Here is a 70,447-nt window from a genome sequence, read left to right as displayed (position 1 = left end):
TCTAGCATTTTAAAAAGGCGGCGGCAAAGGAAAATGTCCAGAAAAGCAAAATTCATTCAGTTTACTGTCTGTAGGGATATAGCATCACTGCTTGAGGTATTAACAGCAATCTGAAAAATTCTGGAGGATGATACAGATGGCATCATTGGGAGCCATACACTGTCTGCCCCAGTTAGCTGTCCTGTCCCTTCGCGTGCTTCGGAAGGCAGAAGGGGTCATGCTGGTTTCCAGGGACAGATTCTCGGTTAAAGCAGTCGGGTGCTGCTGGAGCTGTACATTGTACTTCATAGTCGTGAACCAGGCAGGAAAGACAGAGGGATGTGGTGTGCATTTTAACTTTCACTTCCGTGGATCACCAGAAATAAAAGTAGATTTAGACAGAAATGCTTTGCATCTCTAATAGAGTTTGCCAGCCAATTCTTTTGTATATTATTTTCATTTTCTGCCTGATTTGCTTACATAATTCACAGTCTATCGTGCTCTTCACTACCAAGCTTCCTTTCTTCCCGTTTTCGTTCCTTCCTACACAGTTCTCTACCCCTAATCCTCCATCTCCTTTCATATACCTAGTGGTTTACGGCACAGAGTAATAGGGAAGTTTTCCTCAAAGACTTCAGAGACTTTTGTGCCTCTGACCCAATTTTGTCTTCTTCTGCCTTTGTATTATCCCAAAAAGCTGTTTGCATCCTTTGACTGCAGAAGTAGGAAGGCTTACCTTGCACCTCTCAAGAAAGTGTCAAAGTGTTGTTAAATAAAGTGCCTCGGCTTTGAGCATCTCATAGTGATGGGGAGAAAATAATTTATATCAACATCGCTGTTTCTGCATCCCAGGTTCTGCATCATGGAACAGTCAGCCCGAATGCGGAGCTCCTCTTCACTGGATTTACCCCACCAGATTGATCAGGACGAAGGCAGGAATAGCGTAAGCATCTATCCACTCATCCTTCTGCTGAAAAATGCTCCTGGCTGGATGTCTGGGGGGATGACACAGACAACACAAGAAAGAAAACCTTTATTAGCAGGTCTCCAGCCAGCTGGTATTTCTGGGTTTGAACAACTCCACCGCACCTGCCAGAGCAACCTTTCTGTTTCCATTTTTCATGCTCCCATGTGTGCAGTTTTTAGCGATGAAGTCCCAGCTCCCCAGCCGAGCCAATACAGCCTGCAAGTCAGGAGTGAAGCATCCTGCAAGTCTTCTCAAGCTTGAGCAGGGGGAAAAGTGGTGGAAACAGGAGATAGCCTGGCCAGTTCTGCCAACCCTTCCCCACCCAGGCTGGACAATGTCCCACCCTGCTGCTGCTGGACGAGCCGCACCGGGGCACTGCTCGCTGGCAGCCTGGCGACAGCGGGGCTCTGGGGAGCCCGGGGAGGCAGCTCCCAGCACCCCCAGTGCTCCCAGCGCTCAGCGATGGCACCGGCCCCGCTCGGGCTCCGGCTGCGTCGCAAACCAGGACAGAACGCCAGCGGGAAATGCACAAGATCCAGAGTTCAAAGTCCATCCCCTACGGGTTAAAAGCAGCTCAAGGAATCACGTTCCTTCTATGCACACGAGTTTATTCCCAGGACTTGTTCTTTGCTGGTCAAGGGGTACTGAAGAATTCTGCTTTTTGAGTTCATTACCCCAGTCAACCTGGGGGGACTTCCGTGATTTTGTGAATATAGAGTGAACACTCTTGGGGGTTGTTTTCTGCTGACAAATATATGCAGGTTTACTCAGAAGCTCAGGTCTCTGTCAAGGCTATGAAGCCTTGTAATACTTATCTGGAATTCCAGATGTCCCGCTGCACCCTGAAACACTGTTTCTAATCAGGTTGTATGTCCTCTGGAAAGCCCCGCCGCATTCAGGGCTGTGCCAGTCGGCTATCTGGGCAGGGCATAGGCAATTAAAACTTGGTCTCTGCAAGAGGCGCTGAACAAAACTATCGTAATTCATTTCTCTCTTATTTTCAAGGACCAAAAGAAAACAAAGGGCTTAATTCAACTCTGGAAGGCAAAACAGTCCATTGACTTTAGGGGGGAGCAGAGCGGGAATTAAAATGGAATTTTTAAATGGCCATGGACCAGCTGTTTTGTGTTATGGCTGCAATAGCTTCTGCAGGATATTATCTGCAAAGTCCTTTTGGGATCTTGTGCAATGAGAGATACTATATAAACACTGATATTAATTATCCTCCTATTGTGAATGCATATCAGTGTTTTAAAATTTCAGATGTCTCACATTAACATTATGGGATTTAAAACACGATTTGCATTTAAAACCAAGTGGGTTTTGCTTTCAGTCCCGAGAAGTACGGAGCTAGCTACTTCACTAAAAAGGGGAACTACCGAAGTGTCAGTGCAAGGAAACAAAGCAGCTGGGGGTAATCTTTGAACTAATCCTCACACGTTTACCCTTTCCCTTGTGTCTGTGAGCGCGAAAGGTTTACAGAACTCTGCCTGGAGATAATTGCTTGCACTGCTGCGAGTTTCTAAATAAGGTGGTGTCCCAAGCTTTTTCATCAAGTAATGAAGTTTTATTCATAAATACTGTAGTCACCTTGGGTTTTCTTCATGAGCTCTAAAGCTTCACATAGTTTAAAAATGTATGTAAGTTAGCACTAAATGCACTTTTCAGAGTTGTATTAACAGGCAAATCCTCTAAAATATCATTTACAGCAGACTCGGTTCCTTTAGAGATCCATACTCTTCCCATAAATCCGTCCTATTTTCCTACCTGTAAAGATCCCTGAAAATTTGGCGTTTGTGTTCATCCAGCCCCTTGGTCAGTATTTTAACAGCCTGCTGAAATTCAGCGTTTCACCAGAGTGCCACCTGGTGGGGGGCTGCCAGTGACCGCGCCGTCCGCGGGGGCTGGCGGGGCATTGGCTGGGGTGCGGAGGAAGGAGGGACACAAGCCCTACCTTCCAGGGAGGGGGGGAATGGCGAAACCGAAGAGACTTTGGTGCTTCAGTACTGCCTACAGGCTTAGCATACGGAAAAAGTAAACACGTTATTGCAAAGGAAGCAGTAAAATGGTAGCGCAGGGAATACTGGGAAAATGTTGTACAACGATCACAGGAAAGTAAAGAGAAAGAAAGGATCAACAAGACACATACAAACATTTGTAAATGTTACAGCTTCACATGTTAGCTCTATTCAGTCACGATGTACTTAAAACATAACACTTACAGTGTGCTAGCGGTCGTACCAGTCAAGCGTGCAAGTTTCAATGATTACCTGTGATGCTCTCTCTCACCTCAGGTTCGGTGTGAGGAGGCTGTCCATGGACACCGTGCCCACGGGGCCCCGAACTGCCTGGAAAATCATATGGATCACTCTGGTTCAGAGCTGGAACCCAAAAGCCCAACTATAATCTGAATAGTAATAGGTGAGTAAAATCTCACTTTCATTCATTTCGAGGTCAGGATGCCGAGTCTGCAGTGGTGGTGATGATCTCAGCTTTATGCACTTGGATGCTTCTCCTTTCTGACCCTGAATAAGTGCACCCATGTTTGCATTTTCACGCACATCAGACCACCCCTGAACTGAGCCTCCCAGCCGTTCTCGCTTAATCCCTTTGGGTTTGCATCACAGAGCGGTTTCTGAAAGGCAGCGTTGATCACTTTCCAATAAAACGAAACCAGAAGATGTGTTCCAGCAGCATCCCCTCTGTGCTCCAGCTGCCAATGTGGTACTCCGCAGAGCATCTGCTAGAGTGAAAAACCCCAAATATGTGTAACATGGATGTTGCATCCACAGCAACATTTGAATCTGCAGTTCAACCCCTATTGCACTGCATTACTTTATCATGTAGAAATAATCTAGATAACAATGCTTCTTTTTGTGTTTCCAAACTCCAGTATTGTGTCATGATAAACAAATAGCATCGCTTGTTCTTGTAAATCACAAAAGACACTTGGTTCATTACACCTACATTTGCAGCATGCCGGTGCCCACTGCCTACATTTTCTCAGCTATGCTTTCAAGGGAAAAAGAATGATTTTGTCACATATTCAATAATGGAAACTCCATATATTTGTCCCACCTCACACGACATTATTGTTCCGCTCATCTTTGCTATGAAAAATAATCCGTCAAACAGATACATTCAATTCTTTTTTGCGCAATACTGGCTCACACAACAACAACAAAAAGTCAGTTCATAGAAGGTTTTCTCCCATTTACTGATACTCCTTTCTCTAGAAATCTTACTGAGGGGGATTACCTAAGAATGGAAATATTAGTCTAATATTGAGGATATTGTGCTTCACTTTACAATCCTCTTAACAGATGTCTTGTGTAACTTTGCCCAAATATGTCAGCGTCTGCCTCAAACCAGTATGTGTAGAGTAGAAGTAGAACTTCCGTAGCTCTCCAGAATGAATCGGTTCCCGACTGCAGCATTGGATGTACGTCTGCAGCTGGCTTGGGACATCACTTCGGTCCTTCCCGAGATCTTGCAGATAAAAGGAAATGTTAATCCTTGTGGTCTAGACAGCAAAGTCATCCTGGACTTAAATTGATGCACTCTAACAAATGTCATCCCACTGTTGATTACTCATCTGAATACGGCTAAGCTGGCTCATAAAGGTCATTAAAGGCACACTAAATTGAATTTGGCTTGGTCAAATCCACATGTGCCAGTGGAGTAATAAAAATATTCACATTCATATAATTTAGTTAAAAAATCTGACTATCCGTGTTTTAAAAGTATTTGCGAACTGTAAGAGAAGGTAAATGATAAGTATGAAAGAAAAGAACTTAATTGTACAAACATTGATTTTTTTCAAAATCCTACGCTGTATCTCTATCGGGCACTGTTGTCTAAGGAGAACGGAGGTATCTAAGTAGCCAATCTAATAGGTGAAACATCTCAGCCTTCGGGCTGTAAATCAACCTCTAATTGTTGAGGACTAAGGAGGGAGTTTACGTAGAGATTACTTTATGCTCAGTTCTCTGGGGGTTTTCCTATTGATTTAAAAAGAACTAAGGTCAAGCTCTGCTGCCTGCTCCAGGGTTTCCTTTATGAAACATCTGTGTTTGATCATTGCTGGGTAAAGAATAAAGAATTAATTTAGATAATGCCTGAGAGAAGGCATTGAAGTGGAGGCAAGGAATGGGAATCAACAGAGTCTGTCCTTAAGCTACCTGTTATTATCATTGCACATGTAGTGAGAATAAATAAATACAAAATAAAACATTATAAGTAAGTCCTGCCTGTGAGGGGCTATGGTCTAATTAAGAAAGCAGCACTGAATAAAAGCTGTATGGCAGGGCCAAGCTGGAATCCCAGCGCCGACAGCTCATTGCCCCCCGACCGCAGAAGCAGCGCTGCAGCTCCTGCCCTGGGGAGGGTGCCAGCCTGCCCTGGGAGGTGCTGCAGGGCTCTGCCTCTGCCCCGACCCCTCCTTTTCAAATTATGCCTGATGTAAAAATGGAAGAAACGTTAAGGGTGGAAGGTGGGATCTCACTAAAGTAGAACCTCATCTCAGAGCTGCCCTGGAGGTAGTACGTTAATTTAATGGTGCCCTGAAGGTAAGACAAGACTGAGCAGCAGCCAAGAGCTGGCTCGGGAGGCTCATCCCAGGCATTCGCCATCTCCTTTTTGGAATACGCAGTGTTTGATTCCTGGCTTAGCAGAGGATTGATTCAGTGTTTCCAGAAAAGCTGGTATAGAGGCGTGTGGCCCCCTCCCAGTGACTCTTGCTACTCGAGCCTGTACCCCAAGGTCTCACTGCACGGCAGCAAGCTCCGAGTGCCACCGAAAAGCTGCTCTGCCTCTGCTGGTCCATCCAGCCTTTCACCTGCCCCGTGCTGCTCAACTGGGACACCCTCTGCCAGCCTTTGGTTATGATGGGATACAGGATAAAGAGCTAAAGTACTTATTTAGATGTTGTGGGGCCTCATTTTATAGCTTTGCCATACCCTTGAGCATGCAGCAGAATACCAGTACGAGCATGCTTTCACTGTGACAGCTAATTCCCCAAATTCAGGCACTGATGTGCAAGAACAGACACAGTACCTGAGCAGCCACCACTCGCTGCCTTGCAGGGACTGGCTCTGGGCTTCCTATTCACCCCCTTAGTGTGCCTCACATTAGTCAGAACCTATTCATGGAGAAAGATATCTCCTGTCAAAAGTTAATTATTAATAGATAAATGCAATAGAGAGTTTTAATAAAAGATAAGATTAACTCAGCTCAGGTATCCCAAACATAGATATCATCTCTACATTAGTCTGTCTGGTTCTTTAAGGATCTCTTTCATGCCTATAGCTCTATATCTGAATAAGCCATCATATCTTTTGTCCCTTCATTCTCCCTCCCATTATCTGGACATTAACTTTTTTAGAAAGTCATAGCTTTGGGGACACTAATGCTTTGCTGTATCCCTGCATTTACACTTGTCCGCTTCTCTGAGGAACAAGAATATTCCAAGTTTCAGCATCAGAGCCCTGTAGGAAGAGGAATTTATACCAGCAGAACTTCCACCACTGCTTTAGGGGAGTAACGTCAGACCCTGTGACAGGGAGCAGGGGACCGGGGATGGTGGCCACCTCCAGCCAAGAGCCAGTGTTATCCCTGGCACTGGCACAGGGGATGCTGGAGACAGCAAAAAGACCGTCCCTGTCGCAAAGAGCCGGCTCTCTGACTGGGGAGATTCGAACACAGTCACTGCTTCTTCCCCCTTTTTTGTCTGTAGCTACTCTTTTTATGCTGGAGAGTAATGTTAGTGTTTCCATTGCTGTACAGAGAAACTAATTTTCTTTGCTGAGAGTATCATTGGCCGCTTCTCTTCTTGACCTGCAAAATCACATTTCAAGAATCTATAAATTAATACTACTAATAAAACTAAAAAGCGACACGAAGATGTTAACAACTATATAATTAATTTGCAGTGAAAGGCCAAATAAGCCACAAATCTTAGAATGGCTGATGCCATTTTACTTTCACAGGTGGCATATGAAGTCTAAAGTAAATGGGTTTGCTTTTCAAAGAAGTCTAAAAAAAAGTTTCCAGTGTCAGTATCATCCTCCCTCCCTCCCTCCCTCCCTCCCTCCCTCCCTTCCTCCCCTCCTTCCCTCCTTCCTTCCTTTAAATGTTTCAAGTTCTAGATTTGTTCAGCAACTAGGAAAATACTTGTAAAGCCCATTTAATATTTACAGATGTTTAGTGGCAGGAACAGCAACTTCCTTTTACATTTCCCAGCAGATGCCTCATGCTTCATATTTCCCTGAGCCTGTCACGGCGCGTTACGTCACTCTGGGAAGCTGAAATAAAGATGAATCATTTGTGAAGCTCCTGTATCTCCTCGTGGTCAGCTTTTCCGATGGCATCAGAGTAAACTGATAAAGCAGCAGAAGGTTTCCCTCATGATGAACAGATAAGGTTTCAGATGTACTTCTGACCAGCCATTGTGCTGAGAAAAAGGGCTGGCAAGGGATTGCATCCAGAAATTCCATCCTCATCCCCTCTGCTCTCCCCGCCACTGTTTCTGCAGCAGTTGTCACACATCCTGCTCTGGCGAGCACCTCCTGCTACTGGCCACCAGCACAGCTCGTGTGGGGATGCTGGAGGGCACCAGGGCAGGGCAACTGGCACATGCCACATGGCACATGGCACATGGCACATGGCATGTGACAGGGCCAGCGCCAGCCCTGTCTGGGAGCCCCAGCACCTGTACAGGGACGCAGCTCTGCCAGCCATTTACCTTGGAGACAGACAACAGTCCCCTCCTTGCCCAGATGATGCAGCAGTGGCATCTTGCTTCGCCAAGCAGCGGCCGCTCTCAGCTCCTGCTGGGCTCCCACTCACTGTCCAACAGCTGGCGTGGGGAAGAAAACGAGTTTGTTCCCCATTTGACGGTCTGCTGAGGGCTGCACATCTGCCCAGCACCTCCTGCCCCAGAGCAGTGCGAATGCCCCTGCAGCAGTGCTGCCATGGACACTGCAGAGCAGGGCGGGTAGAAATAAATGACCTGCCCACTACCACCCATGGCAGAAGAGTCTCCATCCAGAACTTCAGCGCTAGCTCACAGCCTTCCCCAAAGCAATCCCTCTGTCTCTCTAGATACATCAGGACCATCTTACATCAACAGAGCTTCAAACCCGTACGCTTTATTTCCTTCTGGTTCTCTTCAGAAATACTTAGCTCCTAAGATGCGTTTTAGCAGGAGGACGTTTGCTCTCCCTCCGGCTCTGCAGCCCCTAAGCCCATCGCTGCCCTTCCAGCTGCCTCTGGTCGCACCATCGCTTCCCATCAGCCTTTGATGCGCTGCGCTCTGCAGCGTAAGGAAATATTAAGCTTCTCACCCATGGTGCTGCGGATTTAGATATTGACTTTTTGGATCAAAAGATAGTTTTAGGTGATAATATCAGAGGACCTGCTGAATAGAAATAAGGACGAGGTTTGATCCCAAAGGTGCGCAGCAGCAGCGGCTGGGAATACCCGTTCACAGTGAGCGTCAGCAGTATAATGCCTCAGAAATGAATGTCAGTTTGATAATTTGTTGTGCTTAGTGCTGTTTTTTGCTGTTTGTGTAAAGAGCTGTCTGATATCTAGCACATACAGGAGGTGGGTAATAAGTAACAATCCCAGATGTGAACCCACCGGAATTTTGTCACATCGTGGCTTACCCTTCCTTAAACCCTCTCCCTCGGGGATGCCTGAGCTGAGAAGCTCCTGGCTGTTTCTGCAGCGCTGTCGTCCTGGGTTGCTGGTGGGGTTTTGTTCCTATGCTGGCGCTGCCCCATTTTTCACGGTTGCTCTGGCAGGTCACAGAGCCACAGTGTGCTATTTCTATTGCCCTCTCGTGTCTTGGCATCCGGATGTGGACACTGCGTCGCTGCTGCGCTGAGCCATTTGTATCAGGACAAGAAGTTTCTTGTATGGTTATAATTTTCCTTTCTAAATAATTTACTTTTCATTACAAATTCCCAAATTCCTTGAATTCCAAAGATAAGTCCTTTTAAAAACTCCAGAAATCTCTCTGAGTCACTGTTAACAATACATGCTGTTGAAAGAAAATAGTTACATTTTTGTTATCCATAACACAAACAACTTCTTTTGGTTTTGTTTGGGCTTGTTTTTTTTACTTTAAAAGTAGCATGTAATTAATCGTGGATAAGCACTAGTTCCTGACTTCTATCAAGGCACTTGATTTATTTTGTTGCTTCCTTAAAGGCAAACAGTCTTTATACCTAATTATAGAAAAGGCTTATGCTCTAAAATATGCAAAATAACTATATAAATCTGTAAAATTAATAATATATGTGCCCATGTTTTGACATTGCCAACTTGAGCTAATTTCTGCTGAAGTTAGTGGACACTTCACTGACTGAAATCAACAGAAGAATTTCTGCAGCCTTCCCTGGACCAAGTGAAGACCCAGTTCCGGAATACGTGATAACTCCCGCCTCTCAGGATTGTCACAAACCGGTGTAAAACTGAAGGAGTGACACTGCGACCACTCTCAGTTCCGCCGCGCGAGGCGCAGGGCAGGAAGGGGTGGGTGGAGGTCGGTTTCCAGCTGGAGCTCCGCGCTGAGAACATTTCTCCCATTTCTCCTCTGTCTCCTGTTTTTAAGGGACAGAGATTGTTCTCTAAGGAGTGAACAAGAAATATGTAAAGAATCACCCAGGCTCACTTACGGGATATTTTTTCATTACTATCTAAGGAGAGGTCTTTGCGTTTTGTTGTTAGATAGTCAGATTTTCCGTCTTTGGAGCCAAACCTTTCAGTACTTTCTCAATCAACATTCCAATTGATCTGTCATTACTCATTTTAACTAAGTAGATACAACAGGATTAAGGCCAAGTTTAAAACACGAATAAAAGCTCTTTGGAGGATGAGCTATTATGTGAAATACTGATGTCCAGGTTTTACTTGGGAAATGTTGTTGCTGCTTGGCAAATCTTCTTTCTGAATATCCCTGGCGTAATCACATGATGAGCGCCCAATTTGTCAAAGGTGCCCAGATCTCTGGGGCGCCCAGTTTGCCAAGGACATCACCCCGAGTGCTTTACCAAGGGGGGAGAGGAGGTTTAAGGCTGCCCAGCCTCAGGCTGCCCCTTCCCAGGTGGGATGCAGCAGCGCAGGTGCTCAACACATCAGGCTGCATCTGCTGCCTTATAGTAACGTCACCACTTCCTTGAATTCCCAGATTGCTCTGGAACGAGCCTTGGCAGTTTTCTAGCCGCCTCCATATTCCTTGATTCTTTCAAAAATCAGAGCAACACAAGCTCACACAAGTTCTCCTCCAGAAAGTGCAATTTGTTTTGAGACCTATGGCATGACAGGGCAGCATAAAGCCTTAACCTCCCCACGGAGCTGCCAGTTCTTGTCCACCTCTGATTATTTCTATGCAGTTTATTTTAACATATGTACCCCCAATACTAACAGATCTCCTGTAAGCTATTCTGCCACAAGCAGAACTTGATGGAAGCATTTCCAGGCTGCAGGATCCGGGTCCCGCAGGCATGTTACCTGTTCCCCTGCCATCCTGGCACTTCCCCTTAATCTGGCCGCTGTTTTGTGTAACCAAAACTAAAGATGCACAAGGAGTAGCCCTGGCATGAATGTTAATCACCAGTATTTCATCCTCAGAAACATGCTGCAAATCCCTTTGAGCCCTGGCTGTTTCAAAGAATAAGAGAGGATTAAGGAGAGACTTGCTCAGCTGATTTTAGTTTTACTGGAGCAAAGTTCCCCACTGGCCACCAGCAGCCGGGGAAGCGCACGTCACATTTACATATACAGTCTTCCACGGGGACAAATCTATGATATTGCAACACGAAATCTTAATGAGCCAGATGGTCTGTATTGCTGGCTGCGCGGGCTGCGCTGCTGGTTGAGGGTTACATCAGTGCACCGGTGGTGGGGAGGGACCCGGGGATGGCGGCACGGCACCCGCTCGCCCCACGCACAGCCCTGCCCGGCTCAGACCTTTCACCGGGGCTGGATCCTCACAGCCCGGGGAGGATGGCGAGCCCACTCGGCTCATGCCATGGCATCCTGTGCCCGGCTGAGCTCCCCCCGCGAGCCCCACCAGCTCCGGTGACAAAGCCATGGCAGAAGCATTCCCACTAGAACAGCAAAGGCTCTGGTGTTTCACCCGAAGGCCAGCTTCTGGGTTGCCTTCAAAGCGGTGCAGATGCAATCAGTGACCCCTCATCACCCAGAGCCAGGGTATCGACTCAGACCTTAATGAGAGCTCTGTCTTTGTCTTCAGGGGCAGGGACTTCTGTGGTAAAGGTTATATCTTTTAAATAAGGCCTTTTATTTTCCAGTAGACACAGAGCTCAGAGAAATCTGGTGAAGGCTCTGACAAAAATAACCCCATTTTTGTTTCTGGCGTCCCTACGGAAGCATCAAACACGTTGGTTCTCAATAGAGCCATGAAAAATATTATTGTCTAATATCTCCATGTTCTTGATCAAGGGATTATTGATTGTGATTTTGAACTAAAAAAAGTCACAAAGATTCAATACAGAAGTAGAGCCACTCATTAACTCACTATTCGTTTAACACCAAGAGGTAAACACCTCCGACAGAATGGCTTCCAAGTCAATGAAGGAAGATCTTTATGAGAAATTGTAGATAAAGATTTAAAGCGTTTAAAAATAAGTCTGCTAAGAGACAACATGTGACCTGGAATGGTACTGGGAAAACAGAGTCAGGGAGGAGCGCTCACCAGATGCATCAGAGAAACGAGTTTGTCTGAGGGAACCCTGTGGGTCACCAGGAGCTGCCGATGCCCAGAGCTTCAGCTGCCGCGGGCGGGAGCAGATACCTCGAGCTGAACACAGCGATGGCATGGCCTGCGTCACAGAGGAAGAGAAGGAAACCCATAAAAAGAAACAGTATTCCAGAAACCACAAAATCTTAGGTTTATGCAAAGCCCTGGAATTCTTCCATGCAAAGCCGGGGATGGGGGGCTGCTGCCAGCAGGGCCAGCAAGCAGCCCCTGTGGATGCACAGGGATCTCTCTCAGCTACCCTCCTGGCCTCCAAACTCCCATTCCTGGGGCTTGGCGGGGAAAGAGCAGCAAGAAGAAAGACCCAGCACCAGCTGGCATCTCCCATAGCCTACGCACGTCTCTCTTACCCAGAGAACAAAAGAATGGTCTTGAGCTCTTACATGTTTGATCCAGTGAAACGCGACCGCAGTTATCATTAGGATGGAGGAATTATAAGGACAATTGTGGAAAGACCTAAAAGCTGGCAGTGACCAGGCTGGCGTTAGCGGTGCTGCTGACGCAGCAGCCCACCTGCCACCGGCTCCCCCCGACAGGAGAACTGATGGAGGACCCTGCAGTCCCACCAGCTTCACTTTTCTCCCAGCCAGAAACCGCTCCCTGAAATATTTGGCGAGCTGATTTCATATTTGCTCAGGGGTATTTTATATCCACTTCTCATGAATACTTAGCAATTTACTTGGACATTTTTGTAAATCAATTTTAACCAAGTGGGGAATATTTTCATAAAACCTATTTTGAACTTGCAAATGCAAGTGTTCATGCTGGAAGCCTCATTAGTAGAATTACAAGTAATATGCCATTAATGTGTCCAACAAAAAGAAATTAATTCTGAAGATGAACTACAAATGAACTTCAGATCAAGAATTGTCTGCAGAAATTACTTTGTGATGAACTGAATAGTGAATACCGGCAATTTGTGACAAGAAAATGAGGAAGAATTTATTGAATAAATTACTTGTGGTTTTGCTGTAGCGGTGGTCGAGAGGTTGTTGGGCTGAGTCTACCGTTAGGATTTGTGCTCTTACCGTAGGAATAAACTCTCTGTTTTCATTCCTTGACCTGGCATTTTCAGCGATGATTGGATTATTTTTCAAGATGCTAAGAAATGGACAGAGATAGATGGGAAAGAAAGAGCAACCTCAGGTTAAAAACAGTTAGCAAAAGTGAAGATTAACCAAAAATGAGACTCAGCAGTGTGGTTTTTATAACCTCAGAAGGGTTCCTTGCTCAGGTGGGGTGGGACAGACCCTGCCCTGCAAGACGTGAGTCCTCACGGCTGCCCCAGCCCATGCAGTGCCCACAGGTGTGGGCTGAAACCCATTCCTCATTCAGAGACTTGGTGAGAGAGAAAGTCACATCTTCATTGCTTGGCTACAGGAGTAGGCAAGGAATTTTTCATTGAAACTATTAAAAACTAAGGCAACATACATGCATTGCTCCATTGGAGAATGGAACCAGTACCGAAGCAGTGATCTCTGGTGGCTTCCAATATACTGATCCCCATGGACCTTGTGCTGCTGCTTGGACATCATCAGCAAGACATGAACACGCATCCTGTTCAGTAGAACTCATTAGTGCACTTTTGTTCTCTCTCAATGTTAAAACAACAATATTTGCCATGAAGACAAAATTGTGCTCACGGGCCCACTCTGCTGCCCCACATTGGTGAGATTTCCATGGGATGAAGGGTGGCATCCCTTCCTTGGTGGTGGGTCTTCAGCACAGACACCAGGTTGCCTCATGGCAGGTGCAGGTGAAAATTAATATGAACTGTCTACATTTAAGAGGAAAATTTTATTTATAGTTTTAATGACATAGGTGTTTCCCTGCATTTCTTGCATGACTCCCTAGGTGGCGGATGCTACCTTACTTAATGGAGTTATTATTCAATCAATATCTTCTTAATATTTGGGGGTGTGTTTCTTGATGCTAATTTACACTTAAAGGTTGAGTATGAGCAGACGGCTAGATTCTGCCATTTAACCCACAAAGAGGAGTACACCACCGTCCAATATTTCTTCTCCGTTTGACAGGAGTCCCCAAGCCCGAGAACGGGTAGCAGAGCCAGGTCCATGGACGTGTCCGACCCGCGGGGTCTCTGGGACACTGCTGAGCCTGGGTGAGGCTGTGGATTCATCTGCACCCACCGAGGGAGTTCCTGACCGTGGGATTATTCCACACCGCTGCCAAGTTCACTCCTCTGTATCTGGGGAATTCTTGGCGTTATGAATAAGTAACCAGCTGTTGTCCTTTTAATTACACAGAAAAGAAGCTCTTGTTATTCAATAAGGAAAATGGTGAATAGTGGAGGCAGTTAAAGTTAGTGGGGACCCTGCTTTATTCAGTGTTGTTCTGCAATCTACGAGTAATTTCATGGATTTCATGGACCAAGATACAAATTTGCATATTATGAGTATTAGTCCGATTTCTGTTTTCTCAAGATTTATAGAAAACTACTACTTCTGAAATACTGAAACAACCCTGATAAATGGCTCTGAATAGACTTGTGACCATGTCACAGAAGGCATTACCACCATTTGTACTAAAACCCCACTTTTTTGACAATCTCAGCAGAACTGTTCAGGGGTGGATGAACGGTACATCCATGGCTGGACTCACGGATTTACAGTCCATGTGATGGAGGAGTACAGGGACGTGCGTAGTGGTACCGGGAGACTTTTTCTGATTCAGCTGTCTGGGTTTTTTTACTGAAGACTATCTCTTTGGACTGTCTCCTTTCGTACGGCAACACACAGACATATCTGTGACCTTCATAGATGTCACATCAACAAAGAATAAGGTTCAGTTAAAAAAATGAATATAGCGGTTTCAGATCTGGAGTAAATCAGTGTAGCTTCAGTGGAGTCAGCAGAGAGATGCTGATTTACAGACACCGAGGAACTTGTCCTGTGGTTACAAATAGTTTAAGTGAATTGTTACTGCCGTGCCAGTTCAGGGATCTGGTGATTTTACAAGAAAAAGCGTGTGATTCAATGCAATATATGAGCTTTCCCAGCACAGAGAAGTGCAGTGCCTGGAAATGGGCAATAGAACTACAATACATTTTTTATTTTTATAAAAGCAGTACATGATAATGTGTATTTGAGACTACTCGATTAAATGCACTCAAAGATCAGAACAGTAGCAAACGATACCTACCTTGTTCCATACCTTCTGAAATTTCATAATATAGAACAATCTACCTTTCCGTACCTCAACCAAGGGCAGCCAGCCTTCCTGCAGGGCTCCGTGCGGGGACGGGGGCTGCCCCCAGCCTCCCCTGCCCCGGGGGGCAGTTAGAGGATGAGGGGCTAGGAGGGGTCTGTGCTTGGGGACGTTAAAAAGCAGGGGCAATCATTACCAGCGATTAAACAGGGAAACCTGTAATGGTTAAGAATGGGTTTTTTTCAACGTTTCCACTTTTCCCAAAAAAAGAATCTCAGCCTGCCTTGTCCTGACTGTGAACATAAACCGAGATTTATGAACGAGCCAATCTCGAACATGTGTGACCATTCCATGTTGTTCTGACCGCAGCCCGTGCTTTGGCTTCTTTGAGGGATCCAAACTTGGGAGTGGCAGCTCTTCTCCTCTTAGCCTATACAATACTTGAAAAATAAGCCTTTAATATGTAATTGAAGATTACGGACTGTCTTTGTATTCCTTATCTCCGAGTTTACTTAGCACGAAGACTACCAAAATAAAATCATCCATTATTCTTGAGATTTTTATTAGCTCCTAATGCAAGAGCTGACAAAAGAAATGGTGGATTGCTTCCGGCAGCGGGACTGCAAGGCGGCGGCACTGGGGGGGGGCCAGCACATTACAGCAGTCAGATCTCCCAGGTGCATCTTCTGAACGCAGCAAGTATTCTTCTCTTTTAGGTTTTGGAATAAAACAGATAGGTGATGGCTTGGGAATAATGGGAAACCTTTATGACCCAGGAGCTGCTTTCCATCGAGCTGTGCAGAGGCTCTTCGGCACCGACATTCTGAAGACTTTCACTAATCCTGGTGACGGGCGCGTGTTTCTTTCCACGGAGAGCAAATGCCTCTGCCCCCGTGAGACAGCCCCGCCGTCGCCGTGCCCGCAGCCTGGGGGGATGCGCAGGTGGGGAATGCCCACAGCAAAACCACCCTCCAAGGACCTCTTCCTGGAAGACATCTGGGCCGTGTTTCATCCCGTGCATGATTTCAGTTTTAACCTACTGAACCCCCACCAGAAGTGATAAAATATCAGATGTATTAGCGCAATTGCTCTGAAATGGAGCTGGGAAGCTTTATAAAATACATTTACTGCTGTTATTATGTGTGTTACTCTTGGGGGACAGGGGACTCAAAAGCAGCAGCCAATAAAACACATGTCAGACAGCGAATTATCGCCAGAGACTGCAGCGAGCGCAGCCCCTGGGCTCGCCTGGTCGCCAGCCAGTGGCCCGAGGCCGCCGGCGTGGCACAGGAGGAGGGAGCAGTGCTCAGCACCCCCTCGGCCCCTGCGCTCCTGCTGCCAGCCTTTGGGGGTTCCGCCTTTTTCTTTTTTCTTTTTTTTCAAACAACTTGTTTTCCTTACCCTGGTCAAGACTTTTAAACCTTACGCCAACCGGTTTAATTGAGATCAGCAGCGCACTTTGAAATCCTCAGATAAAAGGCAATCTATAAATGCAACAAATTAAATTTCCAAGAGGACTTAGGCAAGATAAGAAAAGTTCCAGTCCCCATATTTGCATTTTAAGGAAATTTGAAGAATCTGGTGCCTATGTATATTCTATAATATTTTTAGATCTAGGCATTTCACTTCTATTGTTCAGGTCAAAGCAACGCTCTGTGTACCCTTCATCTTTGAACTGTCTCTATTTTTTGACCTCAGCTTTACAAGCCTGTTTGATAATTTAGGTAATTAGTTAGGTAGTGTGTAGGTACGTCTCCACACATATACATGTTTTTATGTCTAGTTTGACTTTAGAAATAAAGAGAGGGTTTCCAATGCTGCAAACACTTCCGCATGCACTTAAACATACGTAATTCATGCCATGGAGATTACTGAAGGAAAACAAACTGCATTCCTGAAGACGATGGGGACCATTCACTTATATTACCAAAGCAAGATTAAATAGAGATGCTTGTCATATAAATGGTCAGCTGAGAAATTCCCAAGTAAGTAAACTCAGAGTAAAAATTGCTGGGTTTTCCGGTGTCCATTTTCTTTCAGTACAGGTTTGTTTATGGGATTTTTTAGAGTCATTCTGGAATACTTACAGGCAGGGGGCAAATTAAATAGCATGAAATCAAGATGGGTGCCTGTGATGCTTGTGTCAAAACCCTTTTTGGGTGGAACTCTGTGAATCTGGGAAGTCCTAACAGAGGTACGCGCCAAGGTCCTTCGAGCGGCTGCCTCAGCCTTGTACCGCTTGTTGTCTGCAAACAAGTACATCAATATTGCAGTGATTTATCTACTGGAGAAGTGAGGTTCTCGCTGGATTGCAGAATGCATCTGGACCAGCCTAATGAGCACATTCTTCACCATCAGAGAGGCTGTGGAGGGCTTGCAAATATTTTAGACATGATTCACAGAGCCAAAAGGTCTTGTTTACTGATATGCTATTTATACCTAGCTCAATTAAACCTCTTCGGAAAGAAAAAAAACAAGGATGCCAACACTGGCAGTGCTGTTAGAAGTGAGTATCTCCACGTTAAAAAGGTTAGAAAAACACCATTAATAATTTTGATAGATTCTTGCGGGCGTATTTATGCCCTAGTCTTTGTCCAACTGCATCAAGTGTCCTGCACGGTGCGGTTCTGGCAGCTGACGAGATCAGTCAGTGTAACCGTGTCCCGGTGGCAGGCAGTCCCCAGCCCCACGGGCTAGCACGGGGGCTCTGGGGCAACCGCCCCTGAGGTAGGGACAGATCCAGACAATCTCCTGAAACCAACGACCTGCAGCTCCCTCCTGGGAGCGATACTCTCCACCAGGGTGTTTCCTCAGCTGAAATGTTTCTGCTTGGTCCCACTCCTTACAATGACTAATTCTCAGCACTCAGGATGGGGAGGGAGAAGAGACGGTGTGAGCTGTGCGGAGCCTGGCAGAGGATGATGAAGGGACACGCGGGATGTGCGGGAGCCTGCGGCTCTGCTGAGTCAGTTTCTGCGGGTCCTGGCTTCATGGGCTAGAAAAGAGGTAAACGGCCAGCAAGTCCCGTTCCTTGTGTCAGTCATAGGCTTAGAGAGAGAGGTGTCTGTTTAAAGGAGAAAGCTAAAGAATAATTCACACCATTTGAATCTCAGTTTCTTGGAAATCCAGGTCTTTCAAACCTGATGGTTAAAAAAATGAAAGCTTACGCATAAAGTTCTACGTACTGCAAAGTGCTCTTTCCTGGAGCCTTCACAGCGGACCTAAATACCTTGCCGTGAAATTCATGTTAATGTATGTAGGCTCTTCCTGGTGCCGGAGCCAGGCAGAGCTCCTGAAGGTGGCGTGTCTCCCAGAGCCGTGCAGCCATACCTTACCCACCCCCTTGAGACGCTAAAGAAGCCTGTGAGATAAGCAGGAACCTCCAGGTGGCAGTGAGCATAAAATATTGAGGTGTAAATTAGTGGTGGTGGAAAGTAAGTACAACAGCCTTTATATAACACTTTAAAATGATGAACCCATTAAATAATAAAGGGTTTGTTCCCTTAATACACTATTAATAAATTTCAAACCATCATACCTTTAAAAAAATGTACTTCAGTCAAGTGGAAAGCAGACTAATGTGGATTTAGAAAGAGGTTGGGAGTGCAACAAATTATAAATGCTTTCTACTTTATCAGCATTACAGAGTACTATTAATTTTAAAAATAGCTTTTAAAAACATACATGGCATACCATAATGGAGATGGCTGTGTTTCAATACATCATCCTGATGACTCTTTCCACAGCAATGAGTTATGCAGACGTGCCAAGCTGCGTTTTGCAAGTATGGTATGTGCCATGCCGCAGCCGAATGTTAAAAAAGGCAGTTTTGTCTTTTGATTCAGGATTGTGCTCTGCCGGGAGTTCCGCGCGCGAGCGCTCTCAGATGTGCTCTGTGTGTGCATCGAGGGCCGGGACGCTCCCTCAAGGAAGCACCATCCCTGCAAAACCGCCAGTGCCCATTATCCCCATTGAGCGTTGGGATCAGACCACTAGTGCACGTTTTGAATGACGAAAAAATAAGGATGTTAATGGCAGCTGCTAATGTAACTGAGTAGCTCCTTTAAAATACTTTGTCTATAAAAGTTTTCAGTGCTCATTGGCATGAGCGTCCTTAGAATGGTGCGTTGTGTCTGTCTAAATGATGAAGGAGGTAGTTGCCATAGCAAAGACTGTTTTTATTGACTGCTTAAAGGAAAGAGACACATAAAACCGTAACTGAAGCCAGAAAATGAATTAGAAAAATCCCTGGGTAGCTCTAACTTATACTCGAGCTTGCTTGCTTGCCTTTTTGGTTTTTTTTCCTTAGACTGCACAGCTCTCTACTCCTCATAACATAGCCATTACAAACGTGACAGAAGTGTGTAAAATAGCAATTACAAACATGACATCTCCATGCTGGGAGGCGGCGCAGTGCCCACCCCTAGGGACACCCCAGGACCCTCAGAAGACCCCGGTTATGAACACGACTGACCGTGAGAACAGAGCCGGGGTTTGTGTCGTTTGAGGCATCGGGAACGTACACTTGGTTGCTCTCGCGCGTGGCCTCGTGTCTGGGCGCTAAGTCACGAACTCTAGTTCAAGCGTTCTCCTCAGCTGCCTCATTACTAACTTTTCTTCCCCAAGATTTTTGTGCAGAACTATACTGTCACTCCTTCCAGGTAAGAATATGACTTACAGAGCATGTATGTGCTGCATTAATGTGTTCCCTAGTCCCATTTTATTTTATTTAGTAACATACAAATATCTCTAATTTAGTCACCATTTACTGGTTACCTAATTCAACCCAAAAGACCAGAGTTCACTAAAGGCAGAAGATTTGGTCTCTGAAAGCATTAGAATAATGATCAGAGACTAGCTCAAGCTATATCAATAATGCTAGCAAAGTAATTTATGTTATTACTTTTATCACTTATAAAAAATAAATTTGTCCACCTAGAAACGGCAAACTCCATTTACCTGTGCACCGCTCTGTTCTACATCCTTCCCTTAGGCTTTCACTCCTGCCGTCCTGCCAGCCTGTGCCCACCCAGTTGCGGGCTGCACTAAGTGATTTTTGCTCCTTTATGCCAGTCCAGTTCATGGATTTGGAGCTGCATTATCTGTGATTCTATGATTCTATTATCACATTCTCAGTCAAACGAATATCAGATGCAAACCCATCTCTCTTCATAATGCCCATGTAGCACTTTGTTTCCTCTGTTGTTGATGTGATTATACAGATAAATAATTCTGCTGGAGCCGTGCTGTATAAAATCTTTATAATGACAGGTACAAGGAAATTCCTCTGCCCAGATTTACTTCCACATGCTGCTGTGCAAGTCGAAGCCATAAATCTGGCTTCATCTGCGGCCAATAGCCACATTCCAAAATCACGTTTTGAATGCATATGTGTGTCAGGCTGTGATGGATGGGTGCACACACAACGGTCACAATCAACCATCGCCAGCAATTCACTTTCTTTCTGTCCCAAATTTTCCCAGTACTTCATATGTGAGTTTAATATCCAATGGAGCCTTCTCAGACCATCATGTCTTGCTTCTGTAAAAACAGCTCTAGAGTTCCTGGTCCCTAATGAAAACACCAGGGACACGTGATGCACCCATCGATTACAAACTCATTGGGCTGATTCACATTTGTTGCGATGGTTGGTCCCCCCTTTATTGTGCCAGAACATGTATAGTGTCTGTGTGATGCCAGCTTTATAACAGATGAGATGTTTTCTGTTATCTCACATCCACTCAACATCAGCATCACCTTGGCATGCTGGCCAGGGCAGCAGGAGTTGAGCTGGGTATCCATCCTTGCTCTACATCCAATCTGTACGTTGGGTCCTGCGAAAGGACACAGGCTTTGGATTCCTGGCCGGGGAGCCCCTGCCTGCAGAGCAGATTAAGTCTGTTTGTGGAGGATCCTGATACGCTGCGAGCTGTAACATCATTCTCTCATTTTTCCTATTGTGTTATGATCAACGGCTATTATTTGAGAGTATTTCAGCTCCATTCATGATGCATACACAGAAAAATGTTCCGCACCATCATTCAGAGTGTAAGCTATCTAGCTTAAATGAAACATGATCGTTTCTGCTTCAAGCAAACGAGAAGAGACTTCCTATTTTGCACATCACTGAGTTCTACATTTTGGCATTGTTTATTTTACTGAGCCTGTGTTAGAGAATTAAAATATTAGTATATTGGTGTTATTTAGATGGTAACTTGAGTATGTCTCTCATTTATATGAATTTCCCAGGAGGGAGATGTTTCAAAGACCCGATCAGAGAACAGAAACAACTTTATCTTTTAAAATCATGAAACGTCCTCTCCCTTATTCCCAATCACAGGTTTCAGTGGCGCGTCCCTCAGAAGTCCCCAGCAGTGTCAGTCGTCCCATGGCCTCTGTTCAGCAGCTCTCCCGACTCTCGGCTCCATGTCTGCTTTCCCGGTTCAGCGCCCCCCATTCCCGCCTTTCTGGGCTGTTTCTCCATCACCTTCCCAGCGCTCTGGGGTGAAGGAGGGAGGGTGCTTGGCCCTTAGGGTTCAGGCTTGTTCAAATGACCTCTGCTGGGAGAGCCCCAAAGGTGATGAACAGAGATCTCAAAAAGTAATTTACGTTTCCCAGAACCTGTGCAAGTGTTTGCTGTCTCGGTGAGCAGCGTTCCCAGGCTTCCAGCAGCGCTCCAGGGATGCCAACGCTCTGGCCACAGAGAGATGATCGCCCGAGACAATCTAGCTGGAAGGAAAGGAGTGTCTCGATGGGAAGTGATGGTTTCACAGGGTCCCCAAACCTCATGTCTGCTTTCCCCCTCCTGCAGCCCCCTGAGCTGTGTGACCCTTGCTGTGAGAGCAGGGGAGGAGCGCCTGACCCTGGTGTTGGTACCTCCCCACGGCAGTTGACCAAAATGGACTAAAACCATGAGGGCTCGTGTCGGGAGGTGTCGTTTTCAGGTGTGCTGACTCTCTGGGCAGAGATGTGTTTTAATAACCCTCCATCTCGCCGCCGATTCAGACCGCGAGCTCCTTAAGGCAGCCCTGAGCCAAAGGAGGGCAGATTTTCCAGTGACAGGTCCAAAGAGTTACAGCTCCTTAAATCAAATCAGTAGACAGCATCTGAGTGGGAGCCCCTGTGAGATGAACGAGATGGCAGTTTTTAAAGAGTAACAACGAGGTAATAAACAAGATTAACACAAAACTAATGGAGGAATGGAGATAAATACCGGGAATGTCCATGTAATGTCGGAGGGGGCTGCATGCCAGACTGCTGGCAACGTGTTTGAGACAGGAGTAGGTAACTCGTACCTACTAAATCACAGCCATAAATCCTGCGCCGTGTTAACAGAACATGAATGATCTGCTCCGAAATGAACAGGAAGAAGAAAGGGAATTCACTGTTCATGATAAAAAGAGCTGCTAACCTAAGGTGTGCCTTTTTGTTCGAGCCAGGTTGGGAAAGGCACGTCAGCTGCCTGGCCACGCGGATGGCTGTGTACGGGGCACTCGCTCCCCCAGCTTCTTAAAGATGCCCCCTGAAGAAGTCCGTGTGCTCAGGGTGCCACAAAAATGGCTCCTTAGCTGTTGCTTGGAAAAAAGGAGGAAATTTATACTGGCAAGTTGATTCCAAATTACGTACCAAGACCAAAAGAAGATGAAAACGGTCCGTTCCTTCCCTTCCAGATGGAGCCCATCCCTTCCAAAGGCTAAAGAGCCTACACCACCCCCAAACCTGTATTGCAGGTTTACAAAGAGATTTCAGTGCATTAGATCTCCAGGTACTGAAGGCTTAGTCATTTTTAGTTAAACATTAATTAAACAAAGGAGTTTATTGATTAATAGGTAGACTTATTACTAACAGAGGTACAAAAGCCTCTCCAAAGGAAAAGATGATTTTGTAGTGACGGTACAAGACCGCAGCTTTGCAGCTCTAATGCAGAATTTCCCTGTTATTGTAAGCAGGTCTTGTGAAGCTCCTTGTCCTTCACATTTCTTTGGACAAACCCTGGGTAAGGGACAGTATCTTTTATAGTGTGACCTGATACACTTGGGAAAAGGAGCCAAGCTTTTGAACCGACAGACTTCATCAGATCCCAGCTCTATCCACTCCTCGGGTTCCAGCTGCACCAGCGGGTCTGGAGAGGTTTACCTTCTCTCCACAAACCCTCCTGCCGTCTGTCCGCAGAAAATGGAACAAGAGGGTTATTTTCCTGCTCCTCTGGAGCTGTTGAGTGTGGCTGTGCAAACACAAGGTTACAGTCCCGCACTCCTCAAGTACGTCTTTATTGGCCTCCACACCTGGAGAACAACAAAAGCGGAGACATTAAGAGGGGCTTGAAGGGCTGTGAAGTGGAGAAAAGCACCGGTGCCGGGCTCTGAGCTCTGCCCGGGGCCTGCAGAGCTGCCGGAGGGGCAGGAACGCAGCAATGAGCGAGGTGGGAGCAGAGATGGTCGCGGAGCCGGTTCCGCCAGGGCCAGCCCGGCCGAGGGGCTGCCAGAGTCCCGTGGCCAGGCAGGGTCTGTCAGGCGGCGCGGGGCTCACGTTGTCGGCACGTAAGCTCATACTTGGAGTGAAACCCGCCGGCGCTGTTTGGTGTCCTTACAGCCATTTGAGCAAATAATGGAAACTATTACCTTTGGGATTTTGTCTGCCCGTATGGGACAGAGATGCCTCTCATTTTTAAGTGCTGCATGGTTTCAACTTGCAAGAACATTTGATAAACTGTACCTAAACTATAGGGAAATGAATACTTTCTTTTAAATCCACAGTTGTTTTTTGAGCTTGTGAGCAACCAGTTAAGCTAGATGGATTTAGAAAGGCCCTACAGTGTTTTTCTGTTGAAATACCAGATGATAAACACCATTTTTCTTGTGTCCCTGCAGAAACAAGAGAGCCCAGGGTAACATAAAATTTTCTTTTACTTCCTTCCAACAATGGCACATTTCTTCTTCTAGAGGCTGATTAATATTTATTACTATAGTAAATGGCAACTTAAATATATGCTAGCGGTTCTGCAGTATATCATTAATTTAAGAAAACAGGACACCTACTATCAAACTACAATGGGTCCTTCTACAATGAATAATGGCGGTGATACGGCAACCTTTTAAAAGGAATTGCTGAGGCATCGTGATACCGATTTAAATGACAACAGGTTACCATGCAGAAGCAGATCATTCCAACCAGTACGTGTGATTCCACGGGCAATCAATAAGCGAGGCACCTTAGGTTGTGCACTGCGAGTGGCAACAAAATTATAAGAAAGTGGGAAAACAGTCACAACCTGAGCATGAAAATTAGTGTTCTCCTCATAAAGGCTGCTGCGGGAAGTCCTTCATCCCCTGTCCGTCCCAGGGGTGCAGGGATGCATTCGTCGGGGCTGTGGGCATTACTGCACCTTTTGTAAAAGGCTACTCATAAATTCTTCCAAAAGAGGGTTTGAAGTTGGAGCTGGGAGAGACACTTTTGGGGCTGTTTTTCAATTAAGATGATACTTTGCAGAGGAGGAATCTTTGTTTTCAAGTAATTTTCTTCTTGAGATTCCTGAGTTGTTTTCAGATGTGCCTTTTGGAAAGTTAAAAGAGGACTCTTAGTGTCAAAATGAAAAACTATTTAATCCGTAAAACTACATACCAGACTCTGAAGAGCAGGATCAGATGAGGTTAGGTCTACTTTGTTAATGGCTCCGTTTTTTAACTACAATGATCTGCACAATTACTTTTCTTACTTTTGTATTCTTGCACTTCTAAGATCCCCCACTCTGGTAGTAAAGGTCCTAATGCCATGACACTGCAGTCCTCAAATAAAGACCACTCAAACAGCCTGATACAGACACATGCAGGGAGGGAGACAGAGACACTTGGTGCAGGACCGAAACAGGAGGCCACTACTTCATTTAGACATCCACAGGATGCACGATAAGGACCCGGGGTCGCTGGATGGGTAGGTCTCTGCCATTGGCAGGCTTAAAGATTTACAGCCCTGACCCAAACTGCTCCTGCTGCAGGATGGATTTGCGGTGGCTCAGGCACCACAACTGGCTCCCATGGTCATGATCTGTAACGGCTGGTTGTTGTCTGCCCCACCACCCTCATCATCTCCAGCGCCTTTCCCACCGCGTGACCGGCCAGCGCCCTCTGGATCCGTCTGCTGACCTCTTACAGCCACATACGTCAGCGAAGCACGCCCTTCACCCTGAGACATCCTTTCTGGGACCTTTCTTAGTTTCTCTGTGTACGCCCACGGCTTTCTCAAGAGGTTCTGCCTCATCCATATTCAATTTCCTCCCTTCCCAGATCTGCCTTCCTACCAGGTGGGACAACGCCACTCCTTGGCAGCGTGGCCAACGGGGCAAACGATGCTCACCAGGCGATGGAGATGCAAGGTGGCTGCCCCATAACGCCCTCCGCACCCAGCACTGGGTGAAGGTGATGCCGACCACAGAATGGTGCCCATCAGGGCGCCGGCCCCTCCGGAGCCTGGAGGGTGCTTTGGCTTGGCACAGAAGCTCGTTGTGCCGGCAGCCGCTTCCTGATGAGTCCGGCTGCACTGGAACAACCTCCTATGAGCAGCACGGCCAAGGCAAAAGTAAAAAAAGTCCTTGATTCAAAATAAAAGGGCGAAAAGGATGATTCATTTTCTTCATGAACGCCATATGTCATTTCTTACTTTATAGATAGGCTCACAGAATTCAGAGACTCGGACTGATACAGGATTTTAAGAGCTTTACTCACTACAAATAATCTTTTGATGATGAAACCAACTGCATAAAGCTTTGGAAGAAAGACCTTGCATGAATATAGCCAAATTAGGAAAGCCATATCGTAACAGCTGTATTCATAACCACATGTATTGCTGTTTTATTTTTTAATCTACATTACTGGATCTATTTTTGACTACAAACTAGATGACTCATTTGATCACCACCAGTGAAAAAAACATAGTATGTTGCCACAAAATACTTCTTAGAGTTGATGCAGTATATTTTTGCTTTCCACTGCAATCATATATCTCTCTACAAACAACCATGGGCAAAATCAGCACATACAGGAATTTGACTTGCTTTTTTCAATAACCAAGGAGCTGCTTGGATTTAATTGTCATTTGTCTGCCTCTTTGATTAGTTTCTTCCATTTATTTTCCTGTCATTTTTCTCTGATTGCTCTGCTCTTATTGAGAGTCCAAGAGATGAAATTTTCTTCAAAAATATTTCAAACAAATCTGTATTTTTACTACTACGCTCATGGAAGAGGGGCAAAAACTTAACCAAAAGCAGCTGCGGAGCAGTATTTTCTACCTCATTTATCCCTTTATGTTCATACAAAAGAGAAAAATTGAAAATTAGCCAGGAATGTAATACCACAAATTCTCTCACTAGAAAACACAGCATAGTTTGCAGTAATCCCTTTAACCATCGCATTAGCTTCTTGATCTGCAGCGCACAAACCCTGCTCTCAGAGAGGCACACGACTGCCCTGGCTCGGGCAGACCCCGGTCGCCGAGGCTGCGGGGGTCCCTCACCCCCACATTGGGGGCGATGGCTGCGACTTCAACTCGTTCGTGGCATCAGAAATATTTATAGTTGTTGGCCATTTCTGTTGTCTCTGGGCCAAATTCTCACTTGCATCAGTCAAGCAGCTCTTTTACATTGAGAGTATCGGCGTGGCTCTGCGCTGGGGACGGAGCAGCGCCAACGCTCTGGGGGAGCTCTGCCAGCCCCACGGCATCAGCCAGCGGGTTAGCACCAAAAGTCATCTTCAGCTCCAAGGTTTCCTTCCCCTCTCTGCAGCAATGCCTTTATTTCTTCATAACAAAGCAGGGCAGCATCAGTTCCAGGCAGAACTTTGGCCCTTTCCTCCATGTGGGATTCCTGAAGAAACCAAGAAATTCTTAAGAAAATCTCTCCACTCCCCCGACGCTGCCTCTCTTCCGCAGCGGGGCTCCGGCCTCGGTGGCCTGGTCCCCACATGCCTGGTCCCGTCCAGCCCCAACCCGCAGCCTGGCCCCGACTCCCCACCCGGGGAGCTTCGAGCAGACCTTGCTCCGTTTCACCTCTGCTCCTCCCTCGGGACTTGTCCCCTTCCCCTGAGAATCATAGAACCACAGAATGGTTTGAGTTGGAAGGGACCTTAAAGATCATTTAGTGCCACCCCCTGCCCTGGGCAGGGACACTCCGAATAGACCAGGTTGCTCAAAGCCCCATCATTCCCCAGGTTCAAAAGTCCGAAGGGCAGCTTGCTCCATTCTTCAAAGCCATGGTTGAAACAATCCAAGTGGCAGGAATATAAATGAGGAATAAAGCTGCAACCTCAACTGAGTTTTAGACCCTGCAAAATCCATCTTAGAAAGTACAGATTCTGACCTGAGAAACGAGTATTGCTCAAGACGCTTTAAATCACAGAGAATGATGCACTGGGAGAGACGGCGCTCCGCAGATGACCTAATACGTCTCTTCCTCCCCTGTCCTCAGCGACTCCAATAAACTCCTGACCTTGCAGACCAACAAAGACAAACTCAAAGGAGACGGGAAGTCTGGCTTCACCTTCGGCATCGTGTCAGAAGCTCTGCGTGGTTCAGAAGCAAATACTAGTGCCAACCTCTTACTGCCATTCTATGAGCCAGCAACCATTTTTTTGTCCGTGGTACAGGCTTCTGCCTTCAGAGCTCAGCTGCCCGCCGAGGGCACGTCAGGCAGCAGCACTCTGGTGACACCTCTGCAGGGATAGTTTTGTCCTGATAAAAGCTACCAGTGAATCAACAGGAAGCTGAAATCTCTGTTTCTCATAGTGGAGCATCTTTCCCCTTTGTCCATTTGTCGGCAATTTATGGGGAATGACTACTGCAGAGACTTAGCTGTGTTTAGTCATAGGATGGTTTTGTCTCTTCCTAGCAAAGAGCTAAGTATAGCGCAGACTCATTATTCAGAGGCCGTCAGTGATAAGTGGCGTTGGCATCCTTCCCACGGCGCAGTCTGAGCCGGGGGTCGGGTCCTCCTCAGGGCCGACTTTAACTTGCCTTCGCCTCCCCCTGACTCCCCTTCGCTCCCTGCGTGACCTGCCGCCGCGCGGGAGCAGATCCCATCCTCAGAGACAACGTTTCTGGTGGTTTATGCCCGATGACAGGCTGAATCATTCCGAAACCTAGAAACTGAAGCCAGCACATCCAGCTTGGCTGAGTTTCCCATCTCTGGGAGCAGCCACCCTCAGGTGCTTCTCAAGGGGTTTCTGAGCATCAGGAGTAATCCACCCCTGATACGGCTTCTCGCTCTGGCTACACTTAGCTATCACCTGTCATGATTTATTTGTCTTATCATTCATGACAACGCTTCCAGATGTATTTCATTGTAGATATAGGCATATAGGATGTTTTAAAATCTTATTCTAATCTCAGTTTTATTATCTTCCACTATACAGAAATCGTAAAGCGTAATTATACGCTGTGTCGGGCACTGTTGCCACACTCCACGGGGAGAGGCTGGACCCTGCGCTGGCACGTGGAGCCTGCTGCTACACAGCTTTACAACTGCCATTTAAAACTAAAACAAGGAAACAAAAAAAAGCCCAAACCCAGCACTTTTACGTGTAACATCTCCTGGCTTTAGCCACCCACAAACAGATCGCTTTCTCTCCATGCTTGTCCGAAGCATGACCCTTGGCCGTCCCCGGGCCGGGTGGCAGCGGGGCAGTGCCACCGCTCCCCGCTGGGTCCTGGCCCATCACCCGGGGCCTCGTGGCTCCCAGAAATCCCTTTGTAAGTTCTTTCCTATTTTTCCCAGGTCGCCATGTGCGTGTGTGCATTGGGAAAGTGAGATCATGTCACCCCATTGCCATTCCAAATGTTTCCTGGGGCTGCCAAGACCTTCATGGCCTGGGTTTGTAAAACAATATCGCTGTGCTCTCCCCTCTGCTCGCTCCCAAAATGCCTCTGGAAGGTCAGGTTCAAACGCCCTCCCCAGGGGGACTTTATCTCTCCAGAATTTCTCTTCTGCCTTTGCTTTTTAACCCAGATTTTTTTGAGGCTGTTTCAATGCCTCTTCTAAAAAAAATAATCAGGCATTTGCTCTGCGTGTCAGGCACGTCCCCGCTCTCGAGGGCTGCCAGCCCCTGCGGCCCGTGTGCTGAGCCAGCCCGGCGTCACCCGCACGGCTCCAGCCCATTGCTTCTCCTGGGCAGAGGGAATCCCGCTCCCCGGCCGGCCCCTGCACCGCTCAGTGCCCGCCATGCCGCAGCATCGCACAGGGCTGCAGAGGGAAGCCTGGCGCTCGCCAGCCTGGAAAATTATGTCATCTCTGTCCCTGGGCGATTTGGACGCCGAGGGGAGAATTTGGTGACCCAGCACACCCACCCCTACCCCCCCGCCCAAGGCACTGCACAGATTTACCCCTCCCTGCATGGACCCGGGCAATCCATCTCCTGGCTGGAAGCAGCAGAAAGTCCTTACCTTCTTCTGCAGGCTGAGGAGCCCTGAAAGAACCAAGGCAGAGGCTGGCTGGAGCGCAGGAGGGGAAATGCAGGGGAAATACATGTGCCTGCGTCGCCTTCCCAGTCTCCTCCCAGTAAGGCACCAGCCTTTGCCGCCATTCACTCCTTTTCCTTTCCAAACGGCCGCTGTACATTGTATTCCTTCATTTCAGAAAAGCTTACCCAGGTACTGGGGACAAAACACAATGTGAGCTCTCATAAACCCTGCCAGGGGCACATGCGGAAGCAGACAAGCAAAAGGGACATAATTAATCGTGAAGCACTCTCAGAAACTGAATGCGGGTCAAAATGAGCCCAGGGTGATGAGCCCTTCTCTGCGGGAATGTATTCAAGAAATCTCAGAAAAATGTACCAATGTGTGAGATATTACATCAACAAAAGAGTGTTTAGGATTTTTTTTTTTCAATTTACTGTTGTGAAGAGACAGCTTGGTTCTGAGCTGAGTTTGTGTTCCTTGCTCGCGACCACAGAACGTAAGGAGGCGGCTGGGTCCTGGTCACTGTTATTTCAGCAGGGTTTTTCCTAGATTCAGGCACAATGAGGAAGGGAGAACAGCGGGGGCCAGCGGGAAGAGGGGAGCAGGGGGAGAGAGCTGGGAGCGGGAGCATGAGGAGCCCTCTTACCCGCACCTGCACAAAGGGGCTTTGTGCTGGACCCCCAGCCAAAGCAGGAATGTTTGTTGAAAGCTGTAGAGACCTTGCCATTTCATGTAAAAAAAAACAAACCCAAAAGGCAATAGATCGTCATTCAACCCTTAACATTCATTGAAATAAGCGAAACATGGTTTTGGACAGTTTCTTCTGTTAAAAACATTCCATGTCTGTTTTCTGCGATAAACTGCCCCAGCACATTCCTGTCTGATTCGGGAAATCCGTTTCCCCATGCTTCGTGTCAGAGCCTGGGACAGCAGGACGGTGGGATGGTTGTACGGCAGGACAGGGGCACAGCAGGATGGCAGAACAGTGGGGCGGGGGACAGCAGGATGGTGGGACAGGGGGACAGTGGGATGGCGGGGCACGGGGACGGCGGAATGGTGGGACAGTGGCACAGCCCCCAGGCCAGCCACGAAATGAGACTTGGCTTGGGACCTGCCAGCTCCCTCCACCTCTGCCGGGCCACACACCGCCCGGGCATCCGCCCAGGCGCCGGGCCCCATCCGCACCCCTCCGGCGCCGCCCCTTTAGGGCGGGAGTGTCTGAAAACACCTTTTTTTTTTTTCCTTTTTCTTTTTCTTTTCCTTTTTCTTTTTCTTTTTTTTTTTTTTTTTAAGCCCCAGCCGCTGCGGCGGGGGCTGCGCTGCCCTGCGCTGCCCTGCGCTGCCCTGCGCTGCCCGCAGCGGAGCTCCGCGCCCGCGCCCACGTGCACGCGTTGCGCAGCGCGCCCCGCCCCGCCGCACGCCATTGGCCAGGAAAGTTTCCTGCCGGCGGCGGATTGGCGGAGGGGCGGGCGGGGGCAGCCGCCGTCGCCAATGAAAGGCGGCGGGCGGGTAACGCGCGGCCAGGCGGCGGGCGCGGAGCGGTGCGGAGGGAGCTGAGTCCCGGCGTGCGCAAGGTGGGTTCCGCGGAGGGGGGCGGGACAGACCGACCGACCGACCGACCGACCGACCCTGACCGAGCCACCCGTGCCCGGTCAGGGCCCGCGGAGCCTGGCCGCGCAGTGCTGGCGGTGTGCGACGAGGAGGGGCGGGCGCGCACGCACGTACCCACCGGCGGGGCTGTAAAACTTCATATTTTTTTTTTCCTTTTTTTTTTTTACCCCCATTATCTCCTCACCTCCTGCTTTCCGCCCCGCGGCAGCCCGCGCGGTGCCCGCCGCTGGGCTTGCCCGCTGAATGGGGGGGTGCTGAGGCCCCCGGGTGCGGGTGGTAGCGGCTCGTCTCGCACCCGGCGCTGCTCCGGCAGTTTGCTCCCCTTCGGCTCTTCCCTTGTGCCCGCCTGTCCCTGTTGAAAACTCCGCAGCTAAACTCACCCAGCGGCTGCTGTTGTACCGCTTTTGAGCAAGGGACTGGAGCAGCGGGTGCACAGAGGAGGCGTGTCACGGAGCACGGCTGCTGTGTGGGTTGTTAAATGCTCAGGGTTAAGAGTGCACAGAGGTAATCTCTGAAGTACTGAAGTTTTTCCGACATCTCGACAGGGCAAGTCTAGCTGTGCGTTGTGCCCGGGCAGGGTCTGCCCAGTGATGTGCCTGGGGTTCTTCTTTCTGTACAAGAAACCTACTTCAACCAAGCTTTTGCTGGGAAAGCAACTGTTGGTTGTCTAAATTAAGGTGCCTAAGCCCCTGAGTGGTGCTGCTCTGAGCCTGTGTCCCTGGGGGAGCTGCTTGTCTCCTGTCAGACCCTCTGGAAGCATTGGTCCTGTCGAAGGCTTGCTCTCCCCAGGGCGTCCCAGATCTGTGCCACAGCGTCTTTTGATGAGCAAAAGAACCAGAATAACTGAAACGCCCTCTTGGCATGGTGTTAGGCTGAATGGAAGGGATTTTAATTGCTGAATAAAAAAAAATGCGTGGAATGGGTTGCCAGGGAGCAGCTGCTCTTACGACCTCACTTGCTGTACCTTTGTCACAGCATAATTAGGAGATGAGTTAAACGCTGAATGTCAGTGCTTCTCAGTTTCCACATTGCTGTAATCCCATCCCTTGATGCCAGATGGCCCGGACTGGGCAGTGCTCAGTGCTGTGCCCTGGGACTGGCCTCTGTGGGGCTGCTGGGGTACAGGGACACCCCCAGACCTTCCTGGGGGGATGGTACACTTTGCTGTGAACTTCTCCGAGAACTTTGTTCAGCACTGTCCTTGGACCTCCCTCCCTGTCCCGGCTGTCGAGGTGTAGCTCCCTCTGTCCCCTTAGGTTTGAACTGGGCCGCTGCTGGGTCCCAAGGAAAACTATTTGCTGGTTTTGTGGAAAACTGGATGCTCCTTGCAGGTCGCTGCAGGCAAATGTTGGTGTTTGGCCCGGGGTGCGTGTGTGTCACTGTGCTGCTGTCTGGGTGGCTGGGGCTGTGCCTCACACTGTGCTCCCCTCTGCAGCATGATGCTCCTGCTCTATGTCCTGCCTGAAATACCTGGTTTTGGGTGGGAGTGAGGGGTTTCTCCTTCTAGATCTGCCCCCCTTCCCTGTCCCTGCGGATGCCCACAACTGCCCACTGCAGGGGCCCCAGTGTGGCACCATGGGGTGACCCTGTCCCTGCAGGTGTGTGTGGGGTGGCCAGGGCTTGGTGAGGACCTGCTGGGAAGGTCTCCCCTGGTGTGTTGTCCCCAGAGACTCGGAGTAATGTGCCCTCTGCCAGCAGGTCCCTGTTGCTGGTAACCCTTGGCTGTGTCGATAGGGTCCTGGTTGCCATGGCTGCTGTGGGGAGGGCACAGCTGGAGGCCCTTGGGAAGCTCTTCCCAGTCACTGAGTGGAGATTGATCCCACAAGAGTGAAAACTGACCCTTTTTCTTGGGCACCAGCAGCTGTGTGGTGTTTGCTGGGCTATGGGCAGCTCGATTCCCCCTCACCTGGGGGGCCTGAGCAGGGTGAAGCCCCTGCTCGCAGCCCCAGGCTGGGGGGGTACCCTGTGGGAGGCAGCGGAGAAGCAGGTCTAGACATGGACAGCAATGGGGGCTGAGCAAGTCTGGGCTGTGGAGCAGAAATACGCCTCACAAAGATGTGTCTGCACTAGACCCATCTCCCAGGAGCTTCTTGAGCATTGTCCCCAGGAGCTGGAGCAGGGGGGCTGTGCAGTGGTGCAGTACCAAGCACCCGAAAGGCTTGGGAGTGCAGAAACCATCAGAGCCTTTCCAAAACGTGTGGCTGGGTACTTAGGGATGCTCAGCTCCCGTTGGTGGGGGGACCAAGTACAAGGTGTAGTTTCTAACTTCACTAAAATCTGCGGAGGGACTAGCACAAAGCCCTTCATCTGCAGTGGAAGGGCACAGCGTATCCTGGCGAGGGGGGTGCCCTGTGTCTGGGCACTATCCTGTCTCCTGGCACCTGAACTGGCACCGGGCATGGGTATAAAAAAGGAAAAGTCCCAGCTAGTTTGCGTTTCCAAAGGGATGTGAAATGACATAATAAAAACAAGGAAAAAAAATAATAGAGACCTTGGATCACTGTCTGAATAATATATGCCCAAAGACAAATGGGGCGTCCTCGCAGTAGACGGCTGTTTAATTTCCTGAATCGGGCGAAGGGCACTTTTTTCTGGGCATGGGGTGGAATGCTGTCAAATTTTAATTTGGCTTGGCAGTGCTGCACAACCAGTTTGAGCAAGTTGGGGAAGGCAAGTCTGGAACTCATTAGGGCTTGTTGCAAGGCCCTGAAAATTTGATTTTCAGTCACTGTTGGGTTTAATTATTGTTGATGTCTTGCCTAGCGTATTATGGGATTCTTTCTGAGGAAATTAAAACAGCATGAGTGGGACGGCGTTCTGTTTGGCAAATGGGTTGTTTAGATTAAATTCTAAATGGAGAGTTAAAACTCGAAACAAAGATAAAGCGTGATGGCTGGCATTTCGTGCGTTACTGGAGCTGGTTCAGCTGGACGGTGCAGGCAGCAGGGTTTGTGTACTCTGCTCGCTAAATTCAGTCCATTTTTTTCAGGAGAAGAAAATAACCCACTAAGCTAAAGGGACTGCTCAAAGCCAAGGTAAAGTTTAGTCAGTTAATGCAAATTTTGGTTCTTTTAACTTTTTCTTCAGTTCTGTAGCATGGGATTTCACAAACACCTGAAGCAGACGGGCTGTGGGAAGGGAACACGGTGTTGGTGCTGCTGGGGTGACCCAGCCCCAGTGTGTGCTGGGCTCAGGGGGAGGCAGAAACCTCCCTTTTCTAATGTAATGGTTGGATTTGATGATCTTAAAGGTCTCTTCCAACCAAAATGATTCTATGGTTCTCCATCAGCAAAGTATCTGGACACTTGAAACTCCTCAGCTTGTATCTGTCAATGTACATGGCAGAGCTCTTAAGGATCGGGAGCTTGCCCTTTGGAAGTCCAGCAGTGTAAATCTTTTTAGAAACCTTGAGGAATGCATTGGAGACTCAGCTCTCTCATTCATTTTTTCCTAAGCCGTATCCCTTGACCAAGGTGTCAGGGTCACTGGGGCTGAGCCCCGGCTGTGTTCCCGCGGCAGACGTCTGGCTTCCTTGGGAAGAGCCAGGCTCCCAAATAATGGGAGTCATGCCCAGAATTAGTCTCCTGCAGGACGCATCTGTGACATCTGTTCTGTCCAAACCTGCTTTCAAGCAATTTGGGGACACAGTGCTAAAGATGGTGAACGCTGTAACTGCAGTGACTGTGCCTGCAAAGCCATCGCGGGCCTCGTTTAAACGTGCTAGTGCTTGTTTGTGTGAACGCTGTCAGGAACTGTACAGGCAATTTCACCTCTGCTTCTGGAGGTTGGACCTTCTAATTTTTAACTATTAGACCACAAAAAGTTATTTATCCCTTGCAGACCTTCCATGCTCATGATTTCTGTAGTCCCCACTAGCAGAAGCTGAGTTTCATGATGAGAAGTTGGTACCTTCTCCGTAAAGCCCCCTCTCGATGGGCAAGGGGCTTGGTCCCTGTGTCAGTGACAGGTTATACGCTGCTGATGGCCTGGGGAGATGGCTCTATCACCCGCCTGTCCCTCCGAAAGCCAGTTTGTCCCTGTGGGACTGGGACCCCTGCTCCAAGGACGGGGTCACTGTGGTGGAGCCCAGGGAGGAAGCGCCGCCACAGGGAAACAGATGTGGGTCTTAATGCAGAAACCTGCTTAGCTGCAAGCAAGTATTTATAGATATGAAATCATAAAGCAGCACATGGGTTAAAGAGCTTATTTTGGGACTTGGGCTCAGAGCTAAATCAAGTCCTGTAAAATACAATTTACAAGTCACAAAATCCCCCTCGTCCTGCAGGAAGGCAGTGTCTGCAGTATTTTTTTAGGCTGAGATTTTTTTTCCCTCTTTTTAGAGAGGAAATATTATATTTCAACCATTCAGGAAGAGAGGTATTCAGATGTCCTCGCTTGAAGCTATTGCTCCGTTTAAAGATGGGGCTCAGAGAAAGGGAAAGGTTTCAGGGCAGCTATTTGCAGTTTTTGAAAGAGCAAGAGTTTCCTGACGCTGGGTACCAGCCTGACTTCTCGTACTTTTACCATCTACCTACTCCGAGCCCTCTGACTTCACCACTTCAGTTAGGGAAAGCCTCTGAACTGCTCCAGAGCAGCAGTTTCCCTCTGCGATGGGGGGCTCTTCCCTCTTGCTGGGTTTACTGGTTTTTGCACCCCCTGCCCCTGTGTGTTGGTGCTTTCACGAATCACATGCAAAGTACGTTAAAAGCAGTTGATGCAACTGAAATGAATAGCAGCTTTGACCTAATTGCTGATGCATAAGGCATCATCAATTGTTAAGGTTTAGCTTGCTAGGTGCAGTATCTCCAACCTGTTGAGGAGTAGCTCTCTGGAGCCGATGGGAGGCAGGGGAAGGGAAGCCTGGGTGAGCTGTGGCAATTAAATGGGTGCTAATGAACAGGGGTGCAGCTGGCTGGCTCGCTTGGCAGTCAAATGGTGCAAATAAAAATACTAGGGAAATGGAGGAGGGTGGCTGAGTAGTAGGAAGTAAGGAAACTAAAAAGGCCTTTTTCTGCTAGTACTGAATTGTCGGTGCTGTGAGCTGTATCTTTTCAGACACGCAAAAATCCTCACTTCTAGGGAAGCAACTCCTGCTTGTGCCTGCAATGTTAAAGCCTTGGTTAGGAGAAGCACGGAAGCAGCTGGGGGGCTGTTGTGTACTTGCTGTGCAAATAGCATTATTAATTCCTAGTGCAGTTGTGTATGTCAGTTGGAAGCTTTAAATGCTGGGGGCTTATTGCCTTACCTACTAAGAAAACAGGCTAAATTCTGTCAGGATTAGCCTTTACATAGTCCTTGGCAAATTATTCAAGATAGTGTTTCATTGGGAAACACACGAGGAACCTGTCATAGGATGAAACATCTACTGTTGACTTACCAGAGGAGCATACGAAAGCAAACTTGCCCAAAAGCAGCGTGGCGGGTTGCCCGTGCCCTGCTGGTATTTGAGGTGGTGCAGCCCTTCAGCTTCTGCATTAGAGTTCAGGGCATCACCAGCCACAAAGTTAACTTGGGCTTCTTCATTTGCTCTTCCTGAAGATCTGGAAACCTGTCATTCAAAACCACCTCACGTTATTTTCCCTCTGTATAAGAAGGTAACTTGTCAAGATCATGAAGCTCCAGGCACAAATAAAAAATATCCCCCGTGTCCTCTCGCACGTGCTGCCCGGTCTGCTTGGACTACTGGAGAGCTTCCAGGAGAGCCAGCTCCAGCAGGGCGCTGGCAGGAGGGCCAGCTGGCTCCTGTCAGCCAGGAGGCTTGATCCAGAGCATTGGGATATAGTAGCTGAGCGGGATTTCTCCTAGTTTAAAGTAGTGTCCCGGATCTGGATGCTTAGAATGGGAACCCAGACCTGCAGCCCCAGAGGCTGGTGTGACTCCATCTCAGTAGCTGTCAGAGGGCTGTTAATTTACTACACTTTGCCTCTTAAACACTTCATGCCCAAGCCTTGGTTTTTGTGTTCTTGCACAGCTGGATGGGCCTGTTGAGATTTTTGGAGGGGTTTGTAGTAGTGGCTGGATCCCATGGGAGCCTTGGAGCTGAAAGGGGGAAGCTGCAGTGCGGGAAGGCTGGGGTGCAGGAGAGGGCGCGTGGCCCAGGTGTGCCTCTGCCCTCAGGCACATCTTCGGCTTCCTTCTCTTGTGATCTCCTCAGCTGTAACATGTGGACAGTAGGGCTGAGAAAAGTATTTAGAAGGACTACATCAGTTGTGTGGTACAGAAACTTGATGGAAGCGGCTGCTGAAGTGCAACATGTCAGTGTCTGGAGGGACCCCATCCCTGGTGGTGGTTCAGCGCCTTCTCCTGGTGCTGGAGGTGGGAAGGACAGAGCTGGCTTGGTGAAGGTAGTTGGTGACTACAGTGAGACACTTACCTGAGCCCTCTGGAACTCAGCACAGCTGCTGTTCAATTAAATTTGGGTGGGTTCTTCCCATTCCATACACCTACTCACAGCTTGGTTTGGTCTTATAATTAAGACCAAGTGTTGGAAGAACTGTCTTGCTTGCGGAAAAATCTATTCATCTTATTTTTCAAAGTTTGCCCTTCTCTTATCGTTATTTCACACATTGTTAGTGGAGAAAGGAATGCTGCCAACTATGTGCTCTTGGAAGAGCGAGGTATTTGCAGAGGCTGTGGTTCTGTTGTATCTCTGTCATCCTGTAGGTTGAGATCTGGCAGCTCCATTGAAATAGTTCTCTCAGATATCGATGCCTTCCCCTGGTCTTTATGGTGCTAAAATAAAAGGCAACAAACTTCTTGCTCTGCAAAGCTTAATATCAATAAGTGCTTCCAGTATTCCAGATGATACCAGCTCATTTACTGGTGACTTAAGTAAATCCTATAGAGAGAATTTGGGATGAAAGAGTCTTTTGTAAGTGACTTTTTTTTTCCCCTGTGAGTGTGGTAATTGGGTAACTCTGCTTGCTCATAATCTGGCAGGGAAACAAATTGCTTTCAGGTCATGATTACAATAGATGTTTTCTGCCTATGAAAATGAGAAGAAAATAAAACAATCCTTTGCTGTTCTGTCAAAATTATAGTAGCAAGTGTGTATATTGATTAATGCACTTTGAAGAGTAGCTGTTTGCCCTTGCACAAACTTATTCCGCTTGCAGGCACTGTCAAGGAGCCCCTTCCACGATCCAGGGAAGTTTGTCCAGCCCAGCTCAGCCCTGAGTTTTCCCACTGGAGGAAGCTCCTGGCTGGTCCTCAGCTGGTCCCAGGGATGGTTTGGACAGTTTTCTTCTGTGCCCGTACTGGGAGCTGACTCCTGAGGACACTGACACTGGACATCCCTGGACATCAGGTCTTGTCAAGGAGGATGCTTGTTGGTCGCCAGCAGGAGGGGAAAAAAATTAGTGTTAACACCCACTGTGTGAAAGTGTTGGACGAGGTCAGTGTGTTTCAGGAGTGGTGGTTCTGCCTCTGTGGCTCCTCTGCTGTGGTGTATCCTCAGTGCTGATGCTGACAAAGTGGGAAGGAAATCCCGCATCCCAGGAGCACCTCTGGAGCTAGTACTGTTTGTACTTCCCTTGCTCCAAATGCTGTGGCCTTGCCTGCAGGCTCCCAGGCTGTGTGTGTCTGGGGTGACGGAGGTGTCTTTTAGGGGTAACTTTCCCCAAAAAGTTTGAGGCAGGCTTAATGAGAAGCAGGTGATCCCCTTCCTCAAGGAATTTATTAAGAGGCTTTCCAAGATGGGAAAACTATCTAGGAAAAAGCTGAGTGAGACAGATTGCTCACCAAGCCATGAATTAAGGTGCTTGAGGCCAAGCTCTTGAAAGGAGGTTTCTGCCACCCAGGAGAGGGTTGGTTTGGGCTCTTCTGCATGGTAAAAGGACTTTAACTCAGTCTTTTAGGATTAAAAGTAATTGCTTTTTTAAAATATCTAAATAAAGCTGTGGCTTTTTTCAGACATAATGGGACTCTTTAGGCCAAGTTTTCAATGCCTTTAGTGTTTACCTGAAATTCTGGATGATCGTTTAGGCTACACCAAAAATGAGGTTTGATTTTTCTTATTTTTTTAACTTTTTTGACATGCATGTCAGTTGCACCTCGTGAATGTGGAGCTTTAGAGGATAGCTCAGCCTTTGGCATTGCTGTGCTGAAATGCAGGCAGTTGGTACCCTCAGGAGCATTAGCAATAACTGCCCTGGCACTTAAATGTATAGACAAAAGCTAGCCAAATGATTAACATCAAAGGGCCTCATTGGAGCAATCACCTGTGAGTTCAGATGTGTCAGATTGATGTGAACCTTCTGCCAGCACAGGAGCCACTGAAGGGAAAAACTATTGTGGTAATTTGACCAGATAACTGACAATCTTATTTCTTCTAGAGCATCTGCTTTTCATCTTAAATTAGGAAATTCAAATAGGAGTGAGACTATTTGACATGGATTTCTTGTTACTTCAGAGTGGATGTTACCTAGGCACTACCTTTACTATATATAGCTATTTGAAATGTCGATACCTTACTTGAGACTCCCAATAGCGTACAAAACAGTCTGGGCTCAGAACTGGGGTAGTTGTAGCTACTGGATGATTTGGGGGGAGCAGCAGAGGATCTGTTCATTGCTAGCAACTGCATGTACGCTGTGAAGGGACAGTTGGGTGCAACACGTGATTGTGGATAGGACAATTATAGCAAATCTGCCCAGCTGGACCCACAGTCAGAAGGAAAATGCGATCAAAAGAGGCTTTTTGTATGTACTGAGTCTGGCTTTATTCCTGCTTTTAACTAAAATGCAGCCCCTTGGATGTGTTACTATTTTGCTGTTGGGCTTGGCTGATCTTTCTCCTGCAGCCCGTGTAAATGCTGCTGGGTTTTAACTGATGGTGCTGTGCTTTTCCAGAGCTTGCAGCATTCCCCTCGCTGCAATACAGATACCTCTTCTGTTAGATGTGAACACTTACACCCTCTGCTTATTGGGAAATCCTTAAGGAAGTTTGAGCTAGCTCCCCGTTATTATGCAAGCTTAGCTCCATTATAGTCAAATAATGACAACGAATTAGTTGCTACCCATCCATATCCCTAAACTCCTCAACAATTGTGCTGAGCAAACCGGTCCCACCCATGTGAATATCATCTGACTTTTCCCTTTTCCTTTGTTCAAGAGACTTTCTCAAAGCTGGAGTTGTTAGTCTCCAAAACTCGTTGCAGCTGGAGGAACCCCACCCAAAGTGCTTGCGTGGTCCTGCAGCTTTGCTTGAGGTCTTCTGCCCTGGCTGTGATTGATCGGGGTCAGGCATCAAATGCTGAGACTGTGCAAGGGTCTCCCGGGGCTGCATGGAAGGGGTTGTGTTGAACTTGCCAGGGGAGCAGTCTGACCGCGAGGAGGGGTGAAACGAGGACCTTGGCTCTGAAGGGCTGTTGTGAACTTTGTAGTAAATTTTTTTGGAAACCGGCTTTTCCTCTTCCCTTCCTAAAAAGGAGGAGAAAACATACTTGAGGTAGTTATGTGTCTCCATTGCTGGTTTTAGTCTCCAAATAAGGTGTTGTGCAATAAGTGCTTTCAGGATCCAGAAACCTTTGCACAAGCAGGAGGTCCCTGTTTCACCAGTCCCTTCTGGAGCTGTGGCTGTGGCAGCTGGTCCTAAGGTGCCCCTTTCAGAGGCTGGAGAGCCGCGGGTGACTCATGGAGCAGTGCCGAGGAGGAGTAACGTGCTTGTGGGGTTCTCCTTCAGACCCCTGATGAACCTGCTCAGATGGGACTTGTGTTCTGCTGGCATCGAGCACAGCGAGAGGAGCAAATGAGCTGAGTCCTGCCATGCATCCCATCGCTGTGCGCGAAACCAGCTCTTGCAGGAGGGTGTATGTTCTTGGAAGCTTTATGGGTCTTCAGCATTGGTCAAACTTGCCAAAACTCTGACCCATATTTGAGGCCCAAGTTCCTCTGAGGATGCAGCTCCAAATCAATGGAGCTCATGATGCTGCAGGTTCAGTCCCCCTCAGCAGTGGCGTAGTGGCCAGCCTGCTGCTGACCAAAGGGATGTCCTCTTCTGACTGAAACTGCCCAGCAGTTTCTCATGGTACGTGATGTATATGCTGCTAATAGTGAAATCATCCTGCTAGGAGACACCTTGTCTTTCAGGGTGTTTCTTTCCCATCTGCAGGACTACTACAAACTTCTTGTGATTAGGTTGACGTCCCTGTGGATACACAGGAGAAAAGAGAACTCAAGGTCTGCCAAGAGAATATGGTCTAAGCATCCCTGATCAGATAAGGATCTCCTTACCTCGGTTATCATCCTTCTGTTACAGTGACTGGTTTAGCAGCTGGAGCTGGCTCCACTTTCCTATTTCCACCTTGTTTGTCACTTAACCAAGTCCCTCATCTGTGGTCTCATGACGTGTAGCACGCTTCTGCTGGAGGTCACGACTAATTTATCAAGTCTGTTTTGACCCTGGGCCTTGCGCATAGCCCAAGAGAGGTGGTGCAGGGAGCAGCCTGGGCTGTGCAGTCTGATAACGAAAGAAAAAGAAAGAAAACTAAACATCACTGAAAAGCAAGTGCCAGGCTCGTGACCGTATTTCCCTTACGCGGTGGCAAATTCTTCAGCAAAGGTGGGCCCCTCTTGGGGGGACACCAGGCCGCAGGCAGTGAAACAGCCCTGAAGGCACGTGCTTGGCTGCATTGGATACCGGTGTGCTGTTGCTGTGCTTGCATCCCCTCGTGTATCCAACTTATTAAGGCCTTTAAAGGAAAGCAGAATATTGCTATGGGCTCCCATGGCACTCGTGGGTTAATCTGTTACAGATGTTCAGTGGGACTTCCCAATTCTGCAGTGACCTGGGATAAACCAACCTCTCTGCAGAAGCAGCTATTAGCGGAGGATGTTAGCTTTCCCTGACTGGCCTTCTTGTAAGCTCTGAAAAATTTTATATTAATGTTAAATTTCTTCTACTCAGTACTCCATAAAATAATTGGGTCTCATGGAATGAGTGTCCCAGGAGCAGTGTGCTGGAGCCACCCTGTATTTGGTGGCTGTACAAAGCAGAGACATTATGTACATCCCAAATATCCCAGGGCACTTTGTTCCTTGCCGTACTGTACATCAGCCTGCTCATCTCCATCCGCGGGAGCATCCCAGCAGCCATCCTGCTACCGATGCCTTTGGCACTGAGCTGTTTATGCTACACCTTTAGACTGGATGTGTGGAGACAACAGAACCATGACACCTAATGACTCTGTGTCCATAGATCCAACTATACATAAGCGGGAAAGTACTTGTGTAGCTGCAACTCTAGAAAGGAGGAGACATTTCTGAGGACCTGTGCTTATGACAACTGGCGTGTCTGAGCACTGGCAGGTCTGAGTTCAGCCCATTTGCAGTCTAGAAGTTTGGCTGTAGCATTAGTCTGGGCATGGCATGGTCGCTCCTAGAGGAGTGTTTGCTGGGAAACGCCCAAGTGTAGTCTGAAGTCTCCTCTTTGTGGATGTACTAGATCTCTGGCCCTGAGCTGGTTGTGAGGACGGTGGAAAGAAGCTTCCACTTCTTGGAAGGATTTTCAAGTCAGGTGGATGTGAAAACAGTGTTTTCTCCAGGTGCTGTTGAGGATAGTCCCCTCGCAACAAGCCCAACTGTCAAACTAGCTTCAGTAGACCCTTTGGCAAAGGGTCATTGGCCAAGATGTGTTGGGCTGGTCAGAGGGTGATGATGCATGAGAAAAAACCTTCAGAAGTCTTCACCGAGCTGTGAATGGGGCAGGCTGGTGGAGCTGGACTCTGACCTGCTCATAACTTCTAACCAGGGGTCCATCTTGCCGGAGCTGCCTTGGAAGCTCAGTGTTCCTTTGCAAAAGAGTCATCACCCTCTGAACCAAGATGGAGCCATGTTTGGGTTTTTCCCGGTCACTTGTCATTACAGGCTTTCTATTTTCCAACCATTGAGCGAACTTACCAGTGTCTAGGATGGCCCTGCCTTTGGCCAGAAAAATAGCGAACCATGGTATTACTGGCATATTCCCGAGATTGTTCAGAGATGTTTTTGTGGGTAGAATGGCCTCAATTTCCTATCATTTCACTACCTAAGAATTTCCTCTGCACTGACTTGCTTTTTCTCTTTTAATAGCAAGAATGCTACAAGACGAAAAAAGCCAAAACAGAAATCTTAAAATGCATTGTATACCTAGTTATGGTGAGCAGAATTTTGCTTTTCTTCCAAGCAGTTTGTTGACAAGGGCTTTTTTTTTTAAAAGCATTACAAATGTCTTCAGCGTCTTTATCTTAAACTTTAGTCTCTCCATGTTTAACGATGCTGTTCCCAAATGGGCTTGGCCATAGGTGGAGCCTAAGACAGTTGGAGCATTTGTTTTGCATTATCTTACTGGGTTTGGGGCTTTTTTGCTGTGTCTTATGTGTGTGTCTTTCTTTTTTAAAGAAATCTCCTTTTATGCATATTTGAGGAGCTGGAGCGGAGCTGCGAGGAGAAGCTCCATATCTGGGCAGGAAGTCCTGCTGACCAGGCAGCCTGAAAAACAGGCAGCGGCGCCTGTTGTGTTTGGCCCCTGCACAGAGATGGAAATGAGAGAGGCTCGAACCTCCTCGGCTCCTGCGGGAGTGAGAAATAGCGCTGTCCTCCAAACAGGGACGTGGCTGTGCCTGGAGTTGTCACCGGGAGATGCTGCCCAGAGGGATCTGAGCTCACAGGGGAAGGCCATGCTGCAGTTGGTGGGTAAGTGCCCTGTCCCCATGTGGAGGGGCTCAGGTGTGTTCACCGAGGCCTGCCTGTGCCACGGGGATGTCCCTCAGAGTCCATGGGGCCACCTGAGCTGCCCCACAGACCGCAGTGGGGATGAGCTGCCATCCCAGGACCTTCCCCTGCTTCTGGAGACCTGCACTTCCAAGGGCAGAGAAACCTGAGCCATCTCAGAAGCCATGTGTTGCCTTGAAGAGCCTCTTGACTTTCACATTGCTTCCTCTATATGTTTTCCTATAGCTCCAGACTGGCAGGTAGCTTGCACAGTGAGGAGCCTCATGCTGCTGGCACCTGCAAGCAAGAGTTCCCAGGGAGGTCTGGAGCTCCTGGTCACAAAGGCATGTGGTCCCCTCTTGGCTGGAGCAGTGCACAACTGGGAGGGTCAGTGACTTGGTCTTTTGTGCTTGTCTGAAGCTATAAGTGGCCAAAAATAATGGTGAGAACTTCCTTAGGTTTAGTCTTGAGGAAATGTATCCTCAGCTTCTGTATAACCCAAAGGCAAGGAATCACCTGTCGATGCCAATAGGTTTGTTCTTCAAGTGAAACAATAATGGTAGTTTAGGAGCTGAAACTCTGCTGTATTAAGTGTGATCCATTTTTTTGGGCTGAATAAATGTGTTACTGCAGTGAGACAACAGTGGCAGTCCAAAAGCAGCTCCTGGGGTGCTGGCACTGGGTCAGAGGTGGGAGGGTCCAGCTTGCCTCGCATCGGCTGGTCTGGTGAGTTTTACAGGGATGGCACATGCCACAGGGTGCCCCTTGGGTTGGACGCACTTGTGGGACTTGCTTGTCCACCCATCTGTGAGCTGGCTGGTCAGCCCTTGGTGGTGTGGGGCACCACCTGTTGTGTCCCACCTCTGCCAGCTGGTGGGATTCAGGATGCTCGCCCTGCCCTTGGCGATGGCCAGTCATGCACAAGCCATCATGTGGAGGCGTTTGGAGTCGGGCAGGTGTCTAAAATGGATCCAGCAGCCTGGACACAGAGATCCTCCAGCTGACTGGGATGATGGGTAATGCCAGCCCGCTCTGGAGAGTGGGTCTGAGTGTTCTGGGGGGTACCGATTCAGCAGGTACTTCCATGGGCTTTAGGCTGAGCAAAGAGCAGTTAACCTCAATTAAACTTGGCCCTGGGCCATGAAGCAGAAGTTGTTTGGACAAGTAGAACAAATTACCAGATTGAATAAATTACCAAGAAAGGATCTTGTTAACACTGAAGTAAGAAGGTGAAATTCTGGGTTTACATATTAAAATGGAGGTCACAGGCTGGTGCCCCCCCCAGGCTGCGAGTTCCTGCACAAGACACTTGGACTGTGAAGCATCAGACTGTCTTGCTTGGGGACAGTCTACTCGTTCTTGCTACTGACAACGCTCTTCCCTTTGCTTTCCCCCTTGTATGCAATGGCACTTTTCCAAATGAGTTTATTCAATCCAGATGTTTGTATTTTAAATAAACAACCATTCATAGTCCCCTGTCTATACTCAGCTTCTGTCCGACTCATTAAGATTAGAGCCAGTAAAAAAAACCAGCCAAACAAAAAAACCAACAACACAACCAAACCCATCTAGCACACAGTTCCCAGAGGGGCAAGGTTTTAAGTGGTCTGTGCTGGAATCTTAAATGTCTTTATATTTTTTGGAGAGCTGGTACATACCTGAAGGATCAAAAATGACCTATTTTTCTGGATATTAGAGACAGGGTGGAGGGTGTGTGCATGTTAAGACCATTTTTAAGATGTGTTTTTATGAAATCCCAGGGTGAGATGTCTTTTTGCTGGCTTCAAAATATCTGGAAAGACTGCAGGTGAAAAATGAGGTGTGAACTCCAGGTGAAAGCGGAGGCACAAATGAAACGGCAGTTCTGTGGGTGAAGTGAGCTGAAATGGGCTGTGCCCTACCCTTCAGGCTACGTTCCTCAAGGATGAGCAGCCTTGTATGGAGACTTCATAGTTCTGCACAAATAAAAGCATGCAAAGGCTTGTCATCTACCTTTAAAATGGGCAAACCAGCATCCAGCTGTTTCGGGAACTATCTGTTCATAAAGGCTTCATCCTTATTAGCAACATGGGTTTCCAAGTGAATTAAATTTCTTTCCTGAGTGCTACCAAATAACCCTTTTCCTCTTGAAAACTGCAGAAAGTGAGATTGAATGTCAGAGGACACGTATGTTGGGGTGCCCCAGGTCCGCATGGGAGCTTTGGGGGGTACGGGAGCTGGTGGATGGGGGGGATGCAGGAGGAAGGAATGGCTACCAGCGTCATCACTGGCGGCGTCACCAGCTCCGCATCCGAGTGGAGCCCTGGAGCTCAGCACTGCTGGGCAGAGTTCAGGGCTGGTCACCAGCGAAGCCACTGCCCTGGCGCCCAGCCACCCATGCAGGGTCCCTGCAGAGCCTTCTCAAAGCGGAGTTTATTTTTTTTCTTTTAACCATAGCTCTGCAGTGTGAAGGAGCTGAGCCCGTTTTTCCCCCAAACGCACCCTTTAAAAACAGCCTCTGTTGTTCTGCTATCAGTCCCTCTGCTTGAAAATGGGAGTTGGCCAGGGTGGCCTCTGCCCGTCCCTGTGTGGAGCTGGGAGCACCGAGCTCTCCCTGGGTAGTGGGGAGAGCGGCTGGGGCTGGAGGAGGCATGACAATATTGATTTTAAATAGCGTGTGATCTTGTAATGAAAGACTATCACAGCCCAGAAAAACACATGGACTAAATTAAGATTGCACAGGCAGGCACCACCCTGCTCCGGCATTGAAACCCCTGCAGCCTTCCCTGTTCTTCTGAGGGGCTCTACGTTGTGTATGCGCAAATGAACAGCTGGTGCCTAGAACTAGTTTGTGTTTCGAGAGGGATTAAAGATCTACAAAAACTTGATGAATGGCAGCAAGCACCAAAAAGGGCAGGGTGGTGCGAGACCCGTATGTGTTAAGTCTTAGCAGAAAATGCCGGGTGCGAAGTCCATTCTGGTTGGAAAATTGCAAGAAACTGATACCTTATAGTGCTGCTTGGGGCTGAGAGTCCTGGGGGCTTGCGGAGGTGGGTGACCACCCTCGAGTTTAATCTCTGACTGCGTGGGGTCAGTTCTGCTGAGGTGGGCGAAGCTCCGGTGATGCTGCCATCGCTTCTGCTGGGTGTGCGTGTCCTGGGCTGGGACTGTCCTTGTTTTCCTTAAGTCCATTTTTACAGGGAACAAACACGTCTTTCAGACAGGAGTCTGCAAGTTTCTGTAAAAACAACCAGGCTGTGATAAATTCAGTGTCGCGTGGTGTCGCTTCTCCCTGATGCTCCCTGCAGTGCTTTAGTTTTGTCTCCCGTCATACCCTCCTGCATTCGTCACATTCAAAGAGCCATGTTTGATAAATCCATGGTGCAGGCACTAAAATAGGTTTATTTTCAATGTTATTGGCTCCTGTTGTGGTTTTTTGCACCTCCGTCTCTCCTGTTGGGAGGTAACTGGGACTGTCTGCACAGCAGTGAGCCCCCATGTATAAAACTCTCTTCTGTCCTCACTGAGGGCAGAGCCCAGCCCTTTTCCCTCTGCCTTTCCTCCCCGGAGCCTTCCCCCGCCGTGTTTCCTGTTCACTGTGGAAACCACCCCTAAACGCCAGCACCGGAGGGGTGGAAATGTGCCACATTCCCAAAATACACTGAGCCCCTGTAGAAAGACGGAGGAGGCGTGAGCTGCAGTAAAGCCAGTTCAGCGTCGATTCATGGCAGTGCACCTCCACGTCTCGCTGCGTGACATCTCAGACGGCACAGACTCATATGCAATGTATAAGCTGAATCAAAATAACCTTTTAATGAGACCTGAGGCTCCTGTGCATGAGGTTAAGGTGGCTGCCCAGCATGTGTGCATGTTCACTGGTTGATGTGCCATCTTCCCTCGCTTTAAGGTGCAAACCTTCACCCCGAGCATCCCTGTATAAACTTGTGGCAGGTCTGCATGGACAGTGGTCAAATGGCATTTGGGAGGCTTGAGACTTCACAGGACACAACGCACAGCTGAAGAAAACATCTGAAGGACAAAACACAGTATTAGTAGTTTAGTCTCAGATAATCTTTGAGGATAAAGCCTTTCCAACTCCGGTGTCCTGTTCTTTTCCAGATGTCGGTGAGCCAGCCGCAGTCGGGAAGAGGTGTGCCTTGTTTACGCTGCAGAGGGACGTGCACAGGCTTTGAGCCACATTCCTGGAGGTATTGTCTTGGCCTTGATGGGCCCTGCCCTAATGCTGTCCCTTTGGTCCTGTCGATATTCAGTCTCCAGTGACTTGGAGCGCGAAGAACTGCTAGAGCACTTGAGTGGTGCTGGGAGGTGCAGAGAGGACACGCTGTCTGGCTGGGAGAGCTGCAGAGCTGAGAAGATGCTTCTGCTCCCTGCTCTCCACCCCCCTTCCTTCACTCATCCTGCTCTTCTGTTATTATAATTTTTTTTTTTAGTTAAAATCTCATCTATAAGTGCTTAAACAAAGCTGAGACTTGATGCAGTGGCGTTATTTTCTGCCTTCGCTAACGCTGCCTGCTCGCTGTGGCTCTCCCGGCTAGGTTGGGTGCAAGTCTCGGCAGTGAGCTGTGGTTTGGGCAGAGGAGGCGGCTGGGCTGAGAGATGTCCCAGCCTGCAGAAGGGTCTCACCTGCCACGGGACCGTCCCCAGCACGGCCCTGCATGGTTGGCACTGCTCAGTGGGACATCGGGAGGGGACACGCTGCCGAAGCTGCTGCACGCCGTGCTTGGCACGAGCCACCCGCTGCCCTGCACAGAGCCTGCACCCTCCACCGGCCCCATGCCACCTGGCCAGCCCCTCGGCTTGTTTGGAAACTACTTAGTGGGAACAAACATGTCCTTGCCCGCTTGGGAGGCAGGGAAATGCTGACCCAAAGGATAATCTGGCACTGTCGGTAGGAGTTTAGCTGAGCGCCTGGCTGTCACCCTTGTCCTTGAGCACCACAGTGGCTATTGCTGCTGGTGTCCTGAGTGTCCTGCTGGCCAAAATGCTATGCTTAGTGCCAGCAATGTCTTGTTATTTGATACTTTATTTTCAGTTTTTTTCTCTTAAAAACACTGAAATAGCCACCGATGTCAGTAGCTGGTGGGAGCCGAGCAGTGCAGCGTGTCTGGCTCTGGCAGGGACGGTGGGCTGCTGCCCTGCCCTCTCTGCTTGGGAGAAACAAAGGGGGCTTTGAAATGGAAGGCAGCAATCCAGATGTCATTAATTAAAAAAGAATTAATGCCCTCTGAGGCTGTCTTGCAAAACACTAGGCTCTTTTCTGCCAGCCCGCAGAGCTCCCGTGGGGTGTGGGCTGTGCAGAGGGTCCCGTCCAGCTCCGTCTGTGCTGCAGAAACGCTCAGCGGAATCCAGGGTGGTGGCAGCCAGTTGTGTCCTGCAGCCTTCGGTTCCCCGTTTCAATACCTCAGCTGCATGGAAATTCAAACTTTAAAACACTCCTTTGGTTGAATCACTATTATTTTTTTTAATTGACTCGATTAGAGGCTGGTTTGAATCATACTTGTTCCGGGATTTGTTCCGGGATCCTGCTGCAATACTTGGGGTTGCATCAGAGTTAGTTTGTCCTTTTGCTATTAGCATTTGATGGAAAAGCTGGCCAGCAGAGAGTGGTCTTAAAGACTTATTTATGGCTGTTAAAATCACAGACATTCAAGTATCAATTCCTCCTTTATCAGTCACTCTTTAAATGGCACGTAAAGCTTCATGGGAGGCGAGGCCAGCGCTCAGCTCTTGGAGGCTGGTGGGGGTGGGAGATTTAGCAATGCTCGAAGGGGTTTTCAATGCTCACAGAAAGCGGCAGCTCCCTGGGGCGGGTGGGAGGCAGCAGTGTATCAGCGCTGCTGCGGCTGCTCTCGCTCAGGGACAGCACTTCGGGGTTTGCAGCTCTGTGCTGCTGCTGCTCCCTTTGGGATGAGAAGCTCAACATGAGCCATCAACATGCGCTGGCAGCCCAGAAACCCCCTGCGGCCTGGGCTGCATCCCCAGCAGCGTGGGCAGCAGGGCGATTCTGCCCCGCTCTGGGGAGACCCCCCTGCAGGGCTGCCTCCAGCTCTGGGGCACCAACAGCAGAAGGACACAGAGCTGTTGGAGCGGGGCCAGAGGAGGCCACGGAGATGCTGGGAGGGCTGGAGTCCCTCTGCTGGGAGGACAGGCTGAGAGAGCTGGGGGGGTTCAGCCTGGAGAAGAGAAGGCTCCGGGGAGACCTTTGAGCCCCTTCCAGTCCCTAAAGGGGCTCCAGGAAAGCTGGGGAGGGACTCTGGATCAGGGAGGGGAGACATGGGATGAGGGGGAACGGTTTTACACTGGAAGAGGGGAGATTTAGATGAGATCTGAGGAAGAAATTCTCTGCTGTGTTGCCCAGAGAAGCTGTGGCTGCCCCATCCCTGGAGGGGTTCAAGGCCAGGTTGGACGGGGCTTGGAGCAGCCTGGTCTGGTGGGAGGTGTCCCTGCCCAGGGCAGGGGGATGGCACTGGGTGGGCTTTAAGGTCCCTTCATACCCAAACCATTTTAGGAATCATGCTGAATTCGCACACATGGCTTGGGCCACAGGAGCCTTTTGTCTTATGCCATACCCTGGTCTGCGTTCAACCTTTAGAAGAGGCTGGTGCTCCATGGCTGAGCCATCGCATGATTGCGTGCCTCCCACGGCCCAGCTCACATCGAAAGGTTGATCTTGTTTGTCACACACAGGAAAATCTGCAAGTCATGCAAATGCAGCCAGGAGGATCACAGCCTGAGCTCGGACCTGGAGGACGATCGGAAAATTGGGCGCCTGCTGTCAGACTCCAAATACGCCACGCTGACCACCCGGGTGAAAGGAGGTGATGGCATTCGCATTTACAAAAGGAACCGCATGATCATCACCAACCCCATCGTCTCTCGGAAAGACCCCACCTTCGACACCATCACGTACGAGTGGGCTCCCCCAGGGCTCACCCAGAAGCTGGTAAGACAATCCACCGTGCATTTGGCTGGTGCTTGTGTCGCTGAATGGAGAACATAGCGTGGCTTGGGAAAAAGTTATCAGGGAAAAATAGTAAAACATATGGTTTGCCTCGGAGAGCAAGAATGTGCATAACACTTTGTATTTTGGAAAACCACGTAAATAACAAGAGTAGGTAGGAGAGGGGAGTGGATTGCCTTTGGGTTTTTATAGGTTTGCTTACATTTCTAGGAGAAGTCTTAATGGGTTTTACAACTAGAGAGCTCGCTACTTTGGTAGAGCTCATGTCCAATAAAAACATTGCTGAGGAGAGATCCCATCTCTGCTGTCCTGCCAGTTGTACAACGCCTGTGCAGCCCACGCAGGCTCCAAAACCCCAGGCTGGGTGTGGAGGCCATTCCTCCAGGCCTTCTCAGGGTGGCTGGGCTGGGACTTGGTCCTCTCCCCAAACACCCCAGGTGAGCACCAAGGGGACAGAAAGCTGTGCAAACTGTGGGACACGCACAAGAATGATGGGTTAACTCCAGAGACCTGTTTCCGTGCTTCTAAACGCAGTCTGGACCGGGCTTCAGGGAGCAGCTTGGAGACAAGCTCTTTGGGTGGTTTCTTGGGGCAGGGGGAGTTGCCGTGGGCTTTGACCTCCCTGTTGGAGATGGAGGTCCTGCCTTGCTTGGTGAGTCTGACCTCTTGCAGGTCCAGGTGTGAGCCTGTCCCAGGAGCAGCCAGTGCAGGTTGAGGTAGGTGGCTGGGACACTGACACTACCTGGAGGTTTTTTCAGCAAACACTTCAGGAAATTGTGCTCCAGTCTGTCTCAAAAGCAGAGAAATTAAATCAGTGTGGAAAGAAGTAATGCTGCATCTAAATCCAGTGCTGTGTTTGTAAATTATTCTGTTACAGAAACGGTGTCTCTAATATAATAATTTTCTTTGCATGCTGAGGTAGTCATTAAAATGACTGGACATAGTCTGGTCCAAATAGAATGACAGAATGGTTTGGGTGTGAAGGGACCTTAAAGCCCACCCAGTGCCACCCCCTGCCCTGGGCAGGGACACCTCCCACCAGACCAGGCTGCTCCAGGCCCCGTCCAGCCTGGCCTTGAACCCCTCCAGGGATGGGGCAACCTGGGCCAGGGGCTCACCACCCTCACAGCAAAGAATTTCTTCCTCAGATCTCATCTAAATCTCCTCTCTTCCAGTTTAAAACCGTTCCCCCTCATCCCATGGCTCCCCTCCCTGATCCAGAGTCCCTCCCCAGCTTTCCTGGAGCCCCTTTAGGGACTGGAAGGGGCTCTGAGGTCTCCCCGGAGCCTTCTCTTCTCCAGGCTGAACCCCCCCAGCTCTCTCAGCCTGTCCTCCCAGCAGAGGGGCTCCAGCCCTCCCAGCATCTCCGTGGCCTCCTCTGAGGTCTGGTAAAGAGGACTCAGGGTGAAAAGGGGAGATGAAGATCATGGTCCTGTGCCAAGCGCTGGATCCAAACCCAAGTCCCCAGCCCCACCTCCCCTCCTGTGGCTGTTTTCTGTCTGGACAAGGAATATTGCTGTGTGGGAACAAATGGAAGTGGTTTTTGGCATGTGGAAGTGTTAGCCAGCAGAGCGCTTCTTGAGGGAAAGCATTTTACTGTCTTTTAACTGTGTTGTGGTACTAAAAACATTACATATTACACTGTCATTAGTGGACAGCTTTTGCTCTTCAAATTGAACAAAATAGTTTAAAGCTGCTGAAAATTGCAACCAGATTTTCTAAAGAATTGGGGAAACAAATGTGAAATTGCAGCTGCAGACCCGAGAGGCAGACTGACTTATTTCTTCTTAAAACCCAGTTGCCCTCACCCCCTCAGAGGGGCTGATTGGGGTGGCATGCAGCCCATACTGGGAATGCAGTTGAGGTCTACGGTGCTAATTGGGCTTTAATGAGGGACCGAGGCCTCCGTGCACCAGCTGTTTAATCACAGCGCTGCTCTCACCGTCTCCTTTTTGTCTCTCTGGTAGTTGCTGGCCCAGCAGGAGTGTTTCTTTAATCACTGTTTGCCTCCCACCGGTCCTGGGGGAACCGGGGAGCTCGAGAGGGATGGGGAGGACAATACTGGCACTCTTCCCACCCAGCCCATCCGTGGAGCCTGCTGCCCAGCCCGGGGCTGGTTGGGAACCCGAGGTCGCTTCTGCCTGCACTGTGGGGCAGGGTTGGCTCCTCGCTGCGGAGGATGCCCAGACTGTGGCTCCTGGGCTGCTCTCTGCTTCCTCGGACCCCAAGGGTACGCCCTTGTGATTGTGTGTTTGGGGTGATCCCAGATGCAGCCAGCCCGGTGGCTCCCCCAGCAAACCCCATCCCTGTGGCGCTGGCTCTGGGGACACGGGCTTCAGGAGAGCTTTGGGACCCCGTATGGTGCCCAGACAGGCTGGAAGATGTCTTGGTTCAAGTAAACAATGTGCAAGAGCTTTGAAGACAAACCTTGATAAATTTTGGCTTTGAAGATCAACTTGACAAACTTTTAAGAGAATTGCTGGATGTCATCCGTCCTCGGGATAGTTCAAAAGGGATCTGGGCCAAAAAGCTTTTAGTGCATAACTGACTCGCTCCAGTGATTTCCTTCTGAAGGCAGGCTGGAAAATTGGGATTGTTTTTAATATTGTTGTCCTGAAGTCGATGGTCCAATAATAGGAGGAAGTTCAGAGTGTGTTTTCATTAAGCCGTGCCTGGAGAAGTTATGAAGTAGATATTCAGGGTCCTTGGGGAAAGCGAAAAGAACAGATCAGAAAATACCTCCAAAATTCAGTAGTTAACAGTGAAAACTTAAAATACTCTTCCTCAAAATTATCTGTGCTAAGGCGACATAGCATTCGACCATAATAATATGTGGTAGCAGCAGGAGAAACAGCTTTTTATTATCCTTCATTTCAGTTTTTGGTGTCAGGTTGAATTTTTTTCCCTGATCTATTCTCTGGACACATCTTACGACACCTGCAAATTAGAACTTTAAGCATTGCCTTGATCAGGGAGTGAAAACCCACCGCGTGTCTGTGCAGATGCTGGCAGCTGCCCTGAGCATTGCATCTGCGCTCCTCGAAGGCGTGAGGTTTGTTCTTCTCTCTCACTTCCAGCACAGACATTTCGCATGGCCAGTGCGGAGTCCGGCGCTGGAGCGGAACCAGGCGCCTCAGAGGCACGTGCTGGCGCGGTGCTGCTCTCGTGGCGCTGGTGTAAGCGTTCGTTAGTCTTGGCACATTTGTAGTGGATTAAGAATTTCTTCCATTAAGATCCTACCATGTAACTACTTTACTAGCGCTCTCGCTGAGGCTGAACCAAGCCAGCGCGGGCTGCGTAGCATCTGCTGTCCTCATGCCCACGGTCCTACAGCTCTGGGGCTTGCATTGCTTTTCTTTCCCGTTGTCAGGTTTCGCTGGCAGTATCCGTGTTTTGTGGGGCAGTGCCCGTGTGAGGCCCGGGAGGAGCTGTTGGGGAGTTCTTGCCTCTTGCTTCTGCAGTTCCTATTAGGATTTCTCACTTCTGTGAAAGCCATCTGTGCACCCGGTCACTCTGACAGCATCCTGCGGCTCCAGCAGCCATTCCCAAGCGCACCTTCTCCCACGGGGCGACGACCCTCCCTCAGTGAACTCCTGGATATCACTCCTGCCATTGTGCAGAGGCGCGATGCACTGAGCGTTGATGCCTGATATCATAATGTGCAGCGAGGTTAACACGCGCTCCTAGGCATGGGGAAGGAGCCCTGCCTCCATTAAATCATTTATCTGTTGCTATTGCAAATCTTCAGGCAGGACTCTTGCCCTGCCACGCTGCTGCCTGACTCTGAAGGCTGTACAGACGCGACGAGTTGTTCACTGTAGTGCAAACGCTTCTGTATGTCAAAGGCCATGCTGGGCCAGGCTGTGTACAGTAAACGGTTAATCGCTCCTCTCCTTTTTTTAAAATTCAGTTTTCAAATGCTGACCAAGTAAGAACCAAATCTAATGCAGCTGGATGCTGGTCTTTAAAACGGAATGGCAGAGAGCCAACTGGCTGCCCCTCGGCTCTTCACACCACAATAGGAAAAATGCCTCCAGTGGGAACTCCCTTCCCCTCAGCTCCGGGCCAGAAGTTGTTAACTGTGCCGACCCCGCCGCCTGCAAATGCGAATTCAGCGTGGGACAGACCTCGGGCCAGATCCTGGTTTACTCGGCTTTTAAGATAGTGGCTAGTGGCCAGTTGAGTAGAAGACTTTATTTTGGAGAGTGTTTGTTCCTTGGTGTTTGCTTTCCATGGTGCAGGGCACCAGTCACCAAACACCTTCCCTTCAGGGCAAAATCAGTAGTTGGGTAGAGCTGGTGGCTGTCAGTGTTAAGACAGAGGCTCCACTGCCATCTGACTACTTTTTCTTCTTATAATGATATTTTTACTTTTTTTAAGTGATAATGGCGGATCTTTTGCTATAAACTATGCTGCGTGCAGCCCATGAGGGCTCTTGGCGCAGCCTCCATCCCTCTCCCCAGCCCAGGGCAGTGGGAAGCCGGCTGCTCTCAGGTTTTGATGTTCATGGGTTTCTGGTCTTTTTGGCTGCCTTGTTGGCAAGTTACCTGGCACAGTGGCACCTTAGTGCCAGTGAGGGAGCGTGTGTTGTGATCTGGGTGCAAACTAGTGAAGCAGGTCTCTGCTGCTTTGCTTTCCTGGGGAGTCTGGTGGTGGTGGTGGTGGTTTTTTTTTTGGTTTTTTTTAAAAAAAAAAAAAAAAAAACCACCACCAAAAATCCCCCCAAAACCACCCAGCCTGTTTCCTGAGGATGAAATGACTAACAGTAGCCAGGATACTACTTGCATCTGAGTATGTTCAGCCTTTTGTTTCTGAAGTGTGTGTTAGAACGACTCGAAGGGGGAGGGAGGGGAAGGGGCACATTTTCTGCCACGGCTCCATAGGGCGAGCAGAGCATCTCTTTGCAAAGAAAGCTGGTGCTTCCCTGCCAACAGTGGCTCAGAGTAACTGTGGGTGCTCTCTCCCTCCCAGGCCATGCAGTACATGGAGCTGATCCCAAAGGAGATGCAGCCGGTGGCAGGAACAGACGGGGCGTACTATCGCCGGCGGCAGCTGATGAGACAACTCCCGCTGTATGACCAGGACCCGTCCCAGTGCCGCGGCCTGGCCGAGGGCGAGCTGAAGCTGATGGAAGACTTTGTGAAGAAGTATAAAGCGGAGGCGCTGGGTGTTGGGGAGGTGGCCCTGCCAGGCCAGGGCGGCGTCGGGAAGGAGGAGGGGAAGCCGCAGGACAAGAGCATCGCTGCCAGCAAACCCCCCGAGTCCACCAACGGGGCCCTGGAGCGTGCGCCCACGGCAGAGCACTACGTAAGCCCTGGGCTCGGCGGTGGGATGGGCTGGAAGCGGTGTCTCAGCTCCGCTCGGAGTGCGGGGAGCTTTTGGGGAATAGATCTGGTCTCAACAAGAGGGGGGAAAAGATTGGAGCGGCCAAGGTTATCTGTTCCTTGTTGACAGTACTGCTCCTGAGGGCTTGTCCAAGCTGCGGCATGCTCTTTCAAACCCGCAGAGGAGTGCCGGGTTGCATGGTGCTGTGCTTTGGTGCAGCTCTGAAAGACCCCAGTGGGTCCCCTGGCGTGGTCCTGCCACCCTGCTGAGCACCAGCGTCCATCCAAGAGGGGTGCAGGGGGGTGGGTGATCTCCCCTTCACCATCTCCCTCCCTCCACAGCAACAGCTGTGCTGAACCACCAAGGTAAACGCGTTTTCCCTTAACTGTAGGAGCCAGTGGTTTCAACTTTGGATTCTTGGCAGCTCTGAAAGAGTGGGTGTGACATGTCCCTGGATGATTGTGTGTCAGTAAGGTGCTCAAGAACAGAAACTGTGTTTTACTGCGAGTTAGTGAGTGTTTCCAGCTGAGTTTCCATGCCAGTGCAAGTGGAAAGACCGCAAATGACAGGAGGTGGTGGCTCAGTCTAATTATTGCAAAGCTGTGAACATGGAGATACTGCTCCCAGGGCTGTAATCGCTCTGGGGGACTTTGAACAGACCACGCATGTCTCTGGGCTTAAAAATACTTTTCCACAGGGAGATGATCGAGATTCCCTAACACACTTTTAGATTTATATTCTCCCAGCGCTGTCTGGAGTGGCCACTGTGGTTGCTGAACAAATGCTTATCATAAAATATGGTGAGTGAAAACTTTGTACTGGCCCTTGCGAGGGTAACTTGCAGCAGAGGATTTAAAGCTGGGGAAAAAGTGGTGTCTGAGTATTCCTAAAGCAAGATTTTTCTAGCCATTGCTGAACTGAGATTGTAACATGTTAAGAGCAGTTTTCATTTTCCTTCCATATCGGGTAATGTCTCCCCTCTGCTATGGCCTTTTCTATTAACACGCATCTGACTTTCAGAGTCCAGGAATACAATAAAAGTTTTTCACTATTGCAGCAAAACACTGACCTGGAAAAAGAATTTTAAGCTAAAAAAAAATAGCCAAAAAAGGAAGGTTTCTATTAAACATATCAATAAAAGTCATTTTAGCAATGAGGGTTTATTTAGACTGCAAGGTCGTCCTTCCAAATAAATACATAGCTGTGATGTTATTCTCTGTAGTTTAAAGCATCATTTGTCTAGAGGCACTAGCTGAAAAATGGAACTGCTTCCAAAGCAGTTGCAGGAGACGCGCAGTGACCAGCGCGCTGTGCAGCACAGCTCGCGGCAGGCTGCGAAGGGCTGGGGTTTCTTGCCCTACTGAAGACAGACCTGTTTCCCCCTCTAACAAATACTGCCTGTTTTAATTTGATCTCCCATGCAGGAATTAATGCAGCTGACCTGATAGGAATGGACTGTGTCCCAAGATCTGAAATGTGGTAAACTTCCAGAAGGTCTACTGGCTTTCACAAACCTGCACTGGCAGAAAAGTTCTGCCATGGAAAAATGAGATAGAGCACTTTGCAGTGTGTGTGAGGCTGAAAGAAGATGTGAGCTGAGGGAGCTGGGGGTGTTCAGCCTGGAGAAAAGGAGGCTGAGGGGAGACCTTCTTGCTCTCTACAACCACCTGAAAGGAGGGTGTAGCCAGGGGGGGGTCGGTCTCTTCTCCCAAGTAAAGGCGGCAGGACAAGAGGAAACAGTCTCACGTTGCGCCAGGGGAGATTTAGGAAGGATATGAGGAAAAATTTCTTCACTGAAAGGGTTATCAAGCATTGGAACAGGCTGCCCAGGGAAGTGGTGGAGTCGCCATCCCTGGGGGAATTTAAAAGACAGGCAGACGTGGTGCTGAGGGACATGGGGTAGTGGTGGTTTTTGTCAGTGTTGGGTTGATGGTTGGACTCGATGATCTTAAAGGTCCCATCCAACCTAGACACTTTTATGGTTCTATGAAAATGAACCATATAAAGATCAAGAATGGATGTAAAGGGACTGAGAAAATGAAGTGCATGAAGCCAGCGACACTGGAGGCTTCAATGTTGTCGATGTATTCAGGGTTGAAATGTAGCATGCTCCATGTGGAGCAAACATGTGGAGGTTTAGGTACCTCTCTGCCTGCGTGACCATCTTCTGTGTGTCTCCTAAGAATAAACAAGATGCCTGCTCCCAAGCCTGAGCAAGCTCCCCAGAGCCTCTTCCACCACTGCTCTCCAGGATGCTGCAGGTGATGCCCACAAGTACCACCAGCCTGCTCAGGGCCACTCCGGGGCATGCTGTCCTTGGCTGGGAGTGTGTTTGTCCTGACCCTCAAAGACCAGCAGGACTGCAGCAATGAAGAAGGCTTTTTGAGAAGATATGAGTGCTTCTGGTTCAAGGGCATAGGGGGAAAATAGGGTGCCGAATAGCTTATTTTGGAGATCCTGATTCTCAAGCAGTTTGCGTGGTGTTTTTTCATGGAGTCCGCTAGAAGTAGGACACAGATATGAATCTATTGAATACCAAACTTGTTAGGCAGCACTAACAGCTTGATTTCACCCTATTTCGCATCAAGTCATGAGTCTGAACTATAGATTTATGAAGGTTGGATGTGGGGGGGGGAAAACCCTAACAAAAACCCGCTACCCTTGCTCTGGAAGAGAAAGAACCCAGAAAGCACCAAAGCTGCACCAAGAAACAGGCTGGAATGATTTCCTGGGGTGTTTGTGTGGTCCCTGTGCTGAGGCTGTTAAACCTCTCGTTGCACACTCAGGCCAGCTGTGTTGAAATTGGTGTGTAAAGGAAAACATACAGGGCCAACATAAATCGCCACGAGAGGCATCTGAGCTCAGACAGCTTTCTGAATGTGTCTGGGCTGCAGAGAGGGGCCCCGTCACTGTAACGTGTCTGTCCTGTGTGACTGAGTGTTCTGCACCGAGCGCAAAATCATCTTTAACCCCCTCAGAACTGGAAAGTCTTCTGGTGTTATAATCCACTGTGTTGGAATCCAATCAAATCCTGAAGCAGTTGATCAAAACGAGCCATAGTCCCAAAAATCTTGAGGCCAGGGTTGTAGCGAGTCCGCGGGGGGGGCTCGTGGTGCCTGGGGAGCTCCGTCTGTGGGAGCCGTCGTTGCAAAACAGCAGCCAGCGGAGACAGCAAGTTTGAAAAAGCTTAGGAGAAAGGGACACTTTCTTGGCCAACACCTCTGGTAAATCTGCTAATTAAGTCTTCACTCCTCTCCCTACCCGACGGAGATGTAAAATGAGTACCAAGCTGTAATCCCTATCTTAAATTTGAAGAGCCGTTTTTATTTACTGTGTAAATGGCAGGGGGATGGAAGTTACGATGCTTAGGAAGAGCCCTGTGAATAATTGCCATAGAAAGAAGCAGCAAAATAAGTTGGGTGGGTTTTTTTTTAACAGTTCTTATTGGCAAGAAACTTGAGCTGGGAGTTGGAAAGCTGCTGGTGTTTGTTCTTGCTGTTAGATCTTGCAAGATAAGCAGGGCTGCGATGGATGTGTCTGGCAGTTCTCCAGCGTGGAGGCAGCTGCAGGGTTGGGCTCTCCAGTGCCCTGAGTTGCCCGAATCTGGTGCCCTGGGGGGTACCAGGGGCCTGGGGTCCCATGGGATGGGTGCCAGCCCCTCTGCACCTAGTGCCAACTTCACCTACTTGTTCTCTTCTTCATGGAGACCACAAATAGCCTGGTCTTCTGCACGGTGCTGGAGCCGATCCTTCCTTGGCTTGGGGCTTGGGAGCGCTTAGAAATGTATCTGAAGCCCTTCACAGTGGAAGGAGTCGCGTAAGCAGACACAGCCCCTCTCCGACTCGCGCGAAAGCCAAGCCAGGAAGTATTTCGTCTCCTGTTGCACTGCCTTTGCTTGTCATACTGGGTTTGCTGGTAAAACGGGGGATGCCCATCAGTGTGGTGGGACTGCTCCAAGGGCTGCAGGACAGTTACTGAAAATTCAGATTGAACGAGGGAGGATGCCATAGCAAAACGTGTGGTGTGCTAGAAATAATAGCAACAAAACAAAAACCACTTGGTGGGTGTAGAAAGACCTGTAGCCTTCTGCTGTGTGAAGGGAGAAATGAGTTTAAGAAAACTCCCCAGCTGCAAAGACTGGTCTCTTCTGCGCTTGTGCCATGACCTGGCAGGAGTGGCTGGATGTGATGGGGAGCTCATCTGTAGTTTGGCACTTGCAGAGCTCACGGAGGAGCCCCCATGTTGTCTGTCTGCCCCCCAGAGAGGCCGATTCTGCTGCTGCTTTACTGGGGTCATAGCAGGGAGGATCACCACGGGGTCCTGTCCTCCCAGCGCAGGGTTCCCCAGGCCCTGGTGGCATCAGGGTGGTGTTTCTTGGGGCAGGGACCACAGCTGCCCCTCTCCCCTGTCCCTGCCCCGTCCGTGGTGTCCTCCTGCAGCTTAGGAACTGTTAGTTTACCCCTGCTGAGAAATTTTATTTTTGAGTTTCTTCCACCCCCCTCTTAGAAGCTTGTTGTCTTAAAACAAAGCATTTGTAAGTGAAGTCGTCATCTGAGCGCGGGGGCATTCCCGACCCTGCGCCCCTGGAGCGTGCAGGTGTGGACACGCCGCGGTGCAGACGCTCTGGTCGGGCACGGCAGCTCGGAGCGCAGCACGGGTGACACACCAGCTGCCGCACGCCGCCTCTTGGTTTCGCGCAGCCCCAGCCCGGCGGCTGCGGAGGTGGCGGGGGGTCGCACCTTGCAGCCAAGGGCTCTGCTGGAAGAGGCTCCCGCTGCCGCTTAAGAACATTTCTTGCAGGGAGTGAGGAAGCACAGGCTCAGCAGCTATTAGCCTGACCTGGGCCAGCCAGACTGAAATGGGAACTTAAATAACAGCCCGTCAGCTGTCAGCTTCAGCGAGGGGAGCTTTACAGCTTGCGATTAACTAATCGCAGGATCACTCTGCAGGCACGGATAAAGAGTAAACCCAGTTCGTCTTGTGTGTAATATGCATAGATGCTAATTAATCTCCAGATTAGCCAAATCTAATTCTGTCTCTATGGACTGTTATAAGTTAAAAGCACTCTGCTGAAATCTGTGGAGTGACATCTGCCGTACGCATAGATGTATACACGAAAAAAACAGAAAGGACCAAAGTTCCTAATCTCTGTGCAAAACATCATCTTTGACGTGCTGCACTTCTGCACTGTAGGACGTCTTAACTCTTTCTTGGAGAACCTTTGGATTGTAGTGAAGGCTGGTTTTAGCTTGGGGGGGGTCCCAAAGGCTGAACACAGCTGCTGGGGGTGGTGCCGTTCTTACCTGCCCGAGGATCTGGTTGGAAGAAAGTAAGCAGTATTCCAGGTGAGGGCTGGCAAATACATATTTGTAATGACTTTTAATTATAGTGTGATTTGACGTTCTGTCCATACACAGCACTCATCCAGGTGTTTGCACAGGATCTGGGGTGATAGACTTGGAGCTGTTGGTTCTACTGGCCATGGGGGCCCTGTGGTGCTCTCCATGTTGTCTGAGACCCACTGCACAACTGAGACGTTTTTCCCCGCACTTTTGAGCTGCAGCCATTGCCTGCCCTTCAGTTTAGCTTTCCTTGCTATTTCACCTCGCTGCACTGTTTCTACACCCTCACTTCAGTGTGTTTGCTGTCCCTTCCAAGCTGATACCACTGTAAAATCTGGCTTTGGAGTTCTGTTCACAGAGCAAGAGCTCAAACAAAAACAGCCCAAGCCACACAGCTTAGCAGTCCTGGAACTGAACATTTTATTTCCGCTGCCCTCCGTGGTGCTGTGGGGTCGAGCAGGAACACAGTAGGTCCTTCAGGCTCTTTAGAAGTGGGACGCGTTGAGGAGGTGGTTGGAGGTTGTGTGTTGTTCTGTTTTGCTAACTGTGCCGCTTACCAGTTGTGCGGTTAAGAACGATGCACTGAAAAGATGCTGTGAATCAGTACATCTGAGAAGTAAACGTCTTCCGTGGAGGGGTTCAAGGCCAGGTTGGACGGGGCTTGGAGCAGCCTGGTCTGGTGGGAGGTGTCCCTGCCCAGGGCAGGGGGTGGCACTGGATGGGCTTTAAGGTCCCTTCCCACCCAAACCATTCTGTGATTCAATGAAATCTCCACCCTGTGCACTGAACGTGGCTGCTGCCTTCCCTCCCCGTGCTCACTGCCTGCCCCTCTCTTGCAGCGCTGCGAGACCTGCAAGCAAGCGGTGCCGGGGGACTGCCCGGTGGTGTACGCCGACAGGGCCGGCTACTCGCGGCAGTGGCACCCAGCCTGTTTCGTCTGCTGCCGCTGCTCCGAGCCCCTCGTCGACCTCATCTACTTCTGGAAGAGCGGGGCGGCCTGGTGCGGGCGCCACTACTGCGAGAGCCTCCGCCCGCGCTGCGCCGGCTGCGACGAGGTAGGCACCAGCCGCCGTCCCGCGGCACCGCGCTCCCGCCGGCTCATCCAGGGCCTCTCCGGCATGTGCCTTTCCCTGCCCACCCGCGCCTCCCGGGTGCCCTCTGGGAGCGCATCCTTCTGGCACCGGTCACCGGGGCTGCGGCTGGAGGTGCCTAAAGAAAATGGGACAGAACAGCGCGATGTTAGTGGCGGTCCCAGCTGGCTGTGCCGTATCTACCTCAGAGCAACAATCCGGCTTCAGTTGCATTTAAAATCTGATGGTTTTATAGTGCTTAATTGCAGCCTGTGACTTTGTCTCACTTGCCCAGGAGCAATCCTGTGCCTTTTATTCACCCCTTCCCGCAGCCTGGCCTCCAGGGCTAATGGGCACGGTGGGAGGCGTGGGGCTCACTCTCCCTGCTCCGGCTTGGCCAGATGGTGGAAATAAGCACTTGTCTGTCTGTCTGTCCCCTAGATCATCTTCTCGGAGGACTACCAGCAGGCAGAAGGGCTGGCCTGGCACAAGAAGCACTTTGCCTGCCTGGAGTGCGAGACGCTGCTGACGGGCAAACCCTTCGCCCTGGACAACGCCGGCCTCCTCTGCACGACCTGCAGCAAAAGCAAACGCCTCTGAGCAGGAGCAGCCCCCCGGGGCACAGCGGGCTCCCCGAGGGCCCCCCAGGTCTGGGGTCACCTGACAAGTACATCAGAAGGGCAAGGTTTAAAAAAAAAAAAAATAAATTGGTGACTATTCACTTGCAAGCAACTCAGTGCCCCCTCGCATCCAAGGCAGCTTGCACAGGAGAGTGTTTCCTTGGGGAGGAGGCAAGGGGAGCTCGTACGCCTGCGGGAGGGAGGGACGCGGCGCATCGGACTAGGAGGGACTGAAAGGAGGTTCTGTCTTGAGCTGGGTTTTATAACGTCTCTCCAGGCTTCTTATGACTAAGATCTTGCAATAGTCTTTTGGAAATAACGCATCTCAAAAGTAACTTTTGGCATACTAAACCTACGGTCACAAACGAGGGTTGTTATTTTTTGAAATCCATACTGGAAGTTTACACTAACAGGCTGCTGACAACTGTACTAAAGCAATGGGTTTGAAGAATTTGATTAACCCGGGTGATGGCTTTCTGAAAGCAAATGATATCAAATAGCACAACATGTAGCTGTCGCTTTCTCCTAAGTGTAAGTAATGTAAAACTAACACGTTGGCGCATGGGGCGACTGGTTTAACGCTAGGGCGGTGGGAAGGGTGCAGCTCTGCCCCGGGGCAGTCGCCTGCTTCCACCCCCTGTGAGCTTTAGCCCTGGAACTGGGATGCAGGAGCGTTCCTGGCAGGTCCCTCCACCGCTCCCCGGCCTCCCACTGCCCGTTCTTCCCGGTGAGCGTTTTTCCACAGAGCGGCATTGTGTTCCCGCCGCCGCGCTGGAGGTTGTTAAGCATGTAAAGTATGGGCCTTTATTTCAGCTGTGTTTGACCAGGAATTTTATGGAAAACAGCTTTCCAGCCTAAGCTGTCTGGGAGCAGGGGGGTTGCCTGAAATGCTGCAATGCCAGTTTTTCCTTGTACTACGTCACTGACTCCCTCCAAGAATCAGGGAACTGTACTTTCCCGTTGGAGCTGGCAGACCCTTGCCCTGGGCCCTGTCTTGCTCCTCGTCCCGCAGCTCTCCCATCCCCTCTGGGATCTGATAGGGGTGACACCATCCCCGGATCTGTCACTGATTCTCTCTGGATAGTATTTGTTCCCTACATCAAGCAATGCTTCTGATATTCACTGAAAATATTGGATAGTCCAGGCTGGCATATGTCTGTGTGCTCAGTCTTTTTTCTTATATTAAATGTCTACATTAATTGCCAGAGAACTGGAATATTTTTTGCAGAGGTGCGTGTGCAAGGAGCTCACAATTGCTGGGCTTTCTTTCTGCTACAGAAAATGCTGGTTTCTCTTTCAAGCGTGCTCCATGCTGTGGATGTTTGTTTGCTTGTGATAAAGGAACTGGCAAATGAGAGTTGGGGAAACCATACCTGCTGTGGGGGTAGAGCCTGCAAGCTGTGGGGCGGATGCTGCCCCACACATTGGGATGCCCCATGCCGCTGCCAGGAGGAGCAGGTCAGTCCATCAACCTGTTGGTGAGACCCATGTGGGGTTCCAGACGTGTCGGTTTGTGGGGTGCGAGTCCTACTGGGGCTTCATCCAGCCGTGTGCTCTTGTGTGGTTGTTATTCCTGGGAACACTGGGGTATTTAAAGGGAGTAAATGAAATGCTGGAGCAGGGAAATCCCGAGGTGATGGCGGAGTGTCGCGGGGTATCGTGGCACATGTGCTCCTGGCATCACTTGTCCACCTCGGGTCGGTCAATAGCTGTGTTGGGTGCCTGGGCGGTCGCTTCTGTGAACCCAGTGAGATGGTGCAGGTCAGGAGAGGATGTGCAGAGCTGACGTTGTGCGAGGAATAACAGAGCTCCCTTGGATCAGCCCTGGATACAAACACTCTTGGGGAATGGAAAATAAAGCCCAGTGATTAGCTTTACTGCCTCTTCTTCATTCTGTTACAAGGGAAATACCTTCACATCTTTGTAAACTTTTTTTTTTTAAAGAACACATTGTTGTTCTAAACCCTGCAATGTTACGGCAGCCAAAAATGCACGCACTCAGTGTAAGCAGTGATAGGAATCGTGTGAATCGCCTACGAAACTGTATTTTAGCACAGGCATTGAGAACCACATGGCATTCCCTGATGGAAAGTCAGTGTCCGTTTCATCCCCTTGGATGATCTGCCTGAGAGGGAGGTGCGCAGCCAGCGCACAGGTGGCTGGAGGAAAATTAAATGCGAAAAATAAATCAACAAAGCATCACAGAAAGCCCAACAGCGTGCTGCAGTCTGCTCCCGGGGTGTTTGGGGTTTGTGTCGGTTGTTTTGCCTTGGCTGGCAGCGTTGTCCTTGCAGGGTTTGGGATACGCTGAGCCAGCGCCCTGACCACAGTGGGGTGTTGCTTGAACGTGGGGATGGGGATGGTGGCCATCCCCCCTCCCGAGCTGAACGTGATGAGCAGGGGCTAGGGGGATGCTGTACCCACCAGCCTGGGCCCGCTGCCCAGCTTGCAGGGTGGGGGGCTTGGGGACCCCATGGGCTGGGTGCTGCGCTCTCAGCACTGACACTACTGAGCCCCACAAAGTGTGCAGTGACAATTTTTCCTTTTTTTGATATTTGATGGCAAGGATGCTAGCTTAAGAGGTGCGTGGTGTGCATCAAGTCCAGAAGAGACTACAGTGGGTGGCTTGGGCATGTCCCCAGGGTGGGGGAAGCTTGTGTGGACCTCGACCATCTGTGGCTAAACCCGTATGGATGGGGACCCTCGTGCCCTGCCTCTGGGCAGAGGGGGAAGGATGCTCCCAGCTCCCTGTGGCTGGCGCTTTGCTGTGGCTGTGGGGCACCGCCTGCGCGTCAGCCCTTTGGAGGTGGGATTTCCAATGCACATCTCTTCTCATGTGGTTCCCTCTCCCCTTCTGGGGGGTTGTGTGGGTAAAGGGGATCCCCCTTCCACCACTATCAAGGTTAAAACCAGCAGAGCCTCAAAGGCAGGCAGTGAAGAAGAGGTGAGTCTTGTTTTCCCTGCTGCAGAAGAAAGTGTGTGGTGGGAGCTTGGGTAAATGTCAGAGCAGGGGCACGGGGAGCGCTGGCACCCCAGCACGGCAGCGGGGGGAGGCATAATGCCGAGACCAGAGCCTGCCTCCAGGTCTAGCACTGCATTACTGTCCCCTGTGGTGTTGGGTGGCCATCCCCTCGTCCCCAGCCGTCACCCTGGGGCTGGGGCGTCCCCACCACCCTCGCTGCGGTGGGGTGGTCTCAAGTCCACCTCATGTCCAAGGGCTGTCCTCAGTGATAGCGTCTGTGTCGGGTTTATCCTGCCGGACTGTGCAGTCCACGCATAGCAGCGTCAACTCCCTACGGAGTCTGTCTCCATTAACGCAATCCTCCATCACTAATGCTTTTATTTGGCTACTTGGAAAAAAGATACCACTATAGCATGTTCTGGTTTGGGTTTTGATTTTGTGATCTATAAATGGTAATTCTCCTCTGAAGTCCCTGTTTCAGCATACGCATGCTTGCTTCAGGCTTTTTGGACTGCAGGCATCCACTCGAGCCTTTCAGGTATTTCTGCAGCTTGTAAAACACTGTCTGCTAAAAAAAAATTACTGCCATTAAACAGCTTAACAAAATCACAAAATCCTGTGCCTCTCAAGTGTCAGGAGCGAGACCGTGAAATTAGTGCATCTAACAGCTCAAAACATACGTGAGTCTTTAGTTTTGATATTAAAATTGAAATTCAGTGTAAGCATGAAAAGATGCTCACCCCAAGTGAAGACATTACGCTGTGGTTTTCTATGGTTTATCATCTAGAATGGAGGAGGCTGCTGCGGCTGCCTTCTGCGGGTCACCAGCTCTGGTTTACAGGACAGTTAAATTCACAGGAGTATTCTGGCCGGCCTCGGAGGGAGCCATCAGCGAGCAGTATGCAGAGGGTCTGTCCAGAAAATCGGTACAAATGGAGGTGTTTCCCAGGGTTACTGTGTACGACAGGAATAGGCTAAGAGCAGAGGCTGTGTTGTGTGACTGTTTGAAAAGCATCTTGTGCCACAGATGTGTCCAGCCCACCATTTCAAATAAAAGCTGCTGTACAGAGCCGGCTTTACAGTGTCTGGCTGCCTGCATGGCCCGGTACGGGCTGCTTTGGGACCCTGGTGAGAGGGTCTGAGCACACGGCAGCGCTCGAGGCCGTGGCCAAGGTCTCTGATGGAGCATGGTGCCAGCAATCCCGCTCCCTGAGTCGGCTCATCCGCATCGTGCTGTCGTCTTTAACGTCCCCGCAGCGTTTAACGTCCCTGCCCCTCAGCAGCAGTGTTACAGACAGCTGTAGCACCGCTGCTGGGAGATGGCGACATGGTCTTGTCTCGTTACACTGCTGCTTTGCACACACAGATCCCATCCGAGAGGCAGGTGAAATGACAAGGAATGAGGAAGCAGGCAGCGGAATGGGACTGGGGTGGGACGTGCACCCCGTCAGTGGGGAGCGGGCATGCTGGCCGTGGGACTTTGTTGGTTTGTTTTCTCCCCAACTTTTGCACTGGGTTCCTTTATCTGTAAAAATCGAGGATTTTGGATGCTTGAAACTGCCCATCCTGGCTGCACCAGGTTTGCTCTCTGCCAGGTGTGAACAGCTGGGGCAGGGGGAGGGATTTCGAAGCGCCCGCGGATGGGAACAGGTCTCACTGTGCCGACCAAGCGCCACGGTGTGACGAGGACCTCGGCCACCCTTCCCGGGGAGGTGACGGGGCGGGGTGTGACAGTGCCACGGGGCCAGTAGTGTTTTTTGTGCTGCCAATACATGAATTTCAGCGCTGCTGCTGTGAAACCTCTCCAAGGACGTGGACGCTGCTCGTTTCCTGCATGGACCATGTGAAACGGCATCTGTTGGTCGGAGCCAGCCGTAAGAGCCGAACCGGTGAGCTGAACTCCTCACCTGGTGTTTTAGTATTAATCTAGCTCTTTCGTGGAAGCCTGGGGATACATTGCCTTGGCTAACGGTCGATTGAGCACTGCGTACTGCAGTCACTGATGCCAGTGTTTCGGCTTGTGACTTTGCAAAGGACAAACCTCTTCATTTCCTCCTGTCGAGGGCGAGCACGAGGACTCCGCGCCTCCGACATGAACGTTCAGCTCCAACTTATGCTGTATAATTGTTCTCCTAAATATGACTGACAACACACGAAAGTGTTCCTAAAACGTTAAATAAGCTATTTCCGGATGCGCAAGTGCCCCAAGTCTTGCCCTGGTTCCCTTCCCGTGGCGGGGCGAGCGTGCTGCCCAGGGAAGGCAGCTGTGGCAGGGCCAGGGCTCCTGCGCGGAGGGAGGGAGGTCAGAGATGCTGCTGCTGCCCGGAGCACGCTGCCATCCCTGCCTCTGAGATGCTGGCTCGCAGTGGCAAAACGCAACTACCCCTGGTATTTCCTCGAGATGGTCTAAGAGAGGAAGCACTTTGAGAATAAACTCTGTAAGGGAGGAGAAATGAACACTGGAGTGTAGCGGCTCTGGCAGGGAAGGGTGGCCATGCCTGAGCCCTGGCCCCGGGCTGGAGCCCGTGCTCCGGCACACGCTGGCAGTGCAGGGTGAGCCTCCGGGCACGGGGGGCCCTTCCCTGCCCCCCCTGACTGCAGCGCCAGCCGGAGCGCGGCGGGTGGGAGGGAGGGAGGGCGGGCAGAGAGAAAATAACTGTTGGTGGGGCAGAAACCACACTGCAGCCAAAGTTCTGCAAGCTGGAGTTTTTCAGAGCTGAACTGATCTGAATCTACAAATATTTGCAGCGCTGTCTTATTTGTGGTCCCTTTTCTTTTTTTTCCCTCTTAAGAAATATTTGAGGAAGAAAAAGGGACCGTCTGTTTGTGGTTTGGGAGGATTTCACCAGTGGAAAGGCAGAGGCTGTTTAAGGACAGCAGCTCCTTTCGGACCACCTTCCTTCTCCCGGGTTTCCCACAGTATCCCCCCTCGTCGATGGGGCCGTAGGAGGAATTGGCCCTGGGATGTGCACTGCCCTGCACAGAGGCATGGGGACCTCCACTGCTGAGGTGGGCAGAAACGAGCAGTGGCTGGAGCGATGCCTTTATACACATCAGCAAGGGAGGTGGGCTTGGGAGAAGGGAGCCCTTTCCTTAAGTGAATGCTGATTCTTTGTACAAATTTGCAATATCTAGTCTAAGACAAACCATAGGACTTGGAATAAAATTTCTGAGCTCGGATGGGCAGGAGAAAATTAGCTATCCCTGTGACAGGAGGACAGTAACTTACTGTTAATGGGCTACAACTTCAAGGAGAGGTGTCAACCACCCCACGGATGCTGAGGAGGGAGCAGGGAGCTGGTTGGAGCCTCGCTCAAGGCTTGCTCCCTCTGCCGCTCTGCACAGCTTTCTCTAGGCAGAGCCGGGGGAAGGCAGATCTGGAGGTATTTAACAGGTTTCCCTCAGAGGTCTATGGAAAACACCTGGGCACTGTGATTTATTTATGGGCCCTGAACCCGTGAAGAGAGATCTCTGTCATCAGGAGCAATTGAGTGGTGACAGGGTGAGAGCTGGTTGCTGTAGGACATGGATGGTGTGTGGGCCTGGGGCCAGCTCTGCGCCCCCCCATGCTGCTGGGACCGTGCAGGAAAGGTAAGAAAATCCTTAAAGGGGGAGGGGGGGGATGAAGTATGCTCTTCTCACCTTCTCCTGCAGCGCCCAGCTTTTGAGCAGCAGAGCCGTTCTCTGCAGGAGCCTTCCTACCAGCCTGGAAGAGGCTGTTTTGCTCTGGCCCGAGAGGTGGGGGTTTGGCTCCGTGGTGATCAAGCTGCGTTTCACTTTGTTCTCTGCAAGCAAAGCTAAGGAGCGTTCTCCTTTACAATGTATTTCAAGGAAAAAAAATAGTAATCTGTTTGCTTGGATATTTCTCCAATGAATTGACTCGGTCCTGATTTGCAGGAATCGCTGGGATTCTTGTTATTTACCTCAGTGGTAACAAACAGCATAGAGAAGTTGGCCATCTCTGGTATAATAAGAATCAATAAGAATCAGATACCTGGGCAGAAGACGATTGCCTCCAACAGAAACTTTTCAGGAATTTTATTAGTGCAGTCAGTTCTTAAAAGAAGGTGGTTTCAGATACCCATAACTAATAAAACTCAAAATTCAGTGGCTTCAGGTGAAAAAAACATAAACTAAAGGCAGACTGAGGTAGCTATATAAACACTGCAATAAAACTCACTTAAAAGCCCCAGAGAGAAACATTTAGAGGTGCAAAAACAAGTATTCATGAAGTGCTGCTGTGTTTTGGTGGAAACGCTCTTCCAGAGGCTTGCGACAGCTGCTGCTTTAGGACGGAGCTAAATAAAGTTCATATGGGTATGCGTTGTTCTATAAAAAGTGAGGTTAATTATGCATATGTAAGTCTGATTTGAGCTTTTATTTACTTTTTACTCAACTTCTTCAGCCAAATCACCCCAAAAGTAAATCTCGCCACACTGAGGTTTTTCTGCGTTGTTGCCCCGTTTCAAGAGGTGATGCGCACAAGCATCTCCCGCAGCCCCGGGGCACCGTGCTCAGCCGA

At 49.5% G+C, this 70,447-nt stretch overlaps 1 protein-coding gene and 1 long non-coding RNA gene across 3 annotated transcripts; one reads left to right on the top strand and one right to left on the bottom strand.

Moving 5' to 3' along the window:
- Positions 1-25,749: 25,749 nt before the first annotated feature.
- On the bottom strand, positions 25,750-31,318 carry LOC134521569 (uncharacterized). The gene is made up of 3 exons (XR_010072808.1): positions 31,141-31,318; positions 29,328-29,537; positions 25,750-26,757 (listed from the first exon to the last, which is right to left on the bottom strand). It is a non-coding gene; the product is annotated as an uncharacterized LOC134521569 (long non-coding RNA).
- Positions 30,861-68,261, top strand: LMCD1 (LIM and cysteine rich domains 1). Of its 2 annotated transcripts, none has more exons than XM_063348149.1 (6): positions 30,861-30,919; positions 47,744-47,832; positions 50,333-50,588; positions 55,578-55,913; positions 62,113-62,328; positions 62,785-68,259. In XM_063348149.1, exons 2-6 carry the CDS (start codon positions 47,744-47,746, stop codon positions 62,941-62,943), a joined length of 1,056 nt encoding a protein of 351 aa, XP_063204219.1. In that variant the 5' UTR covers positions 30,861-30,919; the 3' UTR covers positions 62,944-68,259. The 2 variants fall into 2 exon arrangements, with proteins under 2 accessions (XP_063204219.1, XP_063204220.1); XM_063348150.1 differs by lacking the exon at positions 30,861-30,919 and adding an exon at positions 43,560-43,627 and having other exon boundaries at positions 62,785-68,261.
- Positions 68,262-70,447: the final 2,186 nt, after the last annotated feature.

The sequence above is a fragment of the Chroicocephalus ridibundus genome, chromosome 10, assembly GCF_963924245.1.
Source record: "Chroicocephalus ridibundus chromosome 10, bChrRid1.1, whole genome shotgun sequence".
In the NCBI taxonomy this organism is placed as follows: domain Eukaryota; kingdom Metazoa; phylum Chordata; class Aves; order Charadriiformes; family Laridae; genus Chroicocephalus; species Chroicocephalus ridibundus.
Note: the sequence above shows the minus strand (reverse complement) of the source record. Positions and strands in the feature narration are given on the sequence as shown.

Excerpts from the sequence above, each read along its gene's own strand:
- LMCD1 (XM_063348150.1), top strand. The coding sequence starts at position 47,744 with ATGTCGGTGAGCCAGCCGCAGTCGGGAAGAGGTGTGCCTTGTTTACGC. Across the intron at positions 47,833-50,332 it reads TTTGAGCCACATTCCTGGAG|GAAAATCTGCAAGTCATGCA; the intron begins GTATTGTCTTGG and ends TGTCACACACAG. Across the intron at positions 50,589-55,577 it reads CAGGGCTCACCCAGAAGCTG|GCCATGCAGTACATGGAGCT; the intron begins GTAAGACAATCC and ends TCTCCCTCCCAG.